The sequence below is a fragment of the Oncorhynchus mykiss genome, chromosome 32, assembly GCF_013265735.2.
Source record: "Oncorhynchus mykiss isolate Arlee chromosome 32, USDA_OmykA_1.1, whole genome shotgun sequence".
In the NCBI taxonomy this organism is placed as follows: Eukaryota; Metazoa; Chordata; class Actinopteri; order Salmoniformes; family Salmonidae; genus Oncorhynchus; species Oncorhynchus mykiss.
The window spans coordinates 6,994,600-7,066,688 of record NC_050572.1 but is presented as its reverse complement, the minus strand read 5'-3'; the positions used below and the strand labels follow the sequence as shown (position 1 = coordinate 7,066,688).

Here is a 72,089-nt window from a genome sequence, read left to right as displayed (position 1 = left end):
TGACATGATGACTCCTTGCTGTCCCCAGTCCACCTGGCCGTGCTGCTGCTCCAGTTTCAACTGTTCTGCCTGTGAATATCATTATTATTTGACCATGATGGTCATTTATGAACATTTTGGCCATGTTCTGTTATAATCTCCACCCGGCACAGCCAGAAGAGGACTGGCCACCCCACATGGCCTGGTTCCTCTCTAGGTTTCTTCCTAGGTTTTTCGCCTTTCTAGGGAGTTTTTCCCAGCCACCGTGCTTCTACCCCTGCATTGCTTGCTGTTTGGGGTTTTAGGCTGGGTTTCTGTACAGCACTTTGAGATATCAGCTGATGTAAGAAGGGCTATATAAATACATTTGATTTGATTTGATTTACTGTGAAGGAGGGGGGAATAAGAGCTGAATGAGTCAGGGCTCTGCCAGAGTGCCATGAGCTGATCACGCGTGTTCACGTGAGAGCGACCTGCGTTCCATCGCATTTCTATAGACAAAGGAATTCTCCGGTTGAAACATTATTGAAGAGTTATGATAAAAACATCCTAAAGATAGATTCTATACTTCGTTTGACATGTTTCCATGAACTGTAATATTACTTTTCGTCTGAACTTTCGCCTTGACTTGCCCACGCCTCATGACTTTGGATTGTGTACTAAACGCGCAAACAAAAAGGAGGTATTTGGACATGAATTATGGACTTTATCGAACAATTTATACATTTATTGTGGAACTGGGATTCCTGGGAGTGCATTCTGATGAAGATCATCAAAGGTAAGTGAATATTTACAATGCTATTTCTGACTTCTGTTGACTCCACAACATGCCGGATATCTGTATAGCTTGTTTTGTTGTCTGAGCTCTGTACTCGGATTATTGCATGGTGAGCTTTTTTGAAATATGACACAGCGTTTGCATTAAGGAGAAGTTTCTCTAAAGTTCCATGCATAACACTACTGAAAGTAACGCCCCCAATGTAAACTGAGATTTTTGGATATACATATGAACTTTATCGAACAAAACATACATGTATTGTGTAACATGAAGTCCTATGAGTGTCATCTGTTGAAGATCATCAAAGGTTAGTGATTAATCTTATCTCTATTTATGCTTTTTGTGACTCCTCTCTTTGGCTGGAAAAATGGCTGTGTTTTTCTGTGACTAGGTACTGACCAAGAAGGAGAGTGATGGAGTGCTGCATCAGATGACCTGGCCTCCACAATCCCCCTACCACAACCAACATAATCATTTGGTGTGCTTTCGTCATAAATCCTTTTTGAAATCGTTAAAATGGTGTAAAGTACATGTATGTTTGAGGAATTTTAATTATGGAATTTCTGTTGTTTTGAATTTGGCGCCCTGCAATTTCACTGGCTGTTGGTGAGGTGGGAAGCTAGCGTCCCACATATCCCAGAGAGATTAACCTTGTTCTGAACACCTCCAATTACAAAGGTAATGTGGTTCGGTAAGAATAATTCCCCTCTTCCCACTGGTGTTATTACTACCTCTGAGGGTTTAGAGTACTTGGGAGTGTGGCTAGACGGTACACTGTCCTTCTCTCAGAACATATCAAAGCTGCAGGCTAAAGTTACATCTAGACTTGGTTTTCTCTATCGTAATCTCTCCTCTTTCACCCCAGCTGCCAAACTAACCCTGATTCAGATGACCATCCTACCCATGCTAGATTACGGAGATATAATTTATAGATCGGCAGGTAAGGGTACTCTCAAGGAGCTAGATGTTCTTTACCATTCGGCCAACAGTTTTTCCACCATTTGCCACCATGTTCTCCTTATAGGACACATCACTGCACTCTATACACCTCTGTAAACGGGTCATTTCTGCATACCACAAGACCCACTGTTTGATGCTTATTTATAGGCCTCACTCCCCCCTATCTGAGATATCTACTGCAGCCCTCATCCTCCACATACAACAACCATTCTGCCAGTCACCTTCTGTTAAAGGTCCCCAAAGCTCACACATCCCTGGGTCGCTCCTCTTTTCAGTTCGCTGCAGCTAGCGACTGGAACGAGCTGCAACAAACACTCAGACTGGACAGTTTAATCTCAATCTCTTCATTCAAAGACTAAATCATGGACACTCTACTGACAGTTGTGGCTGCTTTGTGTGAGGTATTGGTCTCTCTACCTTCTTGACCTTTGCGCTGTTGTCTGTGCCGAATAATGTTCGTACCACGTTTTGTGCTGTTACATGTTGTGTTGTTACCATGTTGTTGTCATGTTGTGTTGCCACCATGTTGTGTTGTTACCATGTTGTTGTCATGTTGTGTTGCCACCATGTTGTGTTGTTACCATGTTGTTGTCATGTTGTGTTGCCACCATGTTGTGTTGTTACCATGTTGTTGTCATGTTGTGTTGTTACCATGTTGTTGTCATGTTGTGTTGCCACCATGTTGTGTTGTCATGTGTTGCTGCCTTGCTATGTTGTTGTCTTAGGTCTCTCTTTATGTAGTGTTGTCTCTGTTGCTGTGATGTGTGTTTTGTCCTATATTTAAATCATATTTTTTTATACAATTTATCCCTGGCCCCGTCCCCGCAGGGGGCCTTTTGCCTTTTGGGAGGCCGTCATTGTAAACAAGAATGTGTTCTTAACTGACTTGCCTGGTTAAATAAAGGTTAAGTACATAATACATCAAATAAAACCAATCAGGCCAGATGGAGAAGGCCAGCATCCCGGAGTCGCCTCTTCACTCCCGCTCCTCTTTCTATTCTGGTTAGAGCCAGTTTTCTCTGTTCTTTGAAGGGAGTAGTACATAGCGTTACAGGGAGACAGGACGGACAGCTGATCGTCCTCGCAGTGGCAGACATGTAACAACACCTGCAGGATGGCACAGGTACAGGATGGCAACAACAACTGTCCGAGTTACACCACGAAGGCACAATCCCTCCATCAGCCCCCTCACTCAGCAATAGGCTGAGAGAAGCTGGACTGAGGGCTTGTAGACCTGTTGTAAGGCAGGTCCTCAGCAGACATCAGCGGCAACAACGTTGCCTATGGGCACAAACCTACCGTCGCTGGACCAGACAGGACTGGCAAAAAGTGCTCTTCACTTACTGGTCATGGTTTTGTCTCACCGGGGGTGATGGTCTGATTCGCGTTTATCATCGAAGGAATGAGCATTACACCGAGGCCTGTACTCTGGATCGATTTGGAGGTGGAGGGTCTGTCATGGTCTGGGGCGGTGTGTCACAGCATCATCGGACTGAGCTTGTTGTCATTGCAGGCAATGTCAAAGCTGTGCGTTACAGGGAAGACAACCTCCTCCGTCATGTGATACCCTTCCTGCAGGCTCATCCTGACATTACCCTCCAGCACAACAATGCCACCAGCCATACTGCTCATTCTGTGCTTTATTTCCTGCAAGATAGGAATGTGTGTTCTGCAATGGCCAACGAAGAGCCCAGATCTCAATCCTATTGAGCACGGCTGGGACCTGTTGGATCGGAGGGTGAGGGGTAGGGCCATTCCCCCCAGAAATGTCTAGGAACTTGCAGGTGCCTTGGTGGAAGAGTGGGGTAACATCTCACAGCAAGAACTGACAAATCTGGTGCAGTCCATGATGCAGTCCATGAGGAGGAGATGCACTGCAGTACTTAATGCAGCTGGTGGCCACACCAGATCCTGACTGTTACTTTTGATTTTGACCCCCCCCCCCCCTTGTTCAGAGACACATTATTCAATTTCTGTTAGTCACATGTCTGTGGAACTTGTTCAGTTTATGTCTCAGTTGTTGAATCTTATGTTCATACAAATATTTACGAATGTTAAGTTTGTTGGAAATTAACACAGTTGACAGTGAGAGGATGTTTATTTATTTTTGCAGAGTTTATATTTTAAATTGCCTGAACAAGGCAGTTAACCCACTGTTCCCCTGAACAAGACAGTTAACCCAGTGTTCCCCGGGCGCCGATGACATGGATGTCGATTAAGAGGGGTTGGATTAAATGCGGAAGACACATTTCAGTTGAATGCATTCAGTTGTACAACTGACTAGGTATCCCCCTTTCCCTTTCCTGTATCGATGAAAGGTACACATTCTTACATAACCAGAACACTTCTTCTGTGGTATTCTGTAAAGGGTTGTTTATTTTACATGGACCTGTTACTACATTTGAAAGTTATCCAAACACTTAGTTTAAAAGATATCTATATCAATTCAGCAATTGCATTCTTCGCATTTTCATCTGTGGGCTACTGACCTGTTCAAGGCTTCCTCCGGCATCTCACCACACATCTGTCTGTAGTTATTGAAGTCAACCTGCAGGGGAGGTTTGTTGTGATTGAGTGGAGGGAACAGCTGTGGACAAGGTTCTGACAGAGGGGTGTGTCTTGGTGGTGGCAAGGACACACCCAAGAAACACCCACATCAAACCACATCCTCAAGACAACTCACGTTTGGCTTCTGTCATGGCCGCCAGCATTTCTTGAGGAGCAAACTGATAAAAGAGGCCAAATCAGTGGGTGCAGTTCTCCTTTAATGAAGATGAGGAAAGGCAAGAGTAAGGGAGGAGTGGGAAAGCCTTGTGGTTGGGGACAGGCAATCTGTTGCTACAGCAATGTGTGTGTGTGTGTGTGTGTGTGTGTGTGTGTGTGTGTCTGTGTGTGTGTGAAGGAGCTGATTACGGGAACAAGACGGGAGAGGATGGGGGGAGAGGATGATGGGTCCCAAAGTCATCCTCTTCTCTCTTCCCTCCATCTCTCTCTGCCGCAACGTGCCTAATGGTGTCCCTTGTGACAGGCGCTGGCTTACCGGTAGACTACTGTCATCTCACACACACACACACACACACACACACACACACACACACACACACACACACACACACACACACACACACACACACACACACACACGCACACACATTGCTGTAGCAAAAGATTGCCTCTCTCTCTCTCTCTCTCTCTCTCTCTCAAACACACACACACGCACACTCTCTCTTGCTCTCACACTCACTCTCTCTCTCAAACACACACACACACACTCTCTCTCTCACACACACAAACACACTTACACTCTCTTCCACAAACACACACACTCCCACTCTCTCGCTCTCTCTCTCTCTTACACACACACACACCTCCTAACACACACACCCTCGCCGGCAGCTGGTAGCTTTGCCAAATTTGTCCGTATGACTAGAACAGGATGAGGGGAACAGCTGTTCTGTCTGACAGAGATGGAGACGGGAAAGGACAGGCAACAGCCAGTACGCATGAAAACAGAACAAAGATGCAGGACTATTATCTCTAAACTCCACAGCTTTATCTCCCAAGCGTCTTCAGTGGCAACACATCATTGAAGGCAGGTGGGGCTCAAAAACAGCTGGGACAAAAATAATATTATTGTTTTCTATTAATTTGTGTCATAAACAATAAAATCTAAATAAATCCTTGAGTTAACCTGTCTAGGAACCCCTCGCCAACAGCCAATAAAAATGCATGGCGCTAAATTCAATCAACAAAAATCTCATGGTTCAAATTTCTCAAACATACAATTATTAGACACCATTTTAAAGATACAAGATCTCATTAATCCAACCACAGTGTTCAATTTCAAAAAAAGCTTTTCGGTGAAAGCAGAGAATATCATTATGTTAGGTAAGCAACGAGTCACAGAAAGCATACAGCGATTTTCCATCCAAAGAGAGGAGTCACAAAAACCAGAAATAGAGATAAAATGAATCACTAACCTTTGATATTCTTAATCAGATGACACTCCCGGGACAACATGTTACACAATACATGTATGTTTTGTTCGATCAAGTTCATATTTATATCCAAAAGCCTCTGTTTACATTTGGCTTTGCCTCCAAAACATCCCATGAATTTGCACAGAGCCACATAAATGTACAGAAATACTCATTATAAACCTTGATAAAAGATACAAGTGTTATTCACAGAATTAAACATATACTTCTCCTTAATTTAACGGCTGTATCAGATTTAAAAACGCAAAACCATGCAATAATCTGAGTATGGCGCTCAGACAACAAATCAACCAAACAGATATCCGCCATGTTGGAGTCAACAGATGTCAGAAATAACATTATACATATTCACTTACTTTTGATGATCTTCATCAGAATGCACTCCCAGGAATCCCAGTTCCACAATAAATGTTTGATTTGTTCCATAAAGTCCATAATTTATGTCCAAATAACTCCTTTTGGTTCGCGAGTTCAGTACACAATCTAAACTCACAAGGTGCGGGCGAAAGTTCAGACGAAAAGTCATATTACAGTTCGTAGAAACATGTCAAACAATGTATAGAATCAATCTTTAGGATGATTTTATCATAAATCTTCAATAATGTTCCAACCAGAGAATTCCTTTGTCTGTAGAAAAGCAATGGAACGCGAGGTAACTTTCACATGAATGCAGACCTCTGACTCATTCCCCTCTCATTCCCCCTTCCTTTACAGTAGAAGCATCAAACAAGGTTCTAAAGACTGTTGACATCTAGTGGAAGCTTTGGGAAGTGCAACATGACCAATATCCCACTGTATCTTCAATAGGAGCTGAGTTGAAAAACAACCAACCTCAGATTTCCTACTTCCTGGTTGAATTTTGTCTCATGTATATGTCTGCCATATGAGTTCTGTTATACTCACAGACATCATTCAAACAGGTTTAGAAACTTCAGAGTGTTTTCTATCCACATCTACTAATGATACTGAGTAGCAGGCAGTTTACTCTGGGCACGCTTTTCATCCAAACGTGAAAATGCTGAACCCTAGCCCAAACAGGTCAACAACGCTGCATAAAAAACATGGTCTCTTTTTTTTCAGGAAGGCAGCTCCTAAAATGCAAATGTTTCAGCCTGGCTCAGTGCTTTCTGTGGTGGAGAGGGCAGCCAGCGAAAGCACAGAGCGATGACTTTGGTAATCTTCTCCGAGTTGCGCCGTGATTGGCTCAGTGTTCTGTCACTCATGGGGACACTACGTCACCGCTGAATCTACAGGGCGAGCTAGGCAGTTCAAGCCCCCTTGGGTTCTGCCGTAGATTTACATTTGAAGTGTACGTCCAAGAAGGATCACAATCACTGGCCACAGATAAAATTATGTCAAAACACTTTATATCCATCGTAGCTTTGATTGGACTGATCATGTCAACTTCCTAGCAAGCTAGCTAGCCAGACAAGCAGTCATCATCATGAATCACGTTGACAATCTACAGTCAAATCCTTTTCAATCCTTGTCATATTAAGAGAAATTAGAGAAAAAAAACATATCAGAAATCGCGTGACGAAATTGGGGCGAAAAAGGGCAAATAACATTTGTGGGGACTACTCATCTGCAAAAGTGAAGTTTTGCTCTTATGTTAAATCAACTCATATTGTTGCTAGCTAGCTACTTTAACTGTTGTGCTAGCAAACATGCTACTGAACCATGACACAAGCATATTGACATGCATATTGATATTGAAATACGGCAACATATGCACCTACAAATAAACACAAATCATTAGTTAGCTAGCTACCTATCACATGAATTGTGCAAAAATATGATAGCTAAAAATAGCTAGCCAATCAGTGGCGCTGACAGAATGAATCAGTGGCACTCAACAAAATGTTTTTCACCTTATCCCATAAAACATGACATTGACATCACTTATCCAATAAAATCTTCAAGTTTAGTAGGAAGCTTAATGAATAAGTTAGACACTCCCCTGACAACTTTGGTAGGCACTGTAGCTAGCTAGATAGCTTGGTTTCCATTTTCCAACAGATGTTTCTAATCCCCTTGATTGGACATCAACAGTTGCAGGAGTTGGAACTCATGTGTTCACCAGAAACAGTTTTTATTAAACTGTTTCCCACTGATGGCAATAAATATTATTGTTACCAAAGGTTTACCACAGATTCACCACTAGTGGCAAATGTTTGCAAACTTGTAGCAACATTTTGTGGCACACAATTTAGTTTTCAGAAAATTTGCCACAAAGTTGCAGGAAGTTTGCAGTAACAAATTCATTTTTGTAAGAGTTGACATTTTTCACTGACTACTACCAATGTGCTATTGTGAGAATGATTTTTGAGAGATCTCCACTTAATAACTAAATAGAATCACTGCTGCTCTTGAAGTTATTCCTCCTCTTCCTCCTCCTCCACCTGTCCACCTCATCTTCTCCACCTCCTCAATCTCCTCCTTCTCCACCTCTCCTCGATCTCCTCCTTCTCCTTCTTCACCTCCTCCTCAATCACCTCTTCCTCCACCTTCTCCTCCCCCACATACTCCACATCCTCCTCCGCATCCTCCTCCTCCTCCTCTCCTCAAGGACAAGTTCCTGAGGTTCAATGATAAGGTAGCTGTTCCTGAAAGAGCCATGAAGCAAAAGCATGGAAGGGATGAGCTTTAACCCTACAGCATCAACTGATCAATGGATTGCTGAATGTATAATTATTGATCTTGCATTTTTTTTCTTCTCTTTTCCATATTATGTCTATATCTGATAAGCTACACAGGAAGGACTTGTGTCCATATTAATATAAGTAGCCTTAGAAATAAGGTTCATGAAATCAATAACTTGCTAACATCAGATAGCATTCAGATATTAGCCGTTTCTGAGACTCACTTGAGATAATTAATTTGATGATACATCAGTAGCAATACAAGGATATAACATCTATAGAATAGACACAAACGCTTATGGGGGAGGTGTTGCTGTATATATTCAGAGCCATATCCCTGTAATGCTTAGATAAGATCTCATGTCAAGTGTTATTTGTGGTTGTAGGTTCACTTGGCACATCTAAAGCCTGTTCTTTTGCGGTGATGCTGTAGGCCGCCAAGTGCTAACAGTCAGTATCTTATTAATATGTGTGAAATTCTTGATAGTGTATGTGAAGTAAACTGAGAGGTCAAGTTTCTTGGGGACCTGATAATTGACTGGTTTTTAATCAAGCTGTCCGCTCAAGAGGAAGCTTCTTACTGTAACCAGTGTCTGTAATCTGGTTCAGGTTACTAATCAACCTACCAGGGTGTTTACAAACACTACAGGAACAAGATCATCCACATGTATCGATCACATTTTAACTAATACTGTAGAACTTTGTTCTGAAGCTGTATCCGTACCCATTGGATGCAGTGATCGCAATATAGTGGATATATACAGGAAGGCCAAACTTCCACAATCTGGGCCTAAAATAATGTATAAGAGATCATACAAAACATTTAGCTGTGACTCTTATGTGGATGAAGTCAAACATATTTGTCGGTCTGATGTGATTAATGAGGAGCATCCAGATGCTGCACTTTATGAATTTATGAAATTGCTTCTTCCAATTATTGATAAAGCTGTTAAGAAACTGTAAGATCTGTTAAGGCTCCATGGATTGATGAGGGATTGACTAAATGTGTGGTGATGTATGGTTGAAAGAGACGGGAAAGAGATGGGAAAGAGATGGGAAAGAGACGGGAAAGAGATGGGAAAGAGATGGGAAAGAGATGGGAAAGAGACGGGAAAGAGACGGGAAAGAGATGGGAAAGAGATGGGAAAGAGATGGGAAAGAGACGGGAAAGAGACGGGAAAGAGACGGGAAAGAGATGGGAAAGAGATGGGAAAGAGACGGGAAAGAGACGGGAAAGAGACGGGAAAGAGATGGGAAAGAGATGGGAAAGAGATGGGAAAGAGACGGGAAAGAGACGGGAAAGAGACGGGAAAGAGATGGGAAAGAGATGGGAAAGAGACGGGAAAGAGACGGGAAAGAGACGGGAAAGAGACGGGAAAGAGACGGGAAAGAGACGGGAAAGAGATGGGAAAGAGATGGGGCAAAAGGAGTGGCTAATAAGTCTGGCTGTACTTCTGAATGGCTGACTTACTGCAAATTGAGAAATGATGTGACTAAACTCAACAACAAAAATAAGAAGAAACTATATTATGATCAATGATATAAAGAATGTTGGAAAGTTAACTTTGGAGTACTTTAAATGAAATGATGGGCAGAAAGACAAATTCAACTCTTTCATCTAATCAGATGGCTTATTCATCACAAAAACATTTCATGTTGCCAATTATTTTAATGACTACTTCATTGGCAAAGTGGGCAAACTTAGGTAGGAAATGCCAACAACGACCAGTGAGCCATAGTATTTATGCATAAAAAAACAAAAAATGAAAGAAAATCATTGCAAGTTTGAATTTTGTAAAAGTTAGTGTTTGAGAGGTAGAAAAATGATTATTATCGATCAATAATGACAAACCTGGCATTGACAACTTAGATGGAAATCTACTGAGGATGGTAGCTGACTCTATAGTCACTCCTATCTGTCATATCTTTAATCTGAGCCTAGAGGAAAGTCTTTATCCTCAGGCCTGGAGGGAAGCCAAAGTCATTCCGCTACCCAAGAGCCTTTACTGGTTCTAACAGCAGACCTATAAGCTTGCTGCCAGCTCTTAGCAAACTATTGGAAAAAAATAGTGTTTGACCAAATATAATGTTATTTCTCTGTAAACAAATGAACAACAGACTTTCAGCATGTTGTTAGAGGACCCTCTACATGTACTGAAACTGACACAAATGACTGATGATTGGTTGAAAGAAATTGAAAATAAGAAGATTGTGGGAGCGGTACTGTTATATTTCAGTGCATCCTTTGATATTATTGACCATAACCTGTTGTTGATAAAACATACAGTACTCTGAAAACGTTTTAGGCAGGTGTGAAAAAATACTGTAAAGTAAGAATGCTTTAAAAAATAGACATGTTAATAGATTATATTCATCAATTAACTAAATGCAAAGTGGGTGAACAGAAGAAAAATCTAAATCAAATCCATATTTGGTGACCACCCTCTGCCTTCAAAACAGCATCAACTCTTCTAGGTACACTTGCAGAATGTCAGGGATTTTGTAGGCATATAGTCAGGTGAATGATTAAACAATTACACCAAACAGGTGCTAATCATCATCAATTCAATTTGTAGGTTGAAACACAATCATTAACTGAAACAGAAACAGCTGTGTAGGAGGAATAAACCTGGGTGAGGAACAACCAAACTCAGCTAACAAGGTGAGGTTGCTGAAGACAGTTTACTGTCAAAAGTCAAGAGTACAGCGACAAGACAGAAGGTAGTTATACTGCATCAGCAAGGTCTCTCTCAGGCAGACATTAAGGCAGACAGGTCTCTCAGGTCTCTCCCAGGCAGACATTAAGGCAGATAGGTCTCTCAGGTCTCTCCCAGGCAGACATTAAGGCAGATAGGTCTCTCAGGTCTCTCTCAGGCAGACATTAAGGCAGACAGGTCTCTCAGGGGCAGACATTAAGGCAGACAGGTCTCTCCCAGGCAGAAATTAAGGCAGACAGGTCTCTCAGAGGCAGACATTAAGGCAGACAGGTCTCTCAGGTCTCTCCCAGGCAGACATTAAGGCAGACAGGTCTCTCCCAGGCAGACATTAAGGCAGACAGGTCTCTCAGGTCTCTCCCAGGCAGACATTAAGGCAGACAGGTCTCTCCCAGGCAGACATTAAGGCAGACAGGTCTCTCAGGTCTCTCCCAGGCAGACATTAAGGCAGACAGGTCTCTCAGGTCTCTCCCAGGCAGACATTAAGGCAGACAGGTCTCTCCCAGGCAGAAATTAAGGCAGACAGGTCTCTCAGGTCTCTCCCAGGCAGACATTAAGGCAGACAGGTCTCTCAGGAATCTCCCAGGCAGACATTAAGGCAGACAGGTCTCTCAGGTCTCTCCCAGGCAGACATTAAGGCAGACAGGTCTCTCAGGTCTATCCCAGGCAGACATTAAGGCAGACAGGGGTTTCCAGATGTACTACCGAAGCTTTTGAAGAAGCACAAAGAAACTGGCAACATTGAGGACAGTAGACACAGAGGTCAGTCAAATATACTTACTGCAGCAGATGAAAGACACATCATATTTACTTCCCTTTGTAATCAGAAGATGTCCAGCAGTGCCATCAGCTCAGAACTGTCAGAAAACAGTGGGACCCTGGTTCACCCATCTACTGTCCAGGGAAGTCTGGTAAGAAGTGGCCTTCGTGGAAGACTTGCGGCCAAAAAGCCATACCTCCGATGTGGAAACAAGGACAAAAGACTCAACTATGCACAAAAACACAGGAGCTGATGTGCAGAAAAATGTCAGCAGGTGCTCTGGACTGATGAGTCAAAATATTTGTCTGTAGCAGAAGGCAGTTTGTTCATCGAAGGGCTGGAGATCAATACACAAATTAGTGTCTGCTGGCAACAGTGAAGAATGGTGAAAGTTCCTTGCAAGATTGGGGCTGCATTTCTGCAAAAGGAGTTGGGGATTTGGTCAGAATTAATGGTCTCAATGCTAAGACGTACAGGCAGATACTTATCCATCATGCAATACCATCAGGGAGGCATCTGATTGGCCCCAAATGTATTCTGCAGCATGACGACGACCCCAAACATACAGCGAAAGTCATTTAAGAACTATCTTTAGCGTGAAGAAGAACAAGGAGTCCTGGAAGTGATGGTATGGCCCCAACAGATCAACATCATCGAGTCTGTCTGGGATTACATGAAGAGAGAGAAGCACCTGAGGCTGCCTGAATCCACAGAACAACTGTGGTTAGTTCTCCAAGATGTCTGGGCCAACCGACTTGCCGAGTTCCTTCAAAAACTGTGTGCAGGTGTACCTAGAATAATTGATGCTGTTTTAAAGGCAAAGGGTGGTCACACCAAATATTGATTTTATTTAGATTTTTCTTCCATTCACTCACTTTGCTCTTAGTTAATTGATAAATACAATCTATTAACGTGTCTATTTTTTGTAAGCATTCTTACTTTACAGCATTTTTTCACACCTGCCTAAAACTTTTGCACAGTACTGTATGTGTTATGGCTTTTCAACCTCTGCCATGTCGTGGATTCAGAGCTATCTATCTTAGAACTCAAAGGGGTTTCTCCATGTATTGTGACACATTAGGGAAGCCATAGAAAAAGGAATATGGTTGATATCTCATTCACTGCTCAATAGGGACGCATAGGAACGCAGAGGTTTCTAAATAAGAGTCACTTCCTGATTGGATTTCGCCTGCAATATCAGTTCTGTTATACTCACAGACAATATTTTTACAGTTTTGGAAACTTTAGAGTGTTTTCCATCCTAAACTGTCAATTATATGCATATTCTAGCATCTTGTCCTGACAAAATATCCCGTTTACTTAGGGAACGTTATTTTTCCAAAGATGAAAATAGTGTCCCCTAGATTCAAGAAGTTAAACAAAGCATGTGTGTCCATGTATGCTGATGATTCAACCACATACTCATCAGAAACCACCGCTAATGAAGTCACACAGACCCTTAACCAAGAGTTGCAGTTTGTTTTGGAATGGGTGGCCAGTAATAAGCTGGTCCTGAACCGCTCTAAAACTAAGAGCATTGTATTTGGTACAAATCAAGTTCTAGACCTGGTAATGCATGTTGTTGCTGTTGTACAAGTCGAGGAGACTAAATTACTTGGCGTTGCCTTAGATTGTAAACTGTCATGGTCAAAACATATAGATTCAATGGTTGTAACCATGGGGAGAGGTCTGTCTGTAATATAGAGATGGGGAGAGGTCTGTCTGTAAAATAGAGATGGGGAGAGGTCTGTCTGTAATAAAGAGATGGGGAGAGGTCTGTCTGTAATAAAGAGATGGGGAGAGGTCTGTCTGTAATAAAGAGATGGGGAGAGGTCTGTCCCTAATAAAGAGATGGGGAGAGGTCTGTCTGTAATATAGAGATGGGGAGAGGTCTGTCTGTAATAAAGAGATGGGGAGAGGTCTGTCTGTAATAAAGAGATGGGGAGAGGTTTGTCTGTAATAAAGAGATGGGGAGAGGTCTGTCTGTAATATAGAGATGGGGAGAGGTCTGTCTGTAATATAGAGATGGGGAGAGGTCTGTCTGTAATATAGAGATGGTGAGAGGTCTGTCTGTAATAAAGAGATGGGGAGAGATCTGTCTGTAATAAAGAGATGGGGAGAGGTCTGTCTGTAATAAAGAGATGGGGAGAGGTCTGTCTGTAATAAAGAGATGGGGAGAGGTCTGTCTGTAATAAAGAGATGGGGAGAGGTCTGTCTGTAATAAAGAGATGGGGAGAGGTCTGTCTGTAATAAAGAGATGGGGAGAGGTCTGTCTGTAATAAAGAGATGGGGAGAGGTCTGTCTGTAATAAAGAGATGGGGAGAGGTCTGTCTGTAATGAAGAGATGGGGAGAGGTCTGTCTGTAATGAAGAGATGGGGAGAGGTCTGTCTGTAATGAAGAGATGGGGAGAGGTCTGTCTGTAATAAAGTGATGGGGAGAGGTCTGTCTGTAATAAAGAGATGGGGAGAGGTCTGTCCTGTAATAAAGAGATGGGGAGAGGTCTGTCTGTAATGAAGAGATGGGGAGAGGTCTGTCTGTAATATAGAGATGGGGAGAGGTCTGTCTGTAATGAAGAGATGGGGAGAGGTCTGTCTGTAATAAAGAGATGGGGAGAGGTCTGTCTGTAATAAAGAGATGGGGAGAGGTCTGTCTGTAATATAGAGATGGGGAGAGGTCTGTCTGTAATAAAGAGATGGGGAGAGGTCTGTCTGTAATAAAGAGATGGGGAGAGGTATGTCTGTAATAAAGAGATGGGGAGAGGTCTGTCTGTAATAAGGAGATGGGGAGAGGTCTGTCTGTAATATAGAGATGGGGAGAGGTCTGTCAGTAATATAGAGATGGGGAGAGGTCTGTCTGTAATATAGAGATGGGGAGAGGTCTGTCTGTAATAAAGAGATGGGGAGAGGTCTGTCTGTAATAAAGAGATGGGGAGAGGTCTGTCTGTAATAAAGAGATGGGGAGAGGTCTGTCTGTAATATAGAGATGGGGAGAGGTCTGTCAGTAATATAGAGATGGGGAGAGGTCTGTCTGTAATATAGAGATGGGGAGAGGTCTGTCAGTAATATAGAGATGGGGAGAGGTCTGTCTGTAATATAAAGATGGGGAGAGATCTGTCTGTAATAAAGAGATGGGGAGAGGTCTGTCTGTAATAAAGAGATGGGGAGAGGTCTGTCAGTAATATAGAGATGGGGAGAGGTCTGTCTGTAATATAGAGATGGGGAGAGGTCTGTCTGTAATATAGAGATGGGGAGAGGTCTGTCTGTAATATAGAGATGGGGAGAGGTCTGTCAGTAATAAAGAGATGGGGAGAGGTCTGTCTGTAATGAAGAGATGGGGAGAGGTCTGTCTGTAATAAAGAGATGGGGAGAGGTCTGTCACTAATATAGAGATGGAGAGAGGTCTGTCTGTAATAAAGAGATGGAGAGAGGTCTGTCTGTAATATAGAGATGGGGAGAGGTCTGTCTGTAATAAAGAGATGGAGAGAGGTCTGTCCATAATAAGGATATGCTCTGCTTTCTTGACACCACACTCCACAAAGTCCTGCAGGCTCTAGTTTGATCTTCTCTTGATTAATGTCCAGTCATATGGCCAAGTGTTGCAAAGACAGAGCTAGTTAAGCTGCAGCTGGCCCAGAACAGAGCGGCAAGTCTTACTCTCCATTGTAATCAGTGGGCTGATATTAGTACTATGCAAACCAGTCTCTCTTGGCTAAGAGTTGAGGAAAGACTGACTGCGTCACTTCTTGTTTTTATAAGAAACATTAATGTGTTGGAAATTCCAAATGATTTGCATAGTCAACTTACACACAGCACTGACACACACCAGACATGCCAACAGAGGTCTTTTCACAGGTCCAGAAGAAATTCAAGGAAACATACAGTATTATACAGAGCAATGAGTACATGGAACTCCCTTCCATCTTATACAGTGCAACTGAACAGCAAATCTGGTTTAAAAAAACAGATAAATCAACACCTCACAACGCCTCTCCCCCATGTGGCCTACTGGTTGTGTGTCTGTACTGACAGGTGACCTACTGGTTGTGTCTGTACTGACAGGTGACCTACTGGTTGTGTGTCTGTACTGACAGGTGACCTACTGGTTGTGTGTCTGTACTGACATGTGACCTACTGGTTGTGTCTGTACTGACAGGTGACCTACTGGTTGTGTGTCTGTACTGACAGGTGACCTACTGGTTGTGTGTCTGTACTGACATGTGACCTACTGGTTGTGTCTGTACTGACAGGTGACCTACTGGTTGTGTGTCTGTACTGACAGGTGACCTACTGGTCGTGTGTACTGACATGTGACCTACTGGTTGTGTGTATGTACTGACAGGTGACCTACTGGTTGTGTGTATGTACTGACATGTGACCTACTGGTTGTGTGTATGTACTGACAGGTGACCTACTGGTTGTGTGTATGTACTGACATGTGACCTACTGGTTGTGTGTCTGTACTGACATGTGACCTACTGGTTGTGTGTATGTACTGACATGTGACCTACTGGTTGTGTGTATGTACTGTATGTGTAACTGATAGATACACACACTACATGTTCATGTTAAATGTATGTTGTGTGTATGTACTGACCTGTATGTGTAACTGATAGATACACACACTACATGTTCATGTTAAATGTATGTTCTGTGTATGTACTGACCTGTATGTGTAACTGATAGATACACACACTACATGGTCATGTTAAATGTATGTTGTCTGTAATGTATTTTTCGTTATGTGTCAGACCCCCAGTAAGACTACCTGTCTCCATTGGCGGCGTCTAATATTGTGGTATTTTTGTGGCTGTTTTTGTTTGCTTGCTTTGGCACCTTTCAACACCCGGCATTATCACATTTATGCATGTAAACACTCACTTACACTACTGATTACACACACCATTGTTAAATTGTATTTAGTTTACTTTCTTTAATATATATATTTGTTATTCCTTGTCTCCACGTTGTCTCCCTTTTGTTACGAACTTCGAGCCGGTTCGTGACATAATGGGAATCCTATCCTCCTCCCTCCTTCTCCTCCTCCTGTCCTACTCCTCCCCTTCCTCCTCCTCACCTCCTCCTCCCTGTCCTCCTCCTCCACTTCCTCCTCCCTGCCCCCCTCCTCTTCTCCTCCTCTTCTCCTCCTATTCTCCTTCCCCTCATCCTCTTCTGCTCCTCCTCCCCCCTTCCTCCTCCTCCCTGTCCTCCTCCTCTTCTCCTCCTCACCTCATCCTCTTCTCATTCCCCTCATCCTCTTCTGCTCCTCCTCCCCTTCTCATCTTCCTCTCCTCCTCCTCCCCTTCCTCCTCCTACCCCTCCTCCTCTTCTCCTTCCCCTCTTCTTCTCCTCCTCCCCCTCTCATCCTCTTCTCCTCCTCCTCCTGTCCTCCTTCATCCTCTCTTCCTCCCCTATCCTCCTTCTACTCCTCATCTACCTTAAAAGGCTTAGCTTACATGTATCTAAAATGTTTGTATATCTTTTTTAACATATAATACATGCAAAATCTATTACATGTCAATGTTATTATAAGTAAATTATATGTAAATTAAATGTAAATGTTAGCCACCCATAGAAGTCAGATAATACAATGATATACCATGAATTTCTTACAAGTTCCATGTAGAACATATAAGAAAATGATTTAAATGTGTCTATATCTTTTCAATCTTTCTCTATATGAGATTTTGCTCCGGAGATTTAATTCCTACAGTACCACAACACAGCAGCCTTGAACTTCATAGCTATGGGGCCGGGTGTTTGACCGACCAACCAACACGCACACACACACGCGCGCACACACACACGCGCGCAAACACGCGCACACACGCAAACACGCACACACACACACACACTACAGGCCTATCCATAGGCATCAACCCTGTCTTTCCATAGAAACAACCCTGTCCTCCAACAACCACTTCGGGGCCAAGATCCATCACCTTTATATAGCTGGCCTACTTTGACCACTAGACCAAGGGTTCATCCCAAATGGCATCCTATTCCCTATGTAGTGCATATAGATGCTATGGGCCCTAGTTAAAAGTAGGGCACCATGTAAGGAATATGGTAATATTTGGGACGTAACCTGGCCCATATTCTCAAAGTGTCTCTGAGTATGAGTATAATGAGTGTTGATAGAATCAGATCCCCCCTCTATCCATGTCATTATATTTATTGTGATCTAGAAGGCTTTGTCCTTATGGGTGTATTGTGTGTAGATGGGTGAGGGGGGGAAAAAATCAGTTTAATCCAATTAAAATTCAGGCTGTAGCATAAAAAAAGTTGTTCTGAAGGCACTGCAGGACCATCAAGTACGAAACACAGTTATTACTTTGTGAGTATACACTGTAGGGAGATAACGTTGTGAGTAGACACTGTAGGGAGATTACTTTGTGTGAGTAGACACTGTAGGGAGATTACTTTGTGAGTATACACTGTACAGAGATGACTTTGTGTGAGTAGACAGTGTAGGGAGATAACGTTGTGTGAGTAGACACTGTAGGGAGACTACTTTGTGAGTATACACTGTAGGGAGATAACGTTGTGAGTATATACTGTAGGTAGATTACTTTGTGTGAGTATACACTGTAGGGAGACTACTTTGTGAGTATACACTGTAGGGAGATAACGTTGTGAGTAGACACTGTAGGGAGATTACTTTGTGAGTATATACTGTACAGAGATTACTTTGTGTGAGTAGACACTGTAGGGAGATTACTTTGTGAGTATATACTGTACAGAGATTACTTTGTGTGAGTAGACACTGTAGGGAGACTACTTTGTGAGTATATACTGTAGGGAGATTACTTTGTGAGTAGACACTGTAGGGAGACTACTTTGTGTGAGTATATACTGTAGGGGGATTACTTTGTGAGTATATACTGTAGGGAGATTACTTTGTGAGTATATACTGTAGGGAGATTACTTTGTGAGTATATACTGTAGGGAGATAACTTTGTGAGTATATACTGTAGAGAGATTACTAAGTGTCTTCATTGCCTGCATTTTACTCACCTAATAAAAAGACAACGACAGTTTTAAGGGCATTTTCTCATCTCGTTGAGACAGCAGACAGTGATAAAAATGTAATCTACGGTGTTTATTGACGAACGATGATCGATTGATGACATTTGATGATTGATGGATATTGCTTGGCAAGGTGCTGTTTTTTCCTGTTCTATAACTCACAGACACAAAGTGAAAATCGGCTGAAGACAATACATCATCAAGACAACTATGTCTGAGACGCTGTCTGTCTGTCGAGAACTTTGGGTGGAAGTTCTGCTGTGTTTAGTGTAGCGTTTGATAACTCTTTAAAAAGGGACAGTAGAATGGAGTTGATTTTGTCGCTACGAGGATTAGGTTAAGATTTATGATGTAAATTGAACCTAGATCAGGTTTTATCTAGAGTAAAGGCATGGGGAAAATGAGCTGAACAGACATGACTTTGAACATCTTCATCATCATCCTCAGTGAGATAGCAGGCTGTGAATATGTGAGGAAATAAAGAAAGCATCCTTTCACCAACCCCAGTGGCGGATTTATCGTTAGGCAGAAGAGGCAATTGGCTCAGGCCTCACATCATCAAGGGGCCTAGTGAGTTGAGCATCATTTAAAAAAATATATATATACTAATAATGATTAAAAAAATATAATAATCCATTCACTTACTCTGCGTCTCACAAAGACACGGCGGTTGGAACCAAAAATCTCAAATTTGGACTCATCAGACCAGAGGACAGATTTCCACCGGTCTAATGTACATTGCTCGTGTTTCTTGGCCCTAACAAGTCTCCGCTTATTAGTGTCCTTTAGTAGTGGTTTCTTTGCAGCAAATCGACCACGAAAGCCTGATACACACAGTCTCTTCTGAACAGTTGATATTAAGGTGTGATACTTGGGCTGCAATCTGAGGCTGGTAACTCTAATGAACTTATCCTCTGCAGGAGAGGTAACTCTGGGTCTTCCTTTCCTGTGGAGGTCCTCATGACAGCCAGTTCCATCATAGTGCTTGATGGTTTTTGTGACTGCACTTGAAGAAACTTTCAAAGTTCTTGACATTTTCCAGGTGGACTGGCCTTCACGTCTTAAAGTACTGATGGACTGTCATTTCTCTTTGCTTATTTGAGCTGTTCTTTCCATAATATGGACTTGGTCTTTTACCAAATAGGACTATCAATCAGAAGGTTATGAGTTCTATCCCATTGGTGGAAAACTCATATTTAAAAATGTTTAACCGTATCCCAAACCATAACCTTATTCTGAATGGTTGAGTGACTAAACTTAATGGTTTAACCGTATCCCAAACCATAACCATTCAGAATGAGTGACTAAACTTAATGGTTTAACCATATCCCAAACCATAACCATTCTCCCCTCCCTCCATCCCTCCTACCCCCCCTCCTTCCTTCCCTCCCTTCCCCTTCCTCCATCCTACCCCTCCCTCCCTCCATCCTACCCCTCCCTCCTACCTCCATCCCTCCTACCCCCCTCCTCTCCATCCCTCCCTCCTACCCCACCTTCCCTTCCCTCCTTCACTTCCTCCCACCCCCCTTCCTTCCCTCCCTCCCACCCCCCTTCCTTCCCTCCCTCCTTCCTTCCCTCCCTCCTACCCACCCCTCCCCCCCTCCCTCCTATCCCCCCTCCCTCCCTCCTACCCACCCCTCCCCCCTCCTACCCACCCCTCCCTCCTACCCACCCCTCCCTCCCTTCCCATCTTCCAGTTGTTACATGGAGACAGAGGACGGCTGCGTGTCAACTGGCAGCCTTTTCCCTATACATTCGGCCTATGGGCACTAGTCTAAAGTAGTGCACTATTAAGAGAATAGGGAAGTCATTTGGGATGCTGATTAAGCCTCACATTGGGGACAGATTGATTAAAAAATGTTTAATACAGTAATGCACAGTTACTGTACTAACATTGTCAGCACACACACACACACACACACACACACACACCCTACTCCAGGGAATTGACAGATGGCCATTAGTAGTAATTGGTAGAACTGACTGAATGAAGTAATAGAATAAGCAGGATAGACAGGAGTCAAGGGGAGAGCAAGAGAGAAAGGAGGTAGGGAGGAAGTCAGGGGGAGAGTAGGAGAGAAAGGAGGTAGGGAGGAAGTCAGGGGGAGGGCAGGAGAGAAAGGAGGTAGGGAGGAAGTCAGGGGGAGAGCAGTAGAGAAAGGGATGGAGTCAGGAGGAAGCAGGAGAGAAAGGGATGGAGGTAGGGAGGGAGTCTGGGGAGAGCAGGAGAGAAAGGGATGGAGACAGGGGAGAAAGGAGGTAGGGAGAGAGTACGAGAGACAGGAGAGAAAGGGATGGAGTCGGGAGAACGTAGGTAGGGAGAGAGTCTGGAGAGCAGGAGAGAAAGGGATGGAGACAGGGGAGAAAGGAGGCAGGGAGTCTGGGGAGAACAGGAGAGAAAGGAGGAAGGGAGAGAGTACTAGAGACAGGAGAGAAAGGGGGGGGGGGAGTCAGAGGAGAACAGGAGAGAAAGGAGGAAGGGAGAGAGTAGGAGAGACAGGAGAGGGGGGGGGGTCAGCAGTGGAGCCAGAGAGGTAGAGAGCAAATGCTGGTAATCTATCTCCCTCACACACACATCCCTCACAGCCAGATCTCACAGCATTATCAGACTTGGACATTGAGCAAGCCAACATTTGTTGCGAAAGCGTTGCACATTTGAGCGGAAAAAGGACATGCAAATGCATTTCACATTAGCATTTCATATCTTTAGGGCAACATAGGCTGGGTTATGCCAGGGATTGTCTGTTGTACGTGCGCGCGCGTGTGTGTGTGTGTGATATTCGGTGTGTGAACGACGTGGCGAGCAGCAGAGGACTCGAGCAGAACAGAAACAGGATTCACTCTTAGGGCGTCTTGATTTCACAAGCACATAGCATAATTTACCCTGATATTTAAAACCATAAAGACAAAACAGACATGGACACAGGCAGTATCTGTTAAAGAGTATAATTAACAATTAATGTGTTTATGGGGGGGGGGGGGGGGGGAATAAGAACCAATTAAAGGGACATTTAAACCAATTTCACAGCTGGTTACAGCCTGAGTGATCATTGCCATAGTACATTTCCATAACAGTGAAGTTTCACTTCACTACAAACTGTAAAAGGTCTTGGAAACTGTTCACGTTACACAACAATATAAAAGTGATTCATATCAACAACAAAAAAAGTGCCTAGCAGTGAATAAGCAGTACGGTATCAAAACACCACAGTCAAACATAGACATCACAAGCATAGCTTCACAGTAAAGTGTCATAGCTTCATAGTAGTGTCATAGCTTCACAGTAGTGTCATAGCTTCACAGTAAAGTGTAATAGCTTCATAGTAGTGTCATAGCTTCATAGTAGTGTCATAGCTTCACAGTAAAGTGTCATAGCTTCACAGTAAAGTGTCATAGCTTCACAGTAAAGTGTCATAGCTTCACAGTAAAGTATCATAGCTTCACAGTAGTGTCATAGCTTCACAGTAGTGTCATAGCTTCACAGTAAAGTGTCATAGCTTCACAGTAAAGTGTCATAGCTTCACGGTAGTGTCATAGCTTCACGGTAGTGTCATAGCTTCACAGTAGTGTCATAGCTTCACAGTAAAGTGTCATAGCTTCACAGTAAAGTGTCATAGCTTCACAGTAGTGTCATAGCTTCACAGTAAAGTGTCATAGCTTCACGGTAGTGTCATAGCTTCACGGTAGTGTCATAGCTTCACGGTAGTGTCATAGCTTCACGGTAGTGTCATAGCTTCACGGTAGTGTCATAGCTTCACGGTAGTGTCATAGCTTCACGGTAGTGTCATAGCTTCACGGTAGTGTCATAGCTTCACGGTAGTGTCATAGCTTCACGGTAGTGTCATAGCTTCACAGTAGTGTCATAGCTTCACAGTAGTGTCATAGCTTCACAGTAGTGTCATAGCTTCACAGTAGTGTCATAGCTTCACAGTAGTGTCATAGCTTCACAGTAGTGTCATAGCTTCACAGTAGTGTCATAGCTTCACAGTAGTGTCATAGCTTCACAGTAGTGTCATAGCTTCACAGTAGTGTCATAGCTTCACAGTAGTGTCATAGCTTCACAGTAGTGTCATAGCTTCACAGTAGTGTCATAGCTTCACAGTAGTGCCATAGCTTCACAGTAAAGTGTCATAGCTTCACAGTAAAGTTTCATAGCTTCACATTCCAGAATCTTCTCCCCTCATTCAGATTCTAATACAGAGCCTCATAGAACCACCCCTCTTCTTTTTCTAGCAGGGCCAAGGCTCCCTTCTCTCTCCTCTGTAGGCTATATCTGCTCTCTGGTCCTCTGGGCAGCCTGCCCTCCTTGCAGACTGCTCTACCCCAGTATTGGTGCCCTCTACTGGGTCAGTTCTTCACTGTGGAGCCTGACGGCGATCCAGTGCTCTGTCATGTAGAGCCCTGCTGCTCCTGTACCACCTCACTGCAGAGGGGAACAAAGAGAACACAACCAAACAATTATGTTAGCATTCATTCTTACAAGAACCAATCTACATTGATATATTCAACATGCCTCGAGGAAGGAGAACAAGAACCAATCTACATTAATATATTCAACATTCCACTCAAGTATTAGACTATTAGCTGACCAGGATCTTTATTGGCAGTATAAATGAGCATTGGATCAAGGCTAGAAGCCTTTATCTCTCCAAGAGGATGGTTGGTCATTCCTCCCCCCTACTTCAACAACAGCCATCTATCTGGCTATACTAGGAAGGGCTGAAGAACAGCTCGTTTAAAATCACCACCCACCGCTAAGAAAAACTAGCTTCGCAACATAGTTCTGATGTTATTGTCACTTGAAATTTTTACTGCTAGTAGCCCTTTCCTGCAGGTTCAATTTCCTGTCACAACCCCCCAGGGCTCCATGGTTACTGTCCTGTCACAACCCCCCAGGGCTCCATGGTTACTGTCCTGTCACAACCCCTCAGGGCTCCATGGTTACTGTCCTGTCACAACCCCCCAGGGCTCCATGGTTACTGTCCTGTCACAACCCCTCAGGGTTCCATGGTTACGGTCCTGTTACAACCCCCCAGGACGCCATGGTTACGTTCCTGTCACAACCCCTCAGGGCTCCATGGTTACGGTCCTGTCACAACCCCCCAGGATGCCATGGTTCCAGTCCTGTCACAACCTCACAACTCTAGAATCTGTACATTCTCATTAGTCCTGTTCCCAAGGTAACAGCTGACACCAACTGAGCATACTCATTGACTGGGACTGGCTACTGGAGAACAGCTATTGGGGAAAGGGTCTATGAAAAAGCAGGTCTGCGTCCCAAATGGCCCCATTTTCCCTTTATATTGCACGACATAGGGAATAGGGTGGGACGCAGATCAAGTCCTGTTATCACTGCAGCATGATCCTTGGCTCTCCAGGGTGGTGCTACGAAATGTACCAAAATCCCCAACTATAGTACAAGTGTAACACGCTAACTTGGCTGTGAAGGCTTGGAACCTAACCTCCACAAGAGCCTTATAAAAGAGAGACTTACAGGTTCTGACAGCGTCCAGGGTTCCGGGCAGCGCGCAGGGTTCCGGGCAGCGCGCAGGGTTCCGGGCAGCGCGCAGGGTTCCGGACAGCGCGTAGGGTTCCGGACAGCGCGTAGGGTTCCGGACAGCGCGTAGGGTTCCGGACAGCGCGTAGGGTTCCGGACAGCGCGTAGGGTTCGCCCCAGTCTAACAGGACAACGACCTCAAGCATACAGCCAAAACAACACAGGAGTGGCTTCGGGACAAGTCTGAATGTTCTTGTGTGACCCAGCCAGAGCCCGGACTTGAACCTGTCCAAACATCTCTGGAGAGACCTGAAAATAGCTGTACAGCGACGCTCCCCATCCAACTTCACAGAGCTTGAGAGGATCTGCAGAGAAGAATGAGAGAAACTCACCAAATACAGGTGTGCCAAGCTTGTAGCATCATACCCAAGAAGAATTGATGCTGTAATCATTGACAAAGGTGCTTCAACAAAGAACTGAGTAAAACATCTCTGTTTTAGGGTCTGAATACTTAGGTTTTTTTATACGTCTAAAAAACAGTTTTTGCTTTGTCATTACGGGGTATTGTTTGTAGATTGTGGGGGAAAAAAAACAATTTGATCAATTTTAGAATAAATTTGGAAAAAAGTCAAGGGGTCTGAATACTTTCCAAATGCATTGTAGGAGCATTGTTCCCCATGGGTGATTTTAGAAACACTTCAAATATGGGCTGTGTTTTCGCGTAGGCTTACCCTGGCGTGGCGTTCTGATAACCATGTAAAACAAAAACTCTCTCGGACAAGGAGGCCTTTTTCAATCACATAGAACTCAATGGATTGAACATAACATGTATTTATATTTTTCTACTTGTAAGCTACCATCTGAAAATTGTCTCAATGTATTTACCGATGTGTAAAAGTGTGCCAAATCTGAGATTAGTGCATTGTAGGGCACAAGCATTAGAATAAGCCGCCTCAATATTTGTTAGCCGTAGGTGGTAATACCTCTCTAGGAGCTCATGTTGAAATAACTATAATGTTAAGGAAAGATTTGAACGGAGAAAACTGATCCAAGAGCACCCTTTCTGTCCAGCCTATCAGCTCCAACGATGTAATTAGCGACCGTTCTCTCCGCAAGGTGTTTTGGGAAACGAATGTTACACCCTTTCTTTCCAGCCTATCAGCTCCAACGATGTAATTAGCGACCGTTCTCTCTGCAAGGTGTTCTGGGAAACGAATGTTACACCCTTTCTTTCCAGCCTATCAGCTCCAACGATGTAATTAGCGACCGTTCTCTCTGCAAGGTGTTTTGGGAAACGAATGTTACATCTTCAGCCGTTGCAGGAAAGATGCATCGTTAAAAAACACTTGTTTTAAATTCAAATTAAAAGTTTTAAATAAGCTTAAATTCCATCGATATCGAGAAACCAGACACTGGCAAAATAGGTTGACAAAAACCCCTTAGCGAAACAAATGCCTACCTGAGGTATGTATGGTATCATCTCTCCAGTAAGCCGACCTCTGATTGGTTCTCTCTCTCTCTCCAGTAAGCCACCCTCTGATTGGTCCATGACTGACTAATAGTTGGACCTGAGGGGAAGAGACACACTAAATCCATAACCAATGGGAAAACACTAGTGGACAGTTCAAGTTGAAATCATGCAAAATGGACAGAGTAGTTGTAGTCGTGCAACTCAAGCTTTAGTCCATTACGTTCTACAAAATATGTAAAACGTGTTACAGTATATGCAATGTTTACACAAATATCGCAAAGAAAAAGCAGCTCAACTGGTTTCAGAAGATATTGATAAAGATTCGGCTTTGCAGATTTTCATTTTAGCAAGAGTTAACATTATTAACACTATTGTAGGATATTTTGTTAGTACACAGAATATTTATTTTTAGTAAATCTACAACTACAATAATATTGGAAGTTACTTTTACTTTAGATTTTTTGTTGTTGTTGTTGACATGACTAGAATTCTTCTTTTACTAAATTGCACGCATTTACCAGCAGCTTAATTCAATGTATAAACACACTATCAAAAATGACACATTTTAGGGGGTTAAGGTTACCTTTATAGTGGAACGATTACGGTTTAAACCATCCTCTCCATTGCACTGCCATTACTCTCTTTCCTAAAGAAGCCACCGCGTTGGCCACTACACATGACATGAACATCGAGGTCAAACCCTGAAACCTAAAAGACTTAAAATGGTCGGAGTCCAGTTAATTTACTAACAAGAGAGTCTAGCAATGCATTTCTCATTACCGTCTACGACCACAGGTAAGATGGATTGAAAAATTAGTTATACATACCCAAGGCATTCAATGCTTTAGAGCTAAAAAAAAAAACACATTAGGAAGCTATCCAGGTTATTTTAGAGCTCTTACCTCTGGCTCCTTTTTTAAAAAAAAGTATAGAAAGAGAGAGAAAGAATAAGTTGTGTTGCTTTTTAAATCAAATCAATCAAGACATCATTTAGTATACGTTAAGGGGCTTCAGATTACAATACAAATCATTTAAATTAAAAAAAAATTAAAAAGTTTTTTTTTTGTAGAGAAATACAAATAACAACACCTCTAACTACCAGGCTGTTAAAGGTTATTTAAAAAGATTCAAGAAATAAACCACGTTCCGGAAGTTTCATAGAAAAAAACAAACTAAATCTTTATTGACAAACTGCTACAAAACATCTTCTGGGCAGATGTAGTAGTACCTATTTAGACAAGCCTTACACATAGAGCATAATGCATTTTTAATGGAGAGGGTACATATACCAGTGGCAGAATAGTGGATACGTACAGTTTGGAGGGTTTATTTTTATTTTTTAAAGTATGTACAAAGACACCAGATTAATGAACTGCAGGATCCCTTCTCTGTGTAAAGAGAAAACCCATGTGGAGATTTTTGTCCCAATCCTTCATTGCGTCATTTTTTTTTTTACATGCAGTTTATAGACTCAGATTCAACCAATAAGATCCTGTAGTAACACGTGTTGTTTTCCCTTTATCATCTAAGGCCATATTCTACTTCTAAGAAGTAGAACACAGAGCCATAATAAAAATGTACTTAAAAATGTTGAACAACTTTAATGAACAAATGAAGTATGTGAGGACAGTCCATCTCAACAGTGGTTATATAGGCCTATATTTCAAAACTCTAAATGTACAATGACAAAATATCATTTATATAATCCCTGCTGCCTAAATCTAAATTGACAACTTTTAATTAAAAGACTATTTAAAACAAATGGGAATTATAAATCAAGAATGAATAGATCGCTGCTAGAAATTCCATTAACATTTGTTTGTTTTTACTATTTCCTCTTGACTTGATTTTTACGTTTTTTTTGGTTTGGTCTATATTACATAACTGAAACAGCGTTGAATTTTTCCTTTTACTCCGCTATATTAAAACAGAATTTTGAAATGTAGCCTAAATGGGAATCTGCAACTGTCCCTTAACAAAGTTTTTTTTTTTTAAACAAAATAATTAAAAAATGGTTTTCTTAAGATGCTAACAAGTGGATAAGCAGTCTCCAACTCCACTCGAAATGAGTTTAAATCCAAAATGTAAAAAGAAGAAGAAAAAAAAAAAGTTTACGGTCAACAATGCAAAAAAAAAGCCAAGGGAGAGATAGGGTCAGAGATAAAAACAGATTAACTAAAACTTCAAACCAAACTAAAATACAGTTATATTCTCTAACCCATCTAAAAAAAAAAAAAAAATGCTTTAGGGTTGCTCTGAATGAAATATCAAACCAGCTTCAATCAGTCAAGATCCTCATTTCCTGTTTGTAAAAGTCCATCGTAGTAGAAAATACCAAAACAAAAACAAAAACGGACAATTACTTTTGTCGAGGGTTGCTTAGAGCGAGAGCTGCCGTGGTAGACAGGTTGGTTGGTTGTCAGGGCAACTCGTTAGCGTTGGTCGCTAGGCGCTGTCATGGTGAGTTCAGTATTGTCTATAGGGGTGTTCTCGGTAAGGGCCCTTAGCCGCTCTGGAAGGTGGGGCCTTCCCCGCCGGTGCCGCTCTCTGGGCTCCGTTCCAGTCATCCTGGGCTAGAAGGGTGAACCAGACAGAACAGAGAGACAAAAACAGAAATGTCATTACAAAACGAGCTTGACTGTCACGTAGACATCTCCAACTAAAACACGATTTCCTTCCGTTTCCCAAGCGCACTTCAACAAGGATGTATTGAACACGTGTTGTTGTCGGCATTATGCATGAAATTTACCGACTACAGAACCAAACCAAATGTTGGCACATGCTGAGAGCATATAATCAAGCGAGAAAACAGATTTCCCTCTCCATAAAGGGTGAGAGGTTCGGCTTGAGAGTGGAGTAGTGATGTCTTACCGTAGGGTTCATATGCCTCCTGTACCTCTCCATGTCCGTAGTCGTAGTACTCTGGCTCTCTACGAGAAGAACAGAGGAGAAAGAACATTTCCAATAGCAGCACACCAAGCTAGCAGGCTAAACAAGCTAACCAGGTAGGTTGCTAACTAGCTCATCAAGCTAACCAGGTAGGTCGCTAACTAGCTTATCAAGCTAACCAGATATGCCGCTAACTAGCTTGCACAGCTAGCCAGAAACACAAGCTAGCCAGCAAACCAAGCAAACCAGCTGTCATCTTTGAGTTACATTTCATTCATAAAATCACTTAATATGTAAATAGAATAGCTTTAATAACAGATGTTAGCCAAGCGATAACCTAGTCACAGTTAGCTGAAACAGCAGCCCATATCTTCCTCCGATTAACACGTAGACTCAAAATAATCCAACCAAAGGGGTAGGACAGTTAATCCTATGAACTCAAAAATATAGCCTATTTCAGTCCCTACAGTCCCCATAACTCAATAATCCAGTTTGTAAGTAGGGTAAGTGCAACCGTGAAGAGCAAGGAGGTGAGAGAGCAAGACCATGCGCGAGTGTGTATGCGCTAGTGTGTTGTTTGTTGCCAATAGAGAGAGATGGGTGACTCACGCCTGTGGTTGACTGTAGTAATTGTCGTATGACTCGTACGCTGGCTCTGTGTAGCCCTCATCATAAGCCTAGTGAGAAGGGGAGAGCGAGACAGAGAGATGGAGAGAGAAAGAGACACAGAAAGAGTGGGAGGGGGGTCAGAAAGAGTAGCAGAGAGAGAGAGTAAAAATAAACATAAGGCCTTTATTTGATCCTTGACCTGTGACCTGATGATGATGCAAGATGGCGCGGACAGATGGGGCAGCTCTGCTTCTAGCTCCTAAGCAACTTTGCAGTATATATATTTTTTTGTTTGTTATTTCTTACATTATTAGCCTAATATTTTTTGGGGTGTTATTACATACAGTCTGAAATAACTTTTGGATATCAGAGCAGCAGTAACTCACCAGCATTTCCGGCCGGGAATTCCCGAATTTGTTCATACCCCCCAGGACAATTGAACTGATTCCAGAGGCTGATCCAAAACACAGCCGGTGGAGGTATTCGGAGTGGACTTCTAGTCCGACTCGGGAGGCGCGCACACCATCCACCGCTTCCGAGTATATTACTCGCTAATGTTCAGTCTATGGATAATAAAGTAGACGAGCTCAGGGCGCGGATCTCCTTCCAGAGAGACATCAGGGATAGTCAAAAAGAAACATGGCTCTCTCTGGATATACTGTCTTTGTCCATACAGCCAGCTAGGTTCTCAGTATATCTCGCAGACAGAAATAAAGAACTCTCCGGGAAGAACAAAGGCGGGGATGTATGTTTCATGATTAACCACTCATGGTGTGATTGTGATAACATACAGAAACTCAAGTCATTTTGTTCACCCGACCTAGAATACCTCACAGTCAAATGCAGACCGTATTACCTCCCAAGAGAATTCTCTTCGGTTATAGTCACAGCCATGTATATCCCCCCTCAAGCTGATACCATGACGACCCTCAAAGAACTTCACTGGACTTTATGCAAACTAGAAACCACATATCCTGAGGCCGTATTTATAGTAGCTGGGGATTTTAACAAAGCAAATTTGAGGAAAACACTGACAAGTTCTATCAACACATTGACTGTAGTACTCGCGCTGCTAAAACACTCGACCACTGCTACTCCAACTTCGGGGATGCAAAAAGGACCTCCCCACCCTCTCTTCAGCAAATCTGATCACAACTTCATTTTGCTCCTAGCTTCCTGTAGGCAGAAACTCAAAACAGCAAGTACCGGTGCTAAGGACTATTCAACGCTGTTCTGACCAATCGGAATCCACGCTTCAAGAGTGTTTTGAGCAAGCGGACTGGGATATGTTCCGGTCTAGCCTCTGAAAATAACATAGACAAATACATGGATACGGTGATGGAGTTTAATCAGTAACTGTATAGGAGATTATACCAACTGTGACTATTAAAACCTACCCTAACCAGAAACTGTGAATTGATGGCAGAATTTGCGCAAAACTGAAAGCTCGAACCACCGCATTTAACCATAGAAAGGTGACTGGGAATATGGCCGAATACAAACAGTGTAGTTATTCCCTCCGTAAGGCAATCCAACAGGCAAAACGTCAGCATAGAGACAAAGTGGACTTGCAATTCAACGGCTCAAACACGAGACGTATGTGGGAGGGTTTACAGACAATCACGGATTACAAAGGGAAAACCAGCCACGTCGCAGACACCGACTTCTTGCTTCCGGACGAGCTAAACACCTTCTTCTCTCGCTTTGAGGATAACACGGTGCCACAGACGCAGCCCGCTAACCAAGGACTATGGGCTCTCATTCTCCGTGGCCAACGTGAGTAAGACATTTAAGGGTGTTAACCCTTGCAAGGCTGCCGGCCCAGATGGTATCCCTAGCCACGTCCTCAGAGCATGCGCAGACCAGCTGGCTGGAGTGTTTAAGGACATATTCAATCTCTCCTAAGACCAGTATGCTGTCCCCACATGCTTTCAAGATGGCCACCATTGTTCTTGTACCCATGAAAGCAAAGGTAAATTAACTTAACATTAACATTGAAGTGCTTTCAGAGGCTAGTTAAGGATCATATCACCTCCACCTTACCTGAAACCCTCAACCCACTTCAATTTGCTTACCGCCCCAATAGATCCACAGACGATGCAATCGCCATCACACTGCGCTATCCCATCTGGATAAGAGGAATATCTATGTAAGAATGCTGTTCATTGACCATAGTTCAGCATTCAACACCATAGTTCCCTCCAAGCTCATCATCGAGCTCAGGGCCCTGGGTCTGAACCCCGCCCTGTGCAACTGAGTCCTGTACTTCCTAACAGGCCACCCCCAGGTGGTGAAGGTAGGAAACAACACCTCCAATTCGCTGATCCTCAACACAGGGGCCCCCCAAGGGTGCATGCTCAGCCTCCTCCTGTACTCCCTGTTCACCCATGACTGGCCACGCATACCTCCAATTCAATCATCATGTTAGCAGATGACACTACAGTAGTAGGCTTGAGTGCCAACAATGACAAGACAGCCTACAGAGAGGAGGTGAGGGCTCTGGGAGTGTGGTGTCAGGAAAACAACCTCTCACTCAACGTCAACAAAACAAAGGAGATGATCGTGGACTTTGGCCCCTATCCACGTCGACTGGACCGTAGTGGAGAAGGCAGAAAGCTTCAAGTTCCTCGGCATACACATCACTGACAAACTGAAATGGTCCACCCACAGACAGTGTGGTGAATAAGGCACAACAGTGCCTCTTCAACCTCAGGAGGATGAAGAAATTTGGCTTGGCACCTAAAACCTTAAGAAAAAAAAAATAGAAGACCATCACGGACAACAACCACCTGAGCCACTGTCTGTTCACCGCATTATCATCCAGAAGGCGTGGTCAGTACAGGTGCATCAAAGCAGGGAACGAGAGACTGAAAAACAGTTTCTATCTCGAGCCATCAGACAGTTAAATAGCCATCACTACCTGGCTACCACCCAGTTACTCAACCCTGCACCTTAGAGGCTGCTGCTCCATATACAGACTAGAAATCATTGGCCACTTTAATAATTTAACACTTGTCACCTTAATAATGTTTGCATATATGCCACTACGACATTGCTCATCCTTAAATTCCTTAATTCCAATATTTATTTTTAGGGTGTGTGTATTATTGTGAATTGTTAGGTATTAATGTACTGTTGGAGCTAGAAACAGAAGCATTTTACTACACACGCAATAACATCTGCTAAACATGTGAATGTGACGAATAAAATGTGATTTGATTTCCATTCACCTGTAGATGAGAACTAGACTGTAAATAAACTGGCAAAGAAGAACTTCCACTAAGGGGCTCTGTTAGAGCTGGTTTTACTGCAATGTTGTGTACCTTAAGCGTACCCAGAGGTACTGAGCTGTCATTACCAAACCTTAACCCAGAGGTACTGTCATTACCAAACCTTAACCCAGAGGTACTGCCATTACCAAACCTTAACCCAGAGGAACTGTCAATACCAAACCTTAACCCAGAGGTACTGAGCTGTCATTACCAAACCTTAACCCAGAGGTACTGAGCTGTCATTACCAAACCTTAACCCAGAGGAACTGAGCTGCCATTACCAAACCTTAACCCGGAGGTACTGAGCGGTCAATACCAAACCTTAACCCAGAGGTACTGAGCGGTCATTACCAAACCTTAACCCAGAGGTACTGAGCTGTCAATACCAAACTTTAACCCGGAGGAACTGAGCTGTCATTACCAAACCTTAACCCAGAGGTACTGAGCTGTCATTACCAAACCTTAACCCAGAGGTACTGAGCGGTCATTACCAAACCAGAGGTAGATAAAATAAACGTGAATCCAAATATAAAACAGGGTAGTTCTTTAAAATGCCACTGTACCGATGTCTTATAAAAAGCAAGGCTGTTGCTTCACCCGATTTGCTCTCTACAATAACACATTACTAGTCGACTCCCACTACTAGTACCGTCTTGACCTAGATCTGATCTCCCCTGATGAAATAGAGTTCAACTGACCTGGATAAACGAGGGTTAACTAACCAGATTACCTTCGTACCTATTCATTATCGGCTTCAAAGCTTTCCACAATGAAGGTGTTCTCTGAATCCTAGCATGGTCATTGTTACAATGCATCTTAATAACTACAACATGATTGGTGGGAGAAAAAAAGAATCTACTAGCTAATAAAACATGTAAGAGATCTTACGACTCAAACGTCATTGAATAAATACATGTTTCATGTATGGAATGATAAAGGACTGAACAGTAATTTTAAAATGAATTGATATTTTAACTTACATATTCCTCATATTGTTCCGGTCCTGGGCCGTGTTGGTGCTGGTGGGGGGGTGGAGGGGGCATCCTAGGTGGTCCCCCAGGGGCAGGGGGTCTGGCTCGGGGTGTTGCTGCCCCTCGAGCGGGGGCAGCTGGAGGTCCCCCTCTTCCTGCCGGTGACCCCCTCACTACTCCAACTCTCGCTGGCCCTCCGCGGGGCGCACCTCCCCTTGTGACACCTCCACGTGGGAGCATACCTCTACCCCTGGAGATGGAGGAAGAGAAAATGAAGGAAAGAAGAGGACCAGACATAGATGGACCAGACAATAAATTCCCACCAGCCACCTTGATAAATGTCATCCTGAGTCAGTCAGTCAGTCAGTCTGTCTGTCTGGTTACCTGGAGGCCCCTGTTTGACCCGGTGGCCCTCCTCGGCCCCTGGGGCCCGGTGGTCCGCCTCTACCTCGTGGGGCCCCTGGCCCGTGCTCCTGGCCCCCGTTCAGATAACCCATCTCCATGAACTGTTCCTGACAGATGTCATCCATCATGTCCTGCACAGACAGAGAAAGAAGAAGTGAGCGAGAGAGAGAGAGGAAGAGGACAGACAGAAAGGAGGAGGGTTGGTAGTAAAGACGGAAGGAGGATAGGGAAGAGAGGGAAGAGAGGAAAGGTAATTACTAAGCCGCTCAATACAAACCATTCCTCTAATGACTAAAAGAGCGAGGCAGCAGGCAATAAACAGCATGTCTCATAAAGCCTTTTAAAACAGTGTGTGTGTGTGTGTGTCTCACGCAAAGTGTGTCAACGCAGCACCCCAGTCCCTACATAGGCAAGGTAAAAGAACTAGTGAAAATGGACTCTAGTGGTAAATCTTCCACATATTCCTCTGTTTATTGGAGAGGTTTAAAAACAGATAAATAAATGATACATACCCCTGCAGTAGGGAACCTTTCACACACCAAGCATCAAAACATAGTCTTTCTCCAGAGAGTCATTTTGAGGGGGGGTTAGAACCACGGTCCCGATGTGGTGTCTCAAAGCACCGCCATCTTCATACTGTTCCCACTACTATGGGCCCAGGCTCAAACGTACTGCATGCATTATGTAAGGAATAGGGAGCCCTTTAGAGAGCCATGTTCTCCACTCATCTCTAGAGTGACAACACACAGAACACCACCATTTGTCTGATTATAGTATTAATCCATGGCCAAGGGCAACACAGCATTGCCTTGGTTTGTTTAACAATTTAGACAGTTAGTACATTGGATCATTTCTACCTAGGCTAACTAATTATTAAGACTAAACAGAGGGTTTTTGGAGGGGGCCAGGGGCAGTGCCTTCCCCAGCTTAGAAAAAAATCAAACCACTTCAAACTAGACAAATGAAGCTCGCTAACCTAGAATAATTTTCAGAGGGATAATTAATGGGAGTAATACGGAGCACTCCAGTTCAATCTAAACAAGTCTGTCTGGGAAATCACACTGTTACACCAAACAAACAAGGCTAACCAACAGTACCAGTCAAAAGTTTGGACACACCTACTCGTTCAAGGGTTTTTCCTTTATTTTACACATTGCAGAATAATAATGAAGACATTAAAACTATGGAATCATTTATTTAGCGTGTTAAATAACAATATATTAGAGATTGTTCAAAGTAGCCATCCTTTACCTTGATGAAAGCTTTGCACACTCTTGGCAATCTCTCAACCACCATGACCTGGAAAGTTTTCCAACAGTCTTGAAGGAGTTCCCACATATGCTGAGCACTTGTCGGCTGCTTTTCCTTCACTCTGCAGTCCAACTCATCCCAAACCATCTCAATTGGGTTGAGGTCAGGTGATTGTTGAGGCCAGATCATCTGATGCAGCACTCCATCACTCCTTCTTGGTCAAATAGCCCTTACACAGCCTGGAGGGGTGTTGGGTCATTGTCCTGTTGAAAAACAAATGATAGTCCCACTAAGCGCAAATGAGATGGGATGGCGTATCGCTGCAGAATGCTTTGGTTGCCATGCTGATTACGTGTGCCTTGAATTATAAATAAAATCACTGACAGTGTCACCGGCAATGCAGCCCGACACCATCACGCCTCCTCCTCCATGCATCACGGTGGGAACCACACATGCAGAGATCATAATTTCACCTAATCTGCATCTCACAAAGACATGGCGGTTGGAACCAAAAATCTCAAATTTGGACTCATCAGACCAAAGGACAGATTCCCAGAAGTCCATTGCTCATGTTTCTTGGTCCAAGTAAGTCTCTTCTTCTTATTGGTGTCCTTTAGTAGTGGTTTCTTTGCAGCGATTCAACCATGATTCACACAGTCTCCTCTTAACAGTTGATGTTGAGATGCGTCTGTTACTTGAACTGCGTGAAGCATTTATTTGCTGCAATTTCTGAGGCTGGTAACTCTAATGAACTCATCCTCTGCAGCAGAGGTACCTCTGTGTCTTCCTTTCCTGTGGCGGTCCTCATGAGAGCCAGTTTCATCATAGCGCTTGATGTTTTTTTGCGACTGCACTTGAAGAAACTTTAAAAGTTCTTGAAATTTTCCTGGATTGGCTGACCTTCTACTCGTTAACTGACGTTAAAAGCTTTACAACAAAGCTTTCTTAGTATCCAGCAAGCTTTCTCTGCCCTTAACCTTTTTCTGAACACCTACAAAACAAAGGTAATGTGGTTTGGTAAGAAGAATGCCCCTCTCCCCACCGGTGTGATTACTGCCTCTGACGGTTTTGAGGTTGAAGTAGTCACCTCATAGTACTTGGGAGTATAGCTAGATGGTACACTGTCCTTCTCTCAGCACATATCAAAGCTGAAGGTAAGGTTAAATCTAGACTTGGTTTTCTCTACCGTAATCTCTCCTCTTTCACCCCAGCTGCCAAACAAACCCTGATTCAGATGACCATCCTACACATGGTAGATTATGGAGACATCATTTATAGATCTGCAGGTAAGGGTTCTCTAGAGCTGCTAGATGGTCTTTACCATTCGGCCATCAGACTTGCCACCAATGCTTCTTATAGGACACATCACTGCACTCTATACTACTATGTAAACTGGTAATTTTTGTAAACCTGTCGTAAGACCCACTTATTTATGCTTATTTATAAAACCCTCTTAGGCCTCACTCCCCCCAATCTGAGATACCTACTGCAGCCCTCATCCGCAACATACAGCACCCGTTCTGCCAGTCACATTCTGTTAAAGGTCCCCTGAGCACACACATCCCTGGGTTGCGCCTCTTTTCAGTTCGCTGCAGCTAGCGTCTGGAACAATGTATGATGTATTGTTGTCTCTACCTTCTTGCCCTTTGAGCTGTTGTCTATGTCCAATAATGTGTGTACCATATTTTGTGCTGTCATGTGTTACTGCCATGCTATGTTGTCTTAGGTCTCGCTTTGTGTCGTGATGTGTGTTTTGTCCTCTGTTTTAATTTGATGTTATATTTTTAATCCCCTGTCCCTGCAGGGGGCCTTCTGCCTTTTGGTAGGCCGTCAATGTAAATAAGAATTTGTTCTTAACTGACTTGCTTAGTTAAATAAAATATAAATAAAAACCTTAATGTCTTAAAGTAATTATGGGCTGTTGTTTCTCTTTGCTTATTTGAGCTGTTCTTGCCATAACATGGACTTGGTCTTTTACCAAGTAGGACGATCTTCTGTATACCACCCCTACCTTGTCACAACACAACTGATTGGCTCAAACGCATTAAGGAAATAAATTCCACAAATGAAATTAGCAAGGCACACCTGTTAATTGAAATACATTCCAGGTAACTACCTCATGAAGCTGGTTGAGAAAATGCCAAGAGTGTGCAAAGCTGTCATCAAGGCAAAGGGTGGCTAATTTGAAGAATCTCAAATATATTTTGATTTGTTTAACACTTCTGGTTACTCCATGATTCTATAGGTGTTATTTCATTGTTGAATAATAGTGAAGACATCAAAACTATATATGTATATGTATAAACTAGTAAAAAAATAAAGAAAAACCCTGGAATGAGCAGGTGTCAAAACGTTTGACTGGTATTGTATATGATTTGTGCATCTTCTTTACAGAGAAATTAAGATATGCAATTACTGCATAGCTAGAATATCAATAACCAAACAACTTCTGTAGCATATAGGAATAGCACCATAACAGTGTAATAAATTGTCATGACTGTCTTGTGAGGATCAGAATGGGTTAGATCAGCTTGGAAATGGATGACAGTAACCAGACCCTCTCTCACCCACAGAGGGGGGAGGAGGAGGGAGCTGCTGGAGGGGTTGACAGTTCACACCCTGTTGTAAATTACAGCAGAAGGGGACTCTTTCTCCCCCCTCCAGTATGAACAAAACAAATGTCTTTGTTAGCAGGCTTTTCCTGACAAAACTCTAACACGTTCAAAAGTGAATACTGGAACACTATTTCTAACATAAGAATGTGGGGAATGGTGAGTGGGGAGCTATAGAAAACTAATGTCATGTTGGTTTTTATTTTGTGATGTCATTAAAAATGGTATAAACAAAATACTGTAACTTGGAAAGAATATCCCCTTTATCTGTCATGTTTCCATCCAATACTATGTGCATATAATATGCCAAATGATTAATGTATTATTGTTAAGATAGGAATGTAATTGAAGGAGCCATAAGAGATAATTTGCTATCATATACCTTTGCATAGTAAGTAGCCAGGCCCCGAGTGAGGTCAGAGAGTGTGCCTGCCTGATGGAACAGTCCTTTTCGACCAGAGTGCATAAAAGGACTAGCTAAGAATTAACATACTAGACGAGAACATTGCCAGGTTGCAGCTGTGCGTGTAAAGTGGCCTGAATCCTGAACACTGAATATCAACATGAGGTGTAGGAGAGAAGCTCATTTCCCAGACAATCACCAGTACGGCTGATTAGCTGTCCTAAGTCAGATATCAAGAAAAGTGATTTTAAGTGGTACCATACTACTACTTTTCAAACCATCCCATCCTACTACTATTCTCACATAACCGTATTCTCCAACTCGCATCACCGACGGGAACCGTCGACACGGCTGGCTAACCATTACCCTAGGAGCATCGTCCAGATTTAACAGCAGAACGAAGACGGGGAAAAGGAGGGGAACCCCGAAAGGCAAAAAACAAACACTCTTCCGAAGGAGGGCTGGTTCCGAGATAAACGGCCTAAATACATTTCTTACTTTTAATACTTTGACTGTTTTATGGATATGATAGGTAAGGACCTTTTGAGTTTAATTCGGGAGATGGTCACTCTTTAAAACAACCGCTCTCGTGGTGCCCCAAATTCCTAATGGGTTAATAATTACATGATTAATAAAAAAAAAGTAAAAAAATCGGGTAACAATTATACACAGTTGATTCGATAAATAACCCTCATCAAATTAATGAAAGTAAAGTCACAACAAAATACTGCATAGCTACAGATATAGGATATTCATTTGACCAGTTTCTCACAGCAGGAAAATATTCCGTGGACCTTTTTGTAGGGGTTGATACATTTTTAGTTAGGGCAAATTAAGTCAGAAATGTTCAAGTGGAAATTACAAACTTTAGAAGCCTCGAATACACTACAAGTTCGCATTTCCTTCTGTACAGGACATTTCCTGCAACTACAGGTTGATCAAATTAATATCCTACATCTGTAGGATAACAATATTAAAACGAGTTCATCAGATTCCAGAATTCCAACCATAATTCTCCAGCTTCGAATCCTTCCAAAAGTATTAGAGGCAACATGGCAGTCCCCAATGCTACAGGAATGGGCCACCAGAATTGAGCTGGGGGACATTTTCTCAGAATGCTGTTACTCAAGGTCTCCACAGAAACAGATCTGGGATAACAGTAACCTCTATATGCAAAACGTTTCTAAGAATTTTTCTAAATATTAGGAGGTACCTTTTTTTTTGTAGTATCAGTGCTATGTTCTTGGCCTATGCCGAACCAACGCCTTCACAACCTGTATGTGTAACCTGTTCATTTCAATGAAACCTGGGAGTAAGCAACACAGCTTCGCGAGACGTTCGCACTGCACAGTGTAAAATTCCACTCTATTTTCAAGAAATCCGCTCATGCTGGCATAGCTACGGATCCAGAGAAGCAGTTAAAAAGACAACTATTTTCCAGATGCCCCAGTGTAACTCTGCAGTTAGAGGAGTGTCTCTGGGCAGCACTGCCCTCCTCTTCTAACACAGGAGGCTTACGGATATTTAGAGCCATATGGGGGCACCCTGCTGGCACGGTGAAAGTGACCCAATTCTTTTTAAGCTGATTGTTTAGAGGCTCAGACTCGCTGCCCCTATCAAGGCTGGTTATTCCAGGTGAGCAGACGCATCGTCGGATGACGTGGTGCTTGCTTTGTGTATCGTGTCAAACTGTTCAAACAGACCAATCAATAGCATTTGATAACTGTTAAGGGAACCAGAACCATTTAATCCAAATAATGAAAAAAAATATGCTATTTTCTTTATGTCTTGAAAAGCAGCCTGCACTTGCCTAATAAAAATACTACAGGTTTTTTTGCAACTGATCATGACCTTGACAAGGTACACTGTTTCTTAAATGGTTCTTCCTCAGCTCTTCAGGTTCCCTGGAGAGCTCTTGCCAGATACAATAACCTTTGAGTGAAGTGTGGGGTTCTTGACATGGCATCAAATGGTTCTTCAGAATTCTACAAGGTTCTTGAAAATGTATGGAAGCCTGCAGCTGTGTCCCTTTCATACCAGCACACAGCAAATTGGGCAGTCTTAGCTAGTGTTGATTTTTCAGTGTAACGTTTCTAGTGTTGATTTTTCAGTGTAACGTTTCTAGTGTTGATTAAAGAGTTAAATCAGGTGGTGTAAAAATAACCCCAGTGTTGGTGTTAATTTTTATTTTTTATTTTTTTATTTCACCTTTATTTAACCAGGTAGGCTAGTTGAGAACAAGTTCTCATTTGCAACTGCGACCTGGCCAAGATAAAGCATAGCAGTATGAGCAGACAACACAGAGTTACACATGGAGTAAACAATTAACAAGTCAATAACACAGTAGAAAACAAAGGGGGAGTCTATATACAATGTGTGCAAAAGGCATGAGGTAGGCGAATAATTACAATTTTGCAGATTAACACTGGAGTGATAAATGATCAGATGGTCATGTACAGGTAGAGATATTGGTGTGCAAAAGAGCAGAAAAATAAATAAATAAAAACAGTATGGGGATGAGGTAGGTGAAAATGGGTGGGCTATTTACCAATAGACTATGTACAGCTGCAGCGATCGGTTAGCTGCTCAGATAGCTGATGTTTGAAGTTGGTGAGGGAGATAAAAGTCTCCAACTTCCAACTTCAGCGATCCTCAACTTCAGCGATTTTTGCAATTCGTTCCAGTCACAGGCAGCAGAGTACTGGAACGAAAGGCGGCCAAATGAGGTGTTGGCTTTAGGGATGATCAGTGAGATACACCTGCTGGAGCGCGTGCTACGGGTGGGTGTTGCCATCGTGACCAGTGAGCTGAGATAAGGCGGAGCTTTACCTAGCATGGACTTGTAGATGACCTGGAGCCAGTGGGTCTGGCGACGAATATGTAGCGAGGGCCAGCCGACTAGAGCATACAAGTCACAGTGGTGGGTGGTATAAGGTGCTTTAGTGACAAAACGGATGGCACTGTGATAGACTGCATCCAGTTTGCTGAGTAGAGTGTTGGAAGCCATTTTGTAGATGACGTCGCCGAAGTCGAGGATTGGTAGGATAGTCAGTTTTACTAGGGTAAGCTTGGCGGCGTGAGTGAAGGAGGCTTTGTTGCGGAATAGAAAGCCGACTCTTGATTTGATTTTCGATTGGAGATGTTTGATATGAGTCTGGAAGGAGAGTTTGCAGTCAAGCCAGACACCTAGGTACTTATAGATGTCCACATATTCTAGGTCGGAACCATCCAGGGTGGTGATGCTAGGCGGGGATGCGGGTGCAGGCAGCGATCGGTTGAAAAGCATGCATTTGGTTTTACTAGCGTTTAAGAGCAGTTGGAGGCCACGGAAGGAGTGTTGTATGGCATTGAAGCTTGTTTGGAGGTTAGATAGCACAGTGTCCAATGACGGGCCGAAAGTATATAGAATGGTGTCGTCTGCGTAGAGGTGGATCAGGGAATCGCCCGCAGCAAGAGCAACATCATTGATGTATACAGAGAAAAGAGTCGGCCCGAGAATTGAACCCTGTGGCACCCCCATAGAGACTGCCAGAGGACCGGACAGCATGCCCTCCGATTTGACACACTGAACTCTGTCTGCAAAGTAATTGGTGAACCAGGCAAGGCAGTCATCCGAAAAACCGAGGCTACTGAGTCTGCCGATAAGAATATGGTGATTGACAGAGTCGAAAGCCTTGGCAAGGTCGATGAAGACGGCTGCACAGTACTGTCTTTTATCAATGGCGGTTATGATATCGTTTAGTACCTTGAGTGTGGCTGAGGTGCACCCGTGACCGGCTCGGAAACCAGATTGCACAGCGGAGAAGGTACAGTGGGATTCGAGATGGTCAGTGACCTGTTTGTTGACTTGGCTTTCGAAGACCTTAGATAGGCAGGGCAGGATGGATATAGGTCTGTAACAGTTTGGGTCCAGGGTGTCTCCCCCTTTGAAGAGGGGGATAACTGCGGCAGCTTTCCAATCCTTGGGGATCTCAGACGATATGAAAGAGAGGTTGAACAGGCTGGTAATAGGGGTTGCGACAATGGTGGCGGATAGTTTCAGAAATAGAGGGTCCAGATTGTCAAGCCCAGCTGATTTGTACGGGTCCAGGTTTTGCAGCTCTTTCAGAACATCTGCTATCTGGATTTGGGTAAAGGAGAACCTGGAGAGGCTTGGGCGAGGAGCAGCGGGGGGGGCGGGGCTGTTGGCCGAGGTTGAAGTAGCCAGGCGGAAGGCATGGCCAGCCGTTGAGAAATGCTCATTGAAGTTTTCGATAATCATGGATTTATCGGTGGTGACCGTGTTACCTAGCCTCAGTGCAGTGGGCAGCTGGGAGGAGGTGCTCTTGTTCTCCATGGACTTCACAGTGTCCCAGAACTTTTTGGAGTTGGAGCTACAGAGTTACAGAGTTGGAACCAGAGTTTAACCACACATCATATTTCCCAGCATGCTCTATTGCAGGTTGATTTTTTTTTAGAAGTGTTTGTTTCAATATCTGTTTCTGCAGGTACATTGATTGATTAATTAATGTTATGCTTCACAAATATTTTTTATGTAATCTTTATTTAACTAGGCAAGTAAGTTAAGAACAAATTCTTATTTTACAATGGCAGCCTACCCCGGCCAAACCCTAACCCGGATGACGCTGGGCCAATTGTGTGCCGCCCTATGGGTCTCCCAATTACCGGCTGGAATCGAACCAAGGATCTGTAGTGACGCCTCTAGCACTGAGGTGTTTTAGACCGCTGCGCCACTTGAGAGCCCCTAAACATAAATTAAAGCATTTTTCTAAACTATTCCAATCTGTTACTTGGACTTATTGCACCCGTTGCTGAAATGCTAGTTCCAGTTTAAATGGTTTATGTAGTGTGATATTTTAAATCCTACCCTGGCAGTCATTCTGATTGCATGTTGCAGGTGAATAACAAATCCAAATGTTGGATATCCCCACACTCACTTCGCAAGCCAGTATAATGTGATTTGCAGTTTGATGCAGCCTGTAAACTAGGCCCTTAAAAAAGGGAGTAAACTAGGAGTTTCAGGCCACTGTATTAGGGTAAAACTAGGCCCTTAAAAAAAAGGCCTTGTGAAATATGTATTGTAATTTCAATGACAACATTCACTTAGGAGGCCACTTGGTGAAGGCCACAAGACTAAAAAAAATGAATACAACAATCATGTCTCTGTCACTAGCAAACACAGCCATGGTGGTAACAGTAACTTGAAAATTCACTTGAAAAGGGAACCCTGGGAAATATGTAAATAAGGCGTAAAACCACACAGCAACTCTGGTCCTAGAGGGCCGAAACGTTTCAGGTTTTGTTTGGTTCTTCATAGAACAGTCCCATTTTGTGTTTTTTTTTCAGAGACACTAAAATGGTTCCCGTACAGCACTGCTCTGAAGAACCATAGTTGGATTCATCTTGCACCTTTATTATTATTATTTTTAGGGGCAGACAGGGAAAATAAAAGTTACGAAACAAAGCACTGGAACTTACAGAACCACCACACTTAATAAAAGTCTACTTCCACTCACAGGAAACAGGAACTTCTTGACTTCCTCCATGGCGTGTGCCATACGTAGGTAAGCCTCGGGCACGGGGGCAAACACCTCGATGAAGACATGCAGCTCCATAGACAGGTGTGCGTACTTGGCCTCGCCACCTTTCCTCAGACCCTCCTCCTGAAACACAACAACACAGGACAGTTAGAGTTAATTGAGGAAGACCAGCCCCCTCGGTCTGGGTGTGTAACGTGCCAGGTGTCTGTAACGTGCCAGGTGAGTGTAACGTGCCAGGTGAGTGTAACGTGCCAGGTGTGTGAGTGTAACGTGCCAGGTGTGTGTAACGTGCCAGGTGTGTGTGTAACGTGCCAGGTGAGTGTGTAACGTGCCAGGTGAGTGTGTAACGTGCCAGGTGAGTGTGCAACGTGCCAGGTGCTGTGTAACGTGCCAGGTGAGTGTAACAGGTGTGCATCAGCTCACTCACCTTCGCCTTGTCCCTCATGGAACCTTTGCCCAGTACAGAGATCTTGGCCCCAGTCTCTTCCTGAAGGCGTTTGATTGTGTTGCCCTGAGGGCCAAGAATCTTCCCCACAAAGTTGAACTGGAAACAGGACAAACAAGACAGGTTTAGACCACAGAATATCTGCGAGGTTCCTTGTGTACCAACGTGCAGGGAAGCATATGGCTGTGTGTTCTGTACTTGTTGCATGAACCATAGTGTTTCAGTGTGGGTCATTAGTGGTGCATGGGTCACCCGGACCCACACATAACGGCTAATAACCCACACGTAGCTGCTAATAACCCACACGTAGCTGCTAATAACCCACACGTAGCTGCTAATAACCCACACGTAGCTGCTAATAACCCACACGTAGCTGCCCGACTATACATGTGATTAAGTGGAAGTCAGAGGCCACACCCGACCCCGACCTGCTAATATAGAACATGCTCTGTAGGCTACAGTCAGAGACGGCAGAATTATTTTTTGACAGGGAGGGTGCACGATTTTTTGACATGGGGGGGTGCACGATTTTTTTGACAGGGGGGGGTGCACACTTTTTTTACAGGGGGGTGCACCATTTTTTTATGGGGGGGTGCACCATTTTTGGGGGGCCTAAATTAGATGTTTCTGCTTAGAATTCCCAACATTTTTGGGAGGCTATTTGATAGTCAACTTGCCTATAATTAGATAGATGCAGCTTCTCTTCTGTCGTTACATGTTGCCCTATAGAAAACTAAATAAACTCTTGCTCAACAGAATGTCATAAAGGGATTGAAGCCTTCATTCAATCTAGTTGACGTCGATACATTTCTCTGTCATTTCTTCTTCTTTTGCAGAGCAAAGATATATTTTTTTCTGCCTGTTCCCAAAACTATTTGGCGATTAGCCTGTAGGCTATTTCGCATGCGTACAGTTAGGACCTAAAGATTAGGCTTACGCACTATGCCAGATAGCCTCAAATAATGGAGGGGAAAAACCTTGATTTAGCCAAAATATATAAAATTGCACAATAAATATGCATTTATGGATTTTTTTAAGGTATCGTTTTTTTCTTTATTCCACCCACCCTTCATCCACGCAACATGTCATGACCCTAAACACGCCTGCCCTGCGGATATAACCACAGGAACAGCAGGTTTTAAGTCAACCCACACATCACTATGGGTCATATTGCCTTTCCCAATACAAATGTGTCAGACCTTCAATCGTGTAAGGAACTGGGCAACAAAAGCCTTTGAAACATGAAGCAACTGTAATGGAACAATTGTGCAAGCCGCAGACTGGTAGAACGGCTGTACACCCACACCCTGTGGTCAGGCAGCCCGTGGTCACACGCACCCCGTGGTCACAGGCAGCCCGTGGTCACAGGCAGCCCGTGGTCACAGGCAGCCCGTGGTCACAGGCACCCCGTGGTCACAGGCACCCCGTGGTCACAGGCACCCCGTGGTCACAGGCACCCCGTGGTCACAGGCACCCCGTGGTCACAGGCACCCCGTGGTCACAGGCACCCCGTGGTCACAGGCAGCCCGTGGTCACAGGCGGCCCGTGGTCACAGGCAGCCCGTGGTCACAGGCACCCCGTGGTCACAGGCAGCCCGTGGTCACAGGCAGCCCGTGGTCACAGGCAGCCCGTGGTCACAGGCAGCCCGTGGTCACAGGCAGCCCGTGGTCACACATTGTGCAAAGTTCTGCCTACCATGTAATCACCATATAAATAGAGCTTTAGTGCTACTTAAAATAGCGAGGGACCAGGAAATGGATTCATAATTTTTAAAAAACACTTCTTATTCTCATTCTCTCTCCTTCTAATCAGCTGCTGACTCAGAACTGGGACCCTGGGTGACCAGAATCTCTGACCGATTAGTGAACCTTACTCAAATACAACCAGAACTACTCTAGACATCAAAGCTCTGATTTAAGGAACCCTGTCTAAAGAAAGTTGACAGTCTCCCTGGTCTAAGTGGAGTCACCTACTGTATCTTAGTCTATTCTACTGTATCTTAGTCTGTTCTACTGTATCTTAGTCTGTTCTACTGTATCTTAGTCTGTTCTGCTGTATCTTAGTCTGTTCTGCTGTATCTTAGTCTGTTCTGCTGTATCTTAGTCTGTTCTACTGTATCTTAGTCTATTCTACTGTATCTTAGTCTATTCTACTGTATCTTAGTCTATTCTACCGTATCTTAGTCTGTTCTACCGTATCTTAGTCTGTTCTACTGCATCTTAGTCTGTTCTACTGCATCTTAGTCTGTTCTACTGCATCTTAGTCTATGCTGCTCTGGCATTGCTCGTCCAAATGTCTTAATTCCATTACTTTACTTTGGAGTTTTGTGTGTGTGTGTATTGTTGTAAAATTGTTAGACATTACTTGTTAGATATTACCTCACTGTTGGAGCTACACAACACAAGCATTTCACTACACCTACAATAACATCTGCTAAACACGTGTATTTGACCAATAAAATTTGATTTGACAAGTGAAAGATCAATGTATCGGTCCACTGAGGCTAAAGCCTGGAGCTTTTGAAGCCTACACAAACCTGCAGTCTCAGGAAGAAGAAAAAAAAATGACTCATCACGGAAGGAAGCCTAGTTCGGCGAACCACTTAACCACACTTATATTTGTCATATGCCTACTAGTGATGGGAGGCGTCAATACAGGTACATATTGGGAAATAATGTTTGACGATATATAAATCGTATAGTTGTGACAATATTGCAATATTATTATTTTTTGCGCTAGTTGGCTACATCTGCACTAAAACTCCAGTATTTCTCATTCATAGCTTGTTCTCCATCATTTAAACAGGGAGACAATTCGTTTTCAGTACTTTTATTTTCCGTGACTGATCAAAGCTGGTTTTTCTCATGGCTCTCTCGTGTCCCTCTGCATCAGACATATGATATATATAAATCACAGTATCGAATCACAATACATATAGAATCATGAGGAATTCTATACATATCGTATCGGCACCTAGTAAATTGGCCAACGTTTAGACACTCCTACTCTGTAATCTCGTTTGACCCCCCCCCCCCCCCCACCCCCCACCCACCCCCACAGTCACCCATGCAATTCAAGCCCTGCTGCTGAATGAAGGAAGGGGAAAGGAGAGGTGGAAGGCTTACCCTCGGATACTGTTTGACGGGTATGAGCACGCGTTCCTTCAGTTTGATATTCTTGACGGTGAAAAGGTCCAGATACGAGTCTCCTCCTTCCTTCTTGGGCTCGCCTTTCTGGATTCTCTCGATTTCTACAAGGGAGAATTAAATTCATTCTCACAAAAAAATCTTACTATGATATAACCATTTAATGTAATCACTGTGAAAACATTAAAAACGCAATAGGTAAAAAAAATAAAAAAAATTAGGGTGAGGGGGGCGACCTGACCAAATTCACATAGAAATGTGAGCGATAGATCTGTAGATACGATCTATGTGAGATATTTCTATGCTCTCTATTCTTGCTTTTACTTTCGATTTTGTACATCAGCTTCAAACAGCTGAAAAATTTAAGAATTTTGGGTTATTGAAAATATATTTCACAGCGGTTAAGTTGGTACAATGATTCTCTACACCATCTTTTTTTTGGGGGGGGGGGGTCAAATCATTTCAGTTTATCTAAACTAGTCCAAGTTTTCCAACCAGGAAATGGCAGAGCTATTTCTGCATATTGCACCTTTAATTGCCAGACCATTGACTTGTTAGAAGTCATAGAGCCATGGAAGAGCCTTAAAGTCTATAGTACGGTACAACGCCATTCATTTCGGACCACCGCCTCACTCCCTGCGACGACAGTGTCTCAGCATGCCACATGCTAACGTGTCAACTACACTACCAGCTGGGAGCCAGAGGTCTGCTAGCAGCAGTGTCTGGGTGGCTGCTGTGCTGCACACACATTGAACCATGTGCCACTATGCATCTATTGTTCTGTTCTTATTTAACCAGCCAGTCACAACACTACTACAGTCATGTACAGGCTCTGTAGCACGCTAGTCATATCTAGCACTACAATCTGAATGATTAGCAGGTCTGGACAAAGGTACCACAAGGGACACAGCCACGGTGAGATAAACAGTAGCTAACTTATGCAACCTGTTTTGCACCTGTCATACACGCCTGAATAGTAGGCATGTATATAGCCATATCGTTCAGACAGCATTTGGTTGCAATTTACATTTTTAAAAAGGTGACAGGACAAAGTCACAGCCGGGTCCCAGTCTGGGTCTTTAGGATGAGCTCGTGACAAATTATCTTTATCGAGGTCAGTAACATCAAACACAGCATCGGGCTGATTTAACCTGGCATTTCCAGGTTGCATTGCGATTCACTGCGATACAGTATCTCCATTTATCTAGCGGCAATGAAGAAGTATGCCTTCATGTGTGATCACAAAAGACACTGACTGGTATTGATAGTGTTGCACACGCGTCCCAACAACACACGCACACAATTTAGGAAAAACTGACTAACGCTTTTTTCTCTCTCACAATTTAGGCCATCCGGGTCCACAATTATCTATAAAACTAGATCCGCACCCCCATCAAATGGTATGCTAGAGTACAGCGCTAGATTTTAATTCCAGAAGGTCCGTGTTGTAATGAGAAACACATGGGTGGAAAGGACCTATGGAGAAAACATTTCATAATGGAAAAAGTGTGTCAGATCCAGCTGGAAGTCGAGGCTATACACCTTCCGGATACGTTTAACAACTAACTCATTGCTGTGCTTCTCCAGACAAAAACCTTTCAACGTCTTACCTGTAATATTTTGATCGTCTGATTTAACAGAAGGGGCGGGTTTCCAAAACACAAATTAAGCGCAGGCCTGGACTAAAACATACTGTAATTTCAATGAGGAGGACTCTCCATTGAAGGTCATTTTTTGGTCCAGGACTAGACATAAATAGTGTCCGGGAATCAGGCCCATAATCACATAGCGTCTATCACTGACCGAATAGGAACAGGACACGTGTTTTTGCAGACAAACGCTACCATACATTCTTACACTGTGGCGATACAAATATTGTTACACACGCAGTTACAACGTGTCAACATATCGACACACCTGTTATAATGTATCAAATTGAGGCGGTTACGACAACGTAGCCTAGTTGTCTTTTCCACGCTCACAACTTTCGCTTCAATAGTAGGCTATACAAAATAAACCACCACAACTGGTAAGCGTTGACATGTGATTATACACATTTCAAAGTGACCCGCATCCAGCTCTGAATATCATTCTTTCTATCCAAAATAAACTATATTTTAGGCCTACCAACCAGAGAACAGCAAACATTCTTTTCAGTTTTGGTGATAGTGATTTGCTGTGACCTAGTACTATACCACACACACACACACACACACAATAAAGGGCTGTACTGTATCTGCCAGACAACAACAAAAAAGACCCGAGAGCATCCTATCATACTCCTCTCCGGGTTGCGGACATTGGCTATAGAAAGCCCATTCGGTCCATGTATAGAGGGAGCTGCAGCTTTGAAAGTAGGATTTCGGTTAGGCTACTTCTTGCGCATTTTCAAGTGAGTTCGGTATTTCAGAAAGGTGAAGTTCGTTAACTTGACTAGAAATGGTTCCCATTCAACCATTTGTTTCCAACGCTTGCTAAAACCGTGTCTAGATCACGTGTCACACTGTAGCAGAACTGCGGTGTGGCGACGGGTCGTAGAAAGGCTATGAAAGGATGTGTTGTTTGCAGGGTTTTACAGAACCGCTATACCCGTCCCGTTTGGTGCACACAATCCAGCCAGGGTGCGTCCTTTTCAAAACGCACAAAGCAACAACAAAAAACTTAACGCTATCCATAAAATATACATCCTTTTGAATGAAGGACGCGGCAAAATGTTGCTAATGACATTTGTTTTTACCTGCGGATAAAAGTTTCATCGCGTGCGTAAATGACACGTCCAGACTGTCTTTCTCCGCGAGGAGCTCCGGGAGGTATTTGCCTTCTTGATTCTCCATTTTGAGTTGGAAATCAGTTAGAAATGCGAATTGTGCAATTAAAAACAAACTTCGGGTGGATAGAAAACATAAACAACAACAGTAGAATAAATAGTCCAGTAAAATGATGTAATCAGTGCGTAAATATCCACTTATTCGTGCAGATTAATTTCGCTGCTTCGCATGTATTGCTCTCGCTGTTACCGCACGGCTGCTGACGAGGGCGGCTGGGTGCTCCTGTCGCGGCGCTTTGCCTGTTGAAAATGGAGACGGATGCATGCGACTGTCGAATAAAGAATTAACGGAAGTGAGCTCAGTGAGATAGGTTTACTGCCCGCTGCTTTGGCGCCACCGAGTGGCGATTTTGGCATATACATCTTGGTGTGGCAAAAAAAAAAAGTGGTGTGCATGCCTGCAAATCCACTACACTACACAACACAACACTAAACAATACATTACATTACATTACATTAGTTGCACCATAACGGTGACAAACGGTGCCCACAAATGGCCTACATAAAGCTGTCCCAACAGAAGCCCCAACATCTTACCACTGCTACACCTGACTATCAGCAGAGCCTTGTCTGGCAGCGAAACAGTTCATTCAGCCTCAAAAAAAAACACAGCTGATATGGCTGACTTGCTTAAATAAATGTTGTTTCTAATGACAATTGAAATGTACAAACTATGGCATAATGGGACGACAAGTGGATAAGAGGCAATCCGTAATTTTGATTAAGACATTATTGAGCGAGCTCGGACAGACATAGTCAATATAACTATTTGTTTAGCACTTTTGAAATGTACAGCGACAGAATTCAGAACATGGGCCGTTCTTACAGTATTCTTCCTGTACACCAAGTCAGAAATGTAGAATAAGTAAAGGGGGCATAAAATCAGACAATGAAAGCTCTTACAATATTCAATGATTTCATGTCTCTTAAACAGGCTATAGGCTACATGTGCACCACCAAGTCAGAACAGTAGGTGAAATTAAGAGAGGTAAATAGACCAAATTATTAGGGTAAGGCACATGGGCTACTAACATCTTACTACACAACATACACTTAGTATTACTTTCTTAGCTACAGTATAATATCTCCCTGTCATATTACATAATTTATGCGGCAACATACAAGGCATTTATGGACTCACCTTGTTGTGCTGTGCTCACTTGAACAGGAAGGTGGGCAGGGTGGTCCGTCATGGCCAAATTTTGTCGTCAAAGCCTGGCATTCTCTGGATTTATGTTGCTTTGAAGACAACTTGGAAAAAAACAAGGTTGATCTTCAGGTCTTAGCTCTAGAAAGAGGCCGGATTTACAATTCCGAGTTGGATGACCATTCAATACGTATTTTTTCCCAGTTTTCGTGAACTCACTGAAGTCAAGTTTTCGCAACAGCTGTTAACAGCTGTTTTGATCGTGGCACAAATCATGCTTCATTGACAGCATGGCCAATGTTGAATGTTTATCATTTTAAACTTGGAAAAGAGAAACTTAAACCCAGATTTGGGACCACACAGCCACTCCACTGTACAGCAGGCTAGTGATTGCATTGCAATGCTTGTAGTTAGCCACTGTCACTGATTCCTTCCAAACCACTCACTGTTGAATTTGCAATTTCCAAATTGTTTTGTAATGTTTATGTCCAATGGTTGATCGAGCACCAATACGTTTTTATCTATAATTTCTCTTCCTTTTTCTCTTCATATGAAGGATTTAAAAAGGATTTACCAGTAGATTGTCGACTTGATTCATGATGATGACTACTAGCAAAGATGATGAAAGTATGACGTTGACATGATCTGTCCAATCAAAGCTACTGTACATACTTTATTTGACATCATTGTATTTGTGGCCAATGACTTTGAGACTTCTTGGATGGGCACTTCTAATGTAACTCTATAGCAGCACCCAAGGGGCTAGAATTTTATAGCTCTTCCCTTAGACTTGGCGGTGACGTAGAGTGTCCCCGTGAGTGAAAGAACACTGAGCCAATCACGGCGCAATGCTCCATATTTTCTGCTGGCTTGCCCCACCAACACACAAAGCACTGAGGCAGAATGAAACACATGCATTTTGGAGCTGCCTTACTCAAGAAAACAAAAAATAGACCATGTTTGTATGCAGCGTTATTAACTAAATGATATATATTTATTTTTACACTGTTTGCAAACTTATATGTGACAGGTATTAGTGCCAAAATAACATGCAAAAACAGAAAAAAGTTTCATATATTTTTGGGGGCATATTTTTTTGCTAAAACAGGTGGGGCTCTGGCAGAATGGATTTAACTCATCGGTTCAGCAAAGGCCAAACATTGATATATAGGGCTCTGAGTGTCTTGCCGTGTGTTGCAACATTCAGAACATTTGAGATGCTTATCTTTCCTGCAAAAATTCTCTCTCCCTCTCTCTCTCTCTCTCTCTCTCTCTCTCTCTCTCTCTCATATAGTTGATGGATTGGCGTAGAAGCAGCCAGAATATCATAACAGTTGAACCACTAGATTTTAAATGTGCACATGATACTGTCTCCCCCGGGGACAATAAAGTCAGTAAAAGTGAAGTAACTCTGCTACAAAGCAGCTGACAAGTTTCCCTACTCTACGCCTCTCAATACACCCAAATGTTTATTAATCCAAAGGGGTAGGAAAGAGAATGGAAAGGCAAAAAGGTCAAAAACCAGATCAGAGTCCAGGATGTACAGAGTGGCAGACAGGCTCGTGGTTAAGGCAGGCAGAATGGTCAGGCAGGCGGGTACAGAGTGGCAGAAACAGGCAAGGTCAAAACTGGGAGGACAAAGGAAAAAGGAGAATAGCAAAAAGCAGGAGTTTGGGGAAAAACGTTGGTTGACTTGAAAACATACACAACAAACTGGCACAGAGAGACAGGAAACACTAGGATAAATACACTGGCACAGAGAGACAGGAAACACAGGGATAAATACACTGGCACAGAGAGACAGGAAACACAGGGATAAATAAACTGGGGAAAATAAACGGCACCATGAGGGGAGAAAATCACAAGGACAGGTGAAACAGATGAGGGAGTGACAAAAGTATTGGGTCAGTGTCACATTTTTGGTTGTTTTGGCTCTGTACTCCAGCACTTTGGATTATAAATTATACAAAGAGGTTAAAGTGCAGACTGTCAGCTTTTATTTGAGAGTCTTTTCATCCATATCGGGTGAACCGTTTAGATATTACAGCACTTCTGTACATAGTCCCCCCATTTCAGGGGACCGAATGTATTGGAACAAATTCACATATAAACTCAGCAAAGAAAAGAGAATTCCTAAAAATCCAAATAACTTCACAGATATTCTGAACATGCACCTGTGGAACGGTCGTTAAGACACTAACAGCTTACAGACGGTAGGCAATTAAGGTCACAATTATGAAAACTTAGGACACTAAAGAGGCATTTCTACTGACTCTGAAAAACACCAAAATAAAGATGCCCAGGGTCCCTGCTCATCTGCGTGAACGTGCCTTAGGCATGCTGCAAGGAGGCATGAGGACTGCAGATGTGGCTAGGGCAATAAATTGCAATGTCCGTACTGTGAGACGCCTAAGACAGCTGACAGGAATGTCAGTGTTCTGCCATGGCCAGAGAAGAGCCCGGATCTCAATCCCATGGAGCACGTCTGGACCCTGTTGGATCAGAGGGTGAGGGCTAGGTCCATTCATCCCAGATATGTCCGGGAACTTGCAGGTACCTTGGTGGAAGAGTAGGGTAACATCTCACAGCAAGAACTGGCAAATCTGGTGCAGTCCATGAGGAGGAGATGCACTGCAGTACTTAATGCAGCTGGTGGCCACACCAGATACTGACTGTTACTTTGATTTGAACCCCCTTTGTTCAGGGACACATTATTCCATTTCTGTTAGTCACATGTCTGTGGAACTGGTTCAGTTTATGTCTCAGTTGTTGAATCTTATGTTCATACAAATATTCACACATGTTAAGTGGACGTTTCTTTTTTTTGCTGAGTTTATGAGTATTAAAGTACTCAAACATTGAATATTTATACCGTATTTCACCTAGTGAAATAGTAAAATAAATAAATAATGAATATGGAACCAATGACAAGATTAAGCTTGCGACTCTACAAACTGGTTGGATGCATTTTTTAGTTTGTTTTGGTTGTGTTTCAGATCTTCTTTTTCAGATCTTCTCTTCCACATGAATGTGGATGCTACCATGATTACGGGTAATCCTAAATGAATCGTGAATAATTATGAGTGAGAAAGTTACATATATATATATATACACACACCAGATATCCACAAGATATGATTTCCTCTGACAATGCAGAAACGTTGAATAAACCTTTAATTTAATTGTTGGTTTAATTGTCCCTTGCCCTTTGGACAATTAAACCAACAATTAAATTAAAGGTTTATTCAACGTATGGTCTGTACTTTATCTCTTTAAATCCAAAGTGCAGAAACAACAAAAAATGTGTCACTGTCTCAATACTTTTGGACGTAAGTAAATATAAAAATATATAAAAAATATAGAAATATATAATATATATATATAATATAATACATTATATATATATATATATATATATAATGGAAATATCCAACAAACCTGAGCGCTGCCGGTATTCCAACCCTGGCTTGAGGGAGGTTCCTGTATGACTGGGGATGTGACCCGGAAGCCTCCAAACAATTCATTTTAGGATCTATGCTGCCCCTCTGTGGTCAAAAGCAGTCATTACTTTTTACCTTTATGTAACTAGGCAAGTCAGTTAAGAACAAATTCTTATTTTCAATGACGGCCTAGGAACAGTAGGTTAACTGCCTGTTCAGGGGCAAAACGACAGATTTTGTACCTTGTCAGCTCAGGGGTTTGAACTTGCAACCGGGGGTTTGTTACTAGTCCAACGCTCTAACCACTAGGCTACGCTGCCTAGTGGCACACACCGTAGCAAAACGCTTTCAAAACGTTTCAAAATGTTGTGCAACGGAAGACGAAAATGAGTCCAGGTGGTCCCTCCCTGTTTCATTCTGGTTTCTTCCGTCGGGTTCCTAATGAATACAACCCAGCTGCAGGAAACCAGTATTCCATTAGTACTCATTTACCCAATGAAGCTGGTGCCAGCAATAAGGCAATACAAGTGGAGGAAAGCTTGACTTAGCTGAACACGACAAGAGTTAATGTGTTGTGATAAGGGTTGACGTTAGAGTCTGTAAAGTGTGGTTGTAGCCGGTGGAATGGGACGGTTTCATACCTCCACTACTCTGCTGTAAAAGTCGACGTGAATAAACACTGAACAGTGACTCGTCAATCCTCTCCTGGAGAGAAAAACTATTACCATCGACCCCCTGTGTGTACCCGAGCATGAGTCCATTTTTAAATAAATGAAAGGTAAATTTGGTGGGCAGTGAATGCTTATGGGAGGTCGTGGCGTCTACGTCCTCTCTTTAACTCTCAGCACTCAAGCTGATCTATCTCTGACCATTACCATGGTAATATCCCAAATGGCACCCTATTCCCTATGAAGTGCACTACCTTTGACCAGAGCCCCTGCCATTTGGGACACACACTATGTTGTTAGCACTGGGGGGGGGGCTGCATGGTTGTCCTGATGGCTTTTGTCATTGACAAAATGGATGCTGTGTCAACTGAATAGCAATTGGCTCATAATGGCTTTTTCTTGGCAAGTGCGTGCAGTTCCATATAGGAAAGCTCACTCCTTTGCCCTCCGTCTGCACTTGTTCACTCCCTTTCATTCCCTTTGCCTTCCGTCTGCACTTGTTCACTCCCTTTCATTCCCTTTGCCTTCAGTCTGCACTTGTTCACTCCCTTTCATTCCCTTTTCCTTCCGTCTGCACTTGTTCACTCCCTTTCATTCCCTTTGCCTTCCATCTGCACTTGTTCACTCCCTTTCATTCCCTTTGCCTTCCGTCTGCACTTGTTCACTCCCTTTCATTCCCTTTGCCTTCCATCTGCACTTGTTCACTCCCTTTCATTCCCTTTGCCTTCCATCTGCACTTGTTCACTCCCTTTCATTCCCTTTGCCTTCCGTCTGCACTTGTTCACTCCCTTTCACTCCCTTTGCCTTCCATCTGCACTTGTTCTCTCCCTTTCACTCCCTTTGCCTTCAGTCCATAGTCACAGGAAGTAGAGGTGCTGCACTCCTGAAAATTCAGAATTAAACAAATATATTAATACAAATATATACTGTATATATTTTTTTAATAAAACATTTTTTCTTACAAAAGTAGTGCCCTGGGCCTTTACTAGTACTGGTGGACTGAAATAGATATCTGTAGCACAACCCCCCCCCCCCCCCCCCCCTCCAAAAAAAAAATGCAGCATCTCTGCTTTGGCAAAAAAAAAAGTAGTTGGAAAAATTAAGAAGAGTATCTTGTAGGATTCAATAGTTGGAATTGTAAGAGTTGAAGCCATGTGATGTCCTTCTAATGGAATCCAGAAGGAACACAACCCTGTCTCTTTCTCTGTGATGTCCTTCTAATGGAATCCAGAAAGAACACAACCCTGTCTCTTTCTCTGTGATGTCCTTCTAATGGAATCCAGAAAGAACACAACCCTGTTTTTCAAACATTTACATGGAAAGGTGTGAAGTTATGGGCAAAGACACAAAACATCCACATCAAATTAAATATTTTTCTTAATCAAATCACATGGAAAACAACCACTTTCTTTGCAGTATTAGTTCACCATCCTCAAAAACTACTTACAGTTTTTCTCAGTCGCTTTGGTGCATTTCTTAGATCAAAAGTGCAATTCTTGATACTACTTGTACAAATTCCAAATCATCTAGTCACTTGTGCACATCATTAAAGCAATTTCTTATTCCTTTGAACAAATTGCAATTGATAATGTACAAGTGTCAGCTTTTTTCCACATTGTCAATTGCTCATGTCATGTTGATCAACATATAGTAGATGGTTCTCTGTTGAATAGTCTTACCCCTCAAAACATCTAGGCATTAGTTCCTTGCTTAAGCCATTACATGCAAAATTGTTGAACTATTTGTCATAAACTGTCAAGCATAGTTTTACACATTTCTATTAGACCTTTTGCACAAAAACGTGAATTGATGAATCGTGCAGGTGAAATTGACCCTCACTCATGAAGGAATGTAAAGTGTTAGTTCAACCAACAATCAACCAGTTGTCTAAATTGCTCAAAGGTGCATCTCATGAAGAATCAATTGGCAAGCATACAGTGCCTTGCGAAAGTATTCGGCCCCCTTGAACTTTGCGACCTTTTGCCACATTTCAGGCTTCAAACATAAAGATATAAAACTGTATTTTTTTTGTGAAGAATCAACAACAAGTGGGACACAATCATGAAGTGGAACGACATTTATTGGATATTTCAAACTTTTTTAACAAATCAAAAACTGAAAAATTGGGCGTGCAAAATTATTGCATGAAACAGCTGTACCGTGTACCATTCCAAAGGAATGAGGACAGGGTTAAGGAGCTACGGTACCAGTATGTACAGGTAAAACATATATCTATCTAACTACTTTACAGCAACATTTTATAGTGATACAGTGTACAGTAAGCATAAACTGCACACATTTCCATTGCTGTGGAAGGAACATGCAATATATGTACATTTTATGTCACTCTTCCTTACCAAAACAAATTCAACTGTGTGTTCTGGGATATAGCGTATAATGGAGTTGGACTCAAGTGAACCCTCTCACAACTTTGTATACGTGGATGAGGCTGGCTTCAACCTGACCAAATGCAGAAGGCGGGGTCGGAATATCATCGGTCACAGAGCTACTGTGGATTTGCCAGGCCAACGGGGAGGAAATATCACCATGTGTGCTGCTATTTCGGAGCATGGTGTCCTAACCCATATCCCCCTTATAGGGCCATACAACACCCAGCATCTACTCAACTTTTTAGAGACTCTCTACAGGGCTCTCATCCCTGATGATGAGAGGGGTCTGTTTAGAGGGGATTTGCCAAAGTATGTGGTCATTTGTGATAATGTGAGTTTCCATTGATCAAACATTATAAGGCAATGGTTTATGACCCACCCGAGGATGCTCATAGAATTCCTCCCACCTTATTCACCATTCCTTAAACCAATTGAGGAGTTCTTTTCAGCATGGAGGTGGAAGGTGTACGATCGTCAGCCACACACACAGATGACCCTGCTGGCTGCAATGGATGCAGCATGTGAGGACATCACATCCTGCAGAGGATGGATAAGGCATTCCAAAAGATTCTTTCCACGTTGCATTGGAAGGGAAAATATTCGGTGTGATGTGGATGAGAATATGTGGGCCGACAGACAGGAACATCTGGATGTGTAGAGACAGCACAACAGTGCTGCGGGCAAAGTTGTGCCTTAGGGGTGGTTTCCTGTGTTTCTTTCTAATTTCATTTTTTTCCCCTTTGTGCCCCTTGGGTTGTCCAGTCTCTTTCAATCCATACCCCACATACAGTATAATATGTAAATAGTACTGTTGAAATTGATATATGCCATAGAAGTGCAGCCTTGTGCATTTTCAATACAGTAACTGTCATCCAAACTGTAGCCTAAGTTTACATCAGGTAATACTGTCAAAGTACACAGTTACATTGACAACATGCCTAAACATTTTGACGACCTTGTTCGTGAACAATGACTCAATGACTTATCATTCTGATGACACTGACATGATCATTGGCATGAATATTTACTTTTGAGAGATGTACTAAGGATTTTTAGTGACTGACTAGCTTTAGAAACACATCTATTGTATATTGCAGTTTGTACAAATTGTTCTGAGAAATGCACTTATTATTTTGGACATGTTAGGGATGATGTGAAAAATGCACGTATTATTTTGCACATGTTAGGGATGATGTGAAAAATGCACGTATTATTTTGCACATGTTAGGGATGATGTGAAAAATGCACGTATTATTTTGCACATGTTAGGGATGATGTGAAAAATGCACCAAAGCGACTGAGAAAAACTGTAATATAAATGGACATTATGTACATCATCTAGGTCTGTACCTATCACTTATCAAGTAGAGTGAATAGGTGACAGAGTGAATAAGTGATAGAGTGAATAAGTGACAGAGTGAATAAGTGACAGAGTGAATAAGTGACAGAGTGAATAAGTGATAGAGTGAATAAGTGACAGAGTGAATAAGTGATAGAGTGAATAAGTGACAGAGTGGATAAGTGATAGAGTGAATAAGTGACAGAGTGAATAAGTGATAGAGTGAATAAGTGACAGAGTGAATAAGTGACAGAGTGAATAAGTGACAGAGTGAATAAGTGACAGAGTGAATAAGTGACAAAGTGAATAAGTGACAGAGTGAATAAGTGACAGCGTGAATAAGTGACAGAGTGAATAGAGTGACAGAGTGAATAAGTGACAGAGTGAATAAGTGACAGAGTGAATAAGTGACAGAGTGAATAAGTGACAGAAATGAATAAGTGACAGAGTGAATAAGTGACAGAGTGAATAAGTGACAGGGTGAATAAGTGATAGGGTGAATAAGTGATAGGGTGAATAAGGGATAGGGTGAATAAGGGATAGGGTGACACACACACACGACATTGCCATATAGGCCTTGGTCAAAAGTAGTAAGGAACAGTGTCACGAATATCACTGCAGGTGGCTCCCCTTCCCGTTCGGGTGGCGCTTGGCGGTCGTCGTCACCGGTTTACTAGCTGCCACCGACCCCTTTTTCCCTTTTCGTTTGGTTTTGTCTAATTGTTTTCACCTGTTCCTTGTTGTGGTTTTTGGGTTGGTGTTATTCAAGTTCAATTAGGCCGCTTGTGTTTGTGCGGGCTTGTTGCTGTTTATGTAAGAGGTGTATTTGATTATTGTTGGGTTTTCGCTGTCCGGTATATACCAGTGGTACTTGGGTTGTGTTTTACGCCTGTGTTCGGCGTCACTCATTGTACGTGTTCCTGTTTTTGGACATTAAAGCATTTTCCCCTCGAATCTTCTGATCTCTGCGCCTGACTCCACACCCATCACTCTTTGAGCGTTACAGAAGCCCGCACCACAAAAGTAAGGAGTCAGCAGGAGCAGCGACCACCCCTCTCCCGACGATGGAGGAGCGTGTCCTTCATCACACGTCCATCCTCCATCGCATTGGATCAGCGATGGATTCGATGATGGAGAGGATGGACCGCTGGGAGAGGAGTGGTCTCCCTACTTCCCCTCCAACCCTCCCACCTGCAACTCTACCATCCCCTCCAGCGGGATCCGGTACCAGCGCCCTGCGTATTGCACCTCCGAGGGAGTACGATGGAGCGGCGGCGGGGTGCCAGGGATTTCTACTACAACTAGATCTCTACCTGGCCACCGTTCGGCCGGCTCCCTCGGACGAGGTCGTAGTGTCCTCGTCTCTTGTTTGACGGTTAGAGCCCTGGAGTGGGCCAATGCCGTCTGGAACGGGCCCGACTCGGCGAGGGGTCACTACCCGGAGTTCAGCCGCCGTTTTCGGGGCCGTGTTCGATCACCCTCCGGAGGGCCGAGCGGCGGGTGAGAGATTATTCCATCTCAGGCAGGGGACAGGGAGCGCGCAGGACTTCGCGCTGGAGTTCCGGACCTTGGCCGCTGGAGCGGGGTGGAATGACAGGGCCCTGATAGACCATTACAGGTGTAGCCTGAGAGAGGACGTCCGCAGGGAGCTGGCTTGTTGGGACACCACGCTCACCCTGGACGAACTCATAGACCTGTCGATCCGGCTCGACAATCTGCTGGCTGCTCGCGGACGTTCTGAAAGGGTCCTGTCTGTTCCACCTCCTGGCCCTCCCGCTCCCATACATATGGAGCTAGGGGGGGCTGCATCTAGTGAGACTGGAGGAGGAGGCTCCTACTGCACCAGCTGTGGCCGGAGAGGGCACACTTCTGGTCGGTGCTGGAGGAGTCCATCTGGGAGTCGACAGGGCAGGTAGAACACTTCTCGGTCACCCCAGGTGAGTCCGCACCACACTCACCCAGAGCTTCGTGTTGGTCACATGTTTTTATACATTTTTTTCCTTAAGTTTTCTCCTTCTCTCCATCGTAAGGCGCAAGTCAATTCAGGCGCAGCTGGGAACTTTATAGATCGCGGACTCGCCCAGAGGTTGAGGATTCCGTTATTTCATTTAGACCCCCCCCCCTTCCCCGTGCACTCCTTAGATAGTCAACCGTTAGGGTCAGGGCTGGTCAGGGAGACCACGGTTCCTCCGGAGATGATTACGTGGGGGGATCATAAGGAGCGGATTAGTCTGTTTCTTATCGATTCACCTACGTTTCCGGTGGTGCTGGGGACCCCCTGACTGGCTATTCACAATCCTAGGATTTCGTGGAGACAGGGAGCTCTCCAGGGGTGGTCTGATGAGTGGTCAGGTAGGTGTGTAGGAGTTTCCATCGGTGCGACGGCGGTGTAGAGTCCAGACCAGGTTTCCACCGTGCGCATTCCCGCTGAGTATGCTGATTTGGCTATCGCCTTCAGTAAAAAGAAGGCGACCCAATTACCACCCCTTCGACAGGGGGATTGCGTGATAAACCTCCAGGTAAACGCTGCACTGCCCAGGAGTCACGTGTATCCTTTGTCCCAGGAGGAGACGTTGTCTATGGAGACATATGTCACTGAAGCTCTAGGACAGGGGTACATTCGGCCCTCCATGTCACCCGTCTCCTCGAGTTTCTTTTTTGTGAAGAAAAAGGAGGGTGGTTTGTGTCCGTGCATTGATTATCGAGGTCTCAATTCCATCCGGTCTCCCTACGGCCCTGCAGACTGCGGAGGCTCTTTTCACCCATGTCTTCCGGCACTACGGGGTGCCCGAGGACATCGTTTCTGATCGGGGTCCCCAGTTTACATCCCGAGTGTGGAAGGCGTTTATGGCACGTCTGGGGGTCTCGGTCAGCCTGACCTCAGGGTATCACCCGGAGAGTAATGGGCAGGTGGAGAGATTGAACCAGGAGGTGGGTAGGTTTCTGCGGTCGTATTGCCAGAACTGGCCGGGGGAGTGGGCGAGATACATCCCCTGAGCTGAAATGGCCCAGAACTCACTAAGCCACTCCTCTAACAACGTCAACGTTTCAGTGCGTGTACCAGCCAGTCCTGGCACCATGGCATCAGAGCCAGACCGAGGCTCCTGCGGTGGAGGAGTGGGTGCAGCGCTCTAAGGAGACCTGGAGGGCCGTCCAGGAGTCATTACGTCAGGCGAGTGGATGGCAGAAGAGGAGCGCTGACCGTCACCGCAGTGAGACCCCCGTGTTCGCACCAGGGGACAGGGTCTGGCTCTCGACCCGAAACCTGCCCCTCCGCCTGCCCTGCCAGAAGCTGGGTCCGCAGTGTGTGGGCCCATTCAAAGTCCTGAGGAGAATAAACGAGGTGTGTTATCGATTGTTACTTCCTTCGTATTATCGTATTAACCCCTCGTTTCATGTGTCTCTCCTCAGGCCGGAGGTAGCTGGTCTCCTGCAGGAAGGTGAGGTTCCGGAGGTCCCTCCGCCCCCTCTGGACATCGAGGGGTCCCCGGCGTACACGATACGGGCCATTCTGGACTCGAGACGCCGGATGAGGGGCCTGCAGTACCTCGTGGACTGGGAGGGGTACGGGCCGGAGGAGAGGTGCTGGGTCCTGGTGGGGGACATATTGGATCCATCTATGCTGAGGGAGTTCCATCGACCTCCATCCGGATCGCCCTGCGCCTCGTCCCCCGGTTCGTCCCCGAGGCGTCACCCATTGTACGTGTTCCTGTTTTTGGACATTAAAGCGTTTTTCCCTCGAATCTTCTGCTCTCTGCGCCTGACTCCACACCCATCACTAATCGAGCGTTACAAACAGTATGCCATTTGGGACTTAGGAATATTTCAGCACCACATTCTTGTTTTAATGAGAGCTAATTGACATATGCCAAATAGCGCCATGTTCCCTACATAGTGCACTACTCTCCTATGGTCCCTTATATAGGGACAGAGAGAGAGATAATCAAATTTTGATAAACTCCCATATCTATTGGGTGGAATACCACAGTGTGCCATCACAGCAGCAAGATATGTGACCTGTAGCCCCAAGAAAGGGGCTGTCACGCCCTGACCTTAGTTATCTTTGTTTTCTTTATTATTTTGGTTAAGTCAGGGTGTGACGAGGGTGGTATGTGTTTTTTTCTTGTCTAGGTTTTTTTTGTACATCCATGGGGTTTTGGTTTGTCTAGGAATATATAGGTCTATGGTGGCCTGAATTGGTTCCCAATCAGAGGCAGCTGTTTGTCGTTGTCTCTGATTGGGGATCCTATTTAGGTTGCCATTTTCCATGTTGGTTTTGTGGGTTATTGTCTATGTGTAGTTGCCTGCGTCAGCACTCGGTTTAGCATAGCGTCACGTTCGTTTTGTTAGTTTGTTTAAGTGTTCTTTGTTAATTAAAGAAGAATGTATTCCTATCACGCTGTGCCTTGGTCTCCTCATTATGACGAACGTGACAGAATAACCCACCAAACCAGGACCAAGAAGCGTGAAAGGGAAGAATGGCACTTGGTGGAAAAATGGACCTGGGACGAAATACTGGACTGTAAAGGATCCTGGACGTGGGAGGAGATTTTGGCAGGAGAGGATCGCCTACCATGGAGGCAGATGGAAACAACGCTGGAGGAACGCGAAGTAAGAGAGGACAGCAATGACGTCGGGGAGGTAGGCCACAGAAACCACAATAAAAAAAATTGGGGGGGCACATGGAGCAGTCGGCGAAATTGAGGGGTGAGTCTGAGATTGTCGAGGAGTAATTTGACAAATTGGAGGAGAGTGAACGGAGGGGAGATTATGAGACATTCGAGGAGTTGTTGATGAAATTGGAGGAGAGTGAAGAGAGAGAGCAGTTGGTTTGGCGTAGTATGCACGGCAATCGCCCTGAGGAGCGCGTTAGCTGTCCGATGCCACGTGTGTCAGTTCCTCGTACTCATCCTGAAACGTGTTAAAGTTCCGGAAAAATTGATGCCGGCTATACACACCAGGTCTCCAGTGTACCTTCACAACCCGGTGAGTCCTGTTCCTGCTTCTCGCACTCGCCCTGACTCCAGTCCGGAGTCTCCAGCGACGGTCCCCAGTCCGGAGTCTCCAGCGACGGTCCCCAGTCCAGAACATCCAGCGATGAGCCACGCAGCGACGGTCCCCAGTCCAGACCATACAGCGATGATCCACGCAGCGAGGGTCTCCAGCCCGGGGCCAACGCCGAGGATCCGCAGTCCAAAACCTCCGACGATGATCCACGGGTCAGTGCTACAAGAGAGGATTAGTGTAAACAAGGGGGCGGCGTCCAGATCCAGAGCCACCACCAAGGTTAGATGCCCACCCAGACCCTCCCATATAGGTTTAAGTTTGCGGCCAGGAGTCCACACCTTTGGGGGGGTACTATCATGCCCTGACCTTAGTTATCTTTGTTTTCTTTATTATTTTGGTTAGGTCAGGATGTGATGAGGGTGGTATGTGTGTTTTTGACTTGTCTAGGGTTTTTTGTACATCTATGGGATTTTGGTTTGTCTAGGTGTATATATAGGAAATGGGACCTAAATAGGATCCCCAATCAGAGACGACAAACAGCTGTAAAACCTTTTGAGGATCTGGGGACTCATGCCAGATCTTTTCAGTCTTTTCAGTCCTGAGGGGGCATAGGTTTTGTCATGCCCTCTTCACGACTGTCTTGGTGTGTTGAAATTTCAAGCAGAACTATGACTAAACAGAATACTATTATGTTACTGTATGGATGTATGAATCTTATTATAATCATAGTACTGAATATAATGTGTGTAATTATAATCAAGAATTACAACAAAGACTGTCTGTTCCTTGGTAGAAACAAATGAAGTTATCATCAGACTGGCTAGAACGCTGTGTTCCTCACGGGACATCTTATCTCTACACAGAGAGACCTCGTAGTAAATGATCTAACAGGTGGTGGACGATGTGGGAAGGCTTGTGAACTATACTGCCATTGTATCGGAGTGGAGGAAGGACCGTTTAAAACTTATGACGTGATTTTTAGTTTATAACCTGTTGTAAATTGTACCATGATCAGTACTCTCGAGAATAAACGCTTTTGATTGATTTTGAGACTGGTCTGTCTATTTTATGCAAATAAGTATCTTACAAATTCTTAGAAATGGGCTGAGTGTATTGATTGAATTGGTTAATAAACATATAGGAATCAAAGTCCTTTGACAATTGGTCCTTCGAGACGGATTTCCAAACCTGTCTCTGTCGTCCGAAGGTAGTACGCCGAAAACTGTGCACAGGCGGGTCTAGTCCCGTTATTTTAAGGCCTGGCCTCTGAATTGAGGTTAAAGAACATGTTGGTATTACAGACTCAGACAGGGAGAGCTTGAAAATGTCAATGAAGACATTTGCCAGTTGGTTCGCACATGCTCGAAGTACACGTCCTGATAATCAGTCTGGCCCTGCAGCCTTGTGAATGTTGACCTGTTTAAAGGTCTTACTCACATTGGCTGCGGAGAGCATGATCACACAGTCGTCCGGAACAGCTGATTCTCTCATGCATGTTTCAGTGTTACTTGCCTCGAAGCGAGCAGAGAAGTTATTTAGCTCGTCTTGTAGGCTCGTGTAACTGGGAAGCTCTCGGCTGTGCTTCCATTTTTAGTCTGTAATAGTTTGCAAGCCCTGCCACATCCGAGGAGCATCGGAGCCGTTGAAGCATGATTCAATCTTAGCCCTGTATTGACGCTTTGCCTGTTTGATGGTTTATGGGAGATGTTGGAATTGTTTCAGTACGTAAAGCTGAAACCTGTATAAAAAGTGTGTGCCAAGGCTGGAAAGATAGATGTTTCGTGAACCAGCTCGGCTTATATTACTTTGTAATAAAGTCTAATTGAACTCACAGGCTCCGGTATTTGAGAAATATTATTGACTGAATATTTCCATGGCAGAGGGCATAGCGGGATTTTTTTTATAAGCTTCCCGGGTTAGAGTCCTGCTCCTTGAAAGCGGTAGCTCTACCCCTTAGCTCAGTGCGAACGTTTCCTATAATCCATGGCTTCTGGTTGGGGTATGTGCGTACAGTCACTGTGGGGATGACATCATCAATGCACTTATTGCTGAAGCCAGTGACTGATGTGGTGTACTCCTCATTATCAACGGAAGAATCCCGGAACATATTCCAGTCTGTTTTAGCCAAACAATCCTGTAGTTTAGCATCTGCTTCATCTGACCAAGTGCTTCATGCTTTAATTTTTGCTTCTAAGCTAATATCAGCAGGATATAATGATGGTCAGATTTGCTAAATGGAGGGGGACGGAGAGCTCTGTATGTGTCTCTGTGGGACTAAAGGTGGTTTAGAGGTTTTTTTTCCCTCTGGTTGCACATTTAAAATGCTGATAGAAATGAGGTAAAACTGATTTAAGTTTCCCTGCATTAAAGTCCCCGGACCACTATGAGCACCGCCTCTGGGTGAGCGTTTTCCTTTTTGCTTATGGCGGTGTACAGCTGATTGAGTGCGGTCTTAATGCCAGTATCTTCTGTGTTAGTATGTAGACAGTATGAAAAATACAGATGAAAACTCTGTTGGTAGATAGTGGGGTCTACAGCTTATCATGAGATACTCTACCTCAGGTGAGCAAATCCTCGAGACTTTCTTAGATATCGTGCACCAGCTGTTGTGTTCAAATACACATAGGCCTCCATCCCTTGTCCTACCAGAGACTGCTGTTCTGTCCTGCCGATAGTGTATAACCCGCCAGCTGTATGTTATTAATGTCGTCGTTCAGCCACGACTCAGTGAAAACATAAGATATTACATTTATTAATGTCCCGTTGGTAGGATATACGTGCTCTTAGTTCGTCCCATTTATTTCCAGCGGCTGAACATTGGCCAACTGTACGAATGGCGAAAACAGATTAGCCACTCGTTGCCTGATCCTCACAAGGAACCCCATTCTCCTTCCGCGACATCTGTTCCTTTCTCCTGCGAATGACGGGGATGAGGGCCTGTTCAGGTGTTTGGAGTATATCCTTCCCGCCCGACTCATTAAAGAAAAATGATTTGTTCAAATCGAGGTGAGTAATCTGATGTCCAGAAGCTCTTTTCGGTCATAAGAGATGGTAGCAGCAACATTATATACAAAATAGGTTACAAACAATGCAAAAAAATATATAAAAATAGCACGGTTGGTTAAGAGGCAATAAAACTGCAGCCATCCTCTCAAGGCGCCATCTTACCAGTGCAGCAATAACAGTGGGGATTTTAGCATGTCATTTTTGGTGGAGCAAAACTAAATAATTGGAGAATGCATGCCAGCCAAGCCACTACACAACACAGTACTAAACATTAACTGCACTAAAACGGCGCCTTAAATAGACCAAATTGTTAGGGTGATGCACAGGAGAGGCGGACCAAAATGCAGCGAGGTGGTTATTCATGTTTAATTTATAAAGACACTATACATGAATAAACTAACAAAACAATAAACGTGCGAAAACCTAAACAGCCCTATCTGGTGCAAACACAGAGACAGGAACAATCACCCACAAAACCCAACACCAAACAGGCTACCTAAATATGGTTCCCAATCAGAGACAATGACTAACACCTGCTTGAGAACCATATCAGGCCAAACATAGAAATAGACAAACTAGACATGTAACATAGAATGCCCACTCAGATCACACCCTGACCAACCAAAACATAGAAACATACAAAGCAAACTATGGTCAGGGTGTGACAACCACACAACGTATTTGTTAAGGTTTTCTTCCGGTGAAAGAGAGGAGGACCAAAATGCAGCGTAATTATCTCGATACAACTTTAATAAAGATAATAACGAACAATACAAAAGAATAAACGTAAAGTGAAAAAACCTAAACAGCCTTCTCTGGTGCAAACAAACACAGAGACAGGAACAATCACCCACGAAACACTCAAAGAATATGGCTGCCTAAATATGGTTCCCAATCAGAGACAACGATAAACACCTGCCTCTGATTGAGAACCACTCCAGGCAACCATAGACTTTCCTAGACTACTATACTATACCACAATCCCATAACCTACAAAAAAAACCAAGACAAAACACACCACATAAATAACCCTGGCCTGACCAAAATAATAAAGAAAACACAAAATACTAAGACCAGGGCGTGACAGTATTACATTCTTAGCTACAGTATACATATCTCTCTGGCATATTACATGATTTATGTAGCAACATACAAGACATTTTTGGACTCACATTTTTGGACTCACTTAAACAGGTGGTCCTCTGTGTTACCAGTTGTTTTGACCGCGACACAAATCATGCTTCATTGTTGAATGTTTATCATTTTAAACTTGGAAAAAGAGCGCCTTAATCCCAGATTTGGTACCACACAGCCACTGTCACTGATTCCTTCCCTAACCACTCGTTGAATTTGCGATGTTCAACTTGTCGTGTAATGTTTATGTCCAATGGCCGATGAGCACCGACACATTTTATCAATACTTTCTCTCCATTATTTCTCTTCATACGACAAGGATTTAAAAGGATTTGCCAGTAGATTGAATACTTGACTCATGATGACTACAAGCAAAGATTGTGAAAATATGATGTTGACATGATCAGTCCATTCGAAGCTACTGTACATATTACGTGATTTAACATCTTTTTATCTGTGGCCAATGACCTTGAGACTTCTTGGATGGGCACTTTATAACATCAGCAGCCAAATGGCTATAATTTTCAATGTCTCCTCTTACACTTGGCAGTGATTTAATGTCCCCATCGGTGTTTCTCAAGGTTCCGTTTTAGGACCACTATTGTTTTCACTATATATTTTACCTCTTGGGGATGTCATTCGAAAACATAATGTTAACTTTCACTGCTATGTGGATGACACATAGCTGTACATTTCAATGAAACATGGTGAAGCCCCAAAATTGCCCTCGCTAGAAGCATGTGTTTCAGACATAAGGAAGTGGATGGCTGCAAACTTTCTACTTTTAAACTCGGACAAAACAGAGATGCTTGTTCTAGGTCCCAAGAAACAAAGAGATCTTCTGTTGAATCTGACAATTAATCTTAACGGTTGTGCAGTCGTCTCAAATAAAACTGTGAAGGACCTCGACGTTACTCTGGACCCTGATCTCTCTTTTGAAGAACATATCAAGACCATTTCAAGGACAGCTTTTTTCCATCTACGTAACATTGCAAAAATCAGAAACTTTCTGTCCAAAAATGATGCAGTAAAATTAATCCATGCCTTTGACACTTCTAGGTTAGACTACTGCAATGCTCTACTTTCCGGCTACCCGGATAGAGCACTAAATAAACTCCAGTTAGTGCTAAATACGGCTGCTAAAATCCTGACTAGAACCAAAAAAAAATATCATATTACTCCAGCGCTAGCCTCCCTACACTGGCTTACTGTCAAAGCAAGGGCTGATTTCAAGGTTTTACTGCTAACCTACAAAGCATTACATGGGCTTGCTCCTACCTATCTCTCTGATTTGGTCCTGCCGTACATACCTACACGTACGCTACGGTCACAAGACGCAGGCCTCCTAATTGTCCCTAGAATTTCTAAGCAAACAGCTGGAGGCAGGGCTTTCTCCTATAGAGCCCCATTTTTATGGAACGGTCTGCCTACCCATGTCAGAGACGCCCCCCCCCCTCCCCCTTGGGTTGTGCCGTGGCGAAGATCTTTGTGGGCTATACTCAGCCTTGACTCAGGATGGTAAGTTGGTGGTTGAAGATATCCCTCTAGTGGTGTGGGGGCTGTGCTTTGGCAAAGTGGGTGGGGTTATATCCTTCCTGTTTGGCCCTGTCCGGTGGTGTCCTCGGATGGGGCCACAGTGTCTCCTGACCCCTCCTGTCTCAGCCTCCAGTATTTATGCTGCAGTAGATTATGTGTCGGGGGGCTAGGGTCAGTTTGTTATATCTGGAGTACTTCTCCTGTCCTATTCGGTGTCCTGTGTGAATTTAAGTGTGCTCTCTCTAATTCTCTCTTTCTCTCTTTCTTTCTCTCTCTCGGAGGACCTGAGCCCTAGGACCATGCCTCAGGACTACCTGACATGATGACTCCTTGCTGTCCCAGTCCACCTGGCCGTGCTGCTGCTACAGTTTCAACTGTTCTGCCTCATTATTATTCGACCATGCTGGTCATTTATGAACATTTGAACATCTTGGCCATGTTCTGTTATAATCTCCACCCGGCACAGCCAGAAGAGGACTGGCCACCCCACATAGCCTGGTTCCTCTCTAGGTTTCTTCCTAGGTTTTGGCCTTTCTAGGGAGTTTTTCCTAGCCACCGTGCTTCTACACCTGCATTGCTTGCTGTTTGGGGTTTTAGGCTGGGTTTCTGTACAGCACTTTGAGATATCAGCTGATGTACGAAGGGCTATATAAATTAATTTGATTTGATTTGATGAGTGACAGAACACTGAGCCAATCACGGCGCAAGGCTCCATATTTTCACAACAACTATTGCTCGAGTCCTAAAGAAACACCAAGTTACAATGAAACAGTTATACACTGTACCGTTCGAGAGAAACAGTGAACGGGTAAAAGAGCAAAGATACCTACACAGCTATACAAAATAGTTACAGTAAAAAAAAACACTAGCATTTCTACAGTAAAACTGTGCACTTACTGTTTTTCAGAGAGTAATGGAGGTGGAAGCACTGGAAAGACCACATTCATTTGTATTTATCGATGAAGCTGGATTTAACCTTGCCAAAACACGGCGCAGAGGAAGGAATGTTATAGGTCAAAGGGCCACTGTGGAGGTTCCAGGCCAAAGGGAGGGAAATATCACCATGTGTGCTGCAATGGCCAATGATGGTTTGCTTCTCAACACACCACTCATTGGCCCATACAACACAGAAAGGCTTATAGCTTTCCTAGAACAGCTCTATGCTCAGCTAGTGCCAGCAGAACAGGGGGAGCCAGTAAGAAACCCCCAAGTGTTTGTCATAGTTTGCGATAACGTTGCTTTTCACCACTCTGCAGCTGTCACAGATTGGTTTGCAGCACATAACAGATTTATGGTTTTGTACCTGCCTGCATATTCACCCTTCCTCAACCCAATAGAGGAGTTTTTCTCTGCCTGGAGGTGGAAAGTGTTTGGTCACCACCCACATGACCAAATGTCTCTTTTGGAAGCCATGCGTGCCGGATGTGAGGACACGAGTCCAGAGGACTGCCAGGGATGGATAAGGCACTCCAGAAGGTTCTTCCCCAGGTGCATGGCAAGAGAAAACATTAGATGTGATGTTGAAGAAAACATGTGGCCTGATGCTAGAGAGAGGCAGGATTAGCCCCTCAATTATTTGTTCGAATTACAGTATGTACTTTTAGTTTCTACCTTTTTTTTCTCATTACTGTAATTCCGTAAATTACTACAGACTATTGAAGCAAACTGCTAATTTTCATTTACCTGAAAGAATTGTTATGTTCTAAAAATTTTCATAAATCATGTGAAAGAATGTCACTCTTTTCTTTGAAGAAAATATTACTTTGTATGAAGTCACTGAAATTGTTCAAACTGTAAAGATGAAACGTTTGTATTTTCTGTATTGGTGTTTGATGCTAGTGTTTTTACTCTCAGTGTGTTCTGAGTGACAGTGTGTGTTATCTCAGTGAGGGTTGTGCATAGTGTTAGGTGACTGTTGGTAGTGCAGACTGTAGTTAAGAGTTTTGCACATGTGACTCCAGTTGTGCCCACTGTAGTTTAGCAATCGAAAAAAAACGGTAAGACGTGTTACGGTATACTCCATTTGAGATCGCCTATCCCGATGGTGAAGTCTATTTTACAGCGTCCCCTCAAAGGATTCGAGATGTCGGGGTGGTTCTTTATTCTGCTCATCGCTGCACTCAGTGACATTGGTAAGTTTTAATATAAATACATTTTCAGATTGTTTTGTAATTCTATATGAAAAGGACACGTATTGAGATACCGTAGCTGTGCCAGTTCCAACGGG

General features: G+C 43.6%; 2 protein-coding genes across 5 annotated transcripts in view; one reads left to right on the top strand and one right to left on the bottom strand.

Moving 5' to 3' along the window:
* Window positions 1-21,929: 21,929 nt before the first annotated feature.
* On the bottom strand, window positions 21,930-50,459 carry LOC110487852 (KH domain-containing, RNA-binding, signal transduction-associated protein 1). Of its 3 annotated transcripts, XR_005041290.1 has the most exons (11): window positions 50,106-50,459; window positions 47,348-47,472; window positions 44,205-44,321; window positions 43,754-43,900; window positions 33,951-34,102; window positions 33,576-33,816; window positions 29,324-29,391; window positions 28,697-28,755; window positions 28,189-28,398; window positions 25,814-25,922; window positions 21,930-23,280 (listed from the first exon to the last, which is right to left on the bottom strand). XR_005041290.1 is itself a non-coding variant. In XM_036970885.1 (9 exons), the coding sequence occupies exons 1-9, from the start codon at window positions 50,200-50,202 to the stop codon at window positions 28,292-28,294; spliced, it is 1,113 nt and encodes a 370-aa protein (XP_036826780.1). In that variant the 5' UTR covers window positions 50,203-50,459; the 3' UTR covers window positions 26,979-28,291. The 3 variants fall into 3 exon arrangements, 2 of the variants coding, with proteins under 2 accessions (XP_036826780.1, XP_036826781.1); XM_036970885.1 differs by lacking the exons at window positions 21,930-23,280; window positions 25,814-25,922 and having other exon boundaries at window positions 26,979-28,398; XM_036970886.1 differs by lacking the exons at window positions 21,930-23,280; window positions 25,814-25,922; window positions 29,324-29,391 and having other exon boundaries at window positions 26,979-28,398.
* Window positions 50,460-71,770: 21,311 nt separating this feature from the next.
* The window catches only part of LOC110489361 (CD276 antigen), a 74,556-nt gene continuing 74,237 nt past the window's right edge, over window positions 71,771-72,089 (top strand). For both annotated transcript variants that reach the window (XM_036971608.1, XM_036971607.1), the window contains exon 1: window positions 71,771-71,994. In XM_036971608.1, coding sequence (XP_036827503.1) covers window positions 71,904-71,994 — 91 coding nt within the window. In that variant the 5' untranslated portion in view covers window positions 71,771-71,903. The remainder of the gene's footprint in view (window positions 71,995-72,089) is intronic.

Coding starts and splice junctions, on each gene's coding strand:
- LOC110487852 (XM_036970885.1), bottom strand. CDS start 50,202: ATGGAGAATCAAGAAGGCAAATACCTCCCGGAGCTCCTCGCGGAGAAA. Junction 43,901..44,204: donor CCATGAGGGACAAGGCGAAG/GTGAGTGAGCTG, acceptor GTTGTGTTTCAG/GAGGAGGGTCTGAGGAAAGG. Junction 34,103..43,753: donor TCAAGAAGTTCCTGTTTCCT/GTGAGTGGAAGT, acceptor CTGTCTGTGCAG/GACATGATGGATGACATCTG.